The sequence below is a fragment of the Pinus tabuliformis genome, chromosome 3_2 (genome assembly GCF_031772625.1).
Source record: "Pinus tabuliformis cultivar Carrire ecotype Pingquan chromosome 3_2, CPIR1, whole genome shotgun sequence".
In the NCBI taxonomy this organism is placed as follows: domain Eukaryota; kingdom Viridiplantae; phylum Streptophyta; class Pinopsida; order Pinales; family Pinaceae; genus Pinus; species Pinus tabuliformis.
In genome coordinates this window covers 1,126,382,814-1,126,454,902 of record NC_142302.1, presented here as the reverse complement: position 1 = coordinate 1,126,454,902, position 72,089 = coordinate 1,126,382,814, and the positions used below count along the sequence as shown (strand labels likewise).

Sequence of the window (72,089 nt, the reverse complement as noted above, 5' to 3'; positions counted from 1 at the left end):
TAGGCTTTCAATTTAAATTCTTTTCTCTTAGCATACCACAGTCCATATTCTATTGTTCCTTGAATATGGGTGAAAATCCTTTTGACAACAACAACATGACTTATGTACTTGTTCGATCGTGATCAGATGATCCATTATGTACTTTCAGTTCCTTATACTTGTATACACAGTGGATCCACTTGTACTTGATATGTGAACATGCTTTACTTTCTCTGAGCATGGGTATGCCCACCTCAGACAGTTGTTTCTTTCTGATCTTCTTTTGCTGGCTTGGCAGGCTGAAATCTGGTGAAGTCCTTCCCAGTTTTTGACAGGTTTCCTTTCCGTATACTTAATACATTTCGGCCATCATGTTCCCCTTCTGACCTCATATATTAGGGGGCATCTGTTATAGCTCCAAATACCACCTTATGTATTTGTGATGCTTGGTTTATGGCCTAGGGCAACCCCTCCTTCCAGACTTGGTCCAAATATTCAAAAAATAGTGTTTTACTCCCTATACGCGACTTTCCCTGTATTAAACGCGTGTACACGTGGGTCAGTCTATATCCAAACCACGTATATGTCTTAAAACACTTAAAAAAATTAAATTTCCTTAATTATGGGCAGAGATCACAGGTTTTACCTATTGATTACCTATTAGTACCCGTGGCTCAATTGTTCCCAACTATTTCCCAACTAAAAAACTACTTTGGGAGAAGTATAAAAAGAATTCAATGGGAAGGCCTTAAGGAGGAGAGAAAATAGAGAATTACTCTGTTGAGATTATCCCCTGATCAAGTCTGAAGATCCCTGTGCTTCAAGCACTTCCCCAGGTTCAGGAAACCCTTTTTTCCTTGAGAGTTGATATCCTTTCACTTGTGGGAGATATACTTGTGTTGGTTATGGAAGGAGCCTTTTGAAGATCGAGACTAGACGAACCTGGAGGACGGTTCCGCTTGGAGCTAGAAGAGGAAGACTCAGGTGAACTCTTTCTATGTTTTGATTATAGTTATCTACAATAAAAGAAACACTATCTTGTTCCTGATATCAACTTTGTTCATGCATATGATGTTATTTTTATTGTTTATATATGAATGACTATTTCAATGTATAACTAACCATCTATTTTTATGCTATAAAGTTGATTTCACTATCATGCTTTATCTATATGTTGTTGTGTATCTTTGAATTGGCTGTTTTGCAGGTTCAAAGATCAAGAGGAGTTGCAGAGGGTTTGAACCCTTGCTGGAACTACCCGAATTAAGGACCCTCGAGTATGTACATCCCCTCATAATTTACTCATTTAAGCATTTTTCCTAAGTCATTTTCTTGTTTCTTGTTGTGGATTACTCCTGCTCTGTTAGGGTTCTGACCCAAATCCCTAGGGGACTTTATCCCTTAACAAGTAGTAACCTAAAACAAAGAGAAGGGGCCAGAAGTAAGAAGCAGAACATGGACCAGTCCAAGGATGTACTGGACAAAGAGATTGAAGAAATGTGGCATCTAATGATGAAGTAGTCCAAATGGAGGAAAATGGTAATAGCAAGATGCATGATCAATCAGAGTTTGAACCTGATTGACAAGAAGAAGAAGATGGAGAAAAAGACAACAGAAGTGCAGCAGCAGCAAAGGAACAAGACATTTGGGCAGTTACAAAACAAAGTATGGGATCCAGGAAGACAAAGATCAGAAGACACATGATCAGGAGATCATGAATATTTTCTACTTTGGGAGTCTAATGCAGGAGCATTCAACCCAAGAGAAAATCATTGTAATTAAGTAGACATAGGGGGTCATGTTTTAGAGAAGTTAGTTTCCTAAGTCTCAAATTAATGTAATATTTAGGCCTTTAAGGAATTAATTAGATAATGAGAGGAAGTTGTAAATGCTCTCGAATAAATGAGAACATGAGTGGGAAATAATGACAAAAGAGTATAAAGTCAATTAAGACTCTTTAAGCAGTTCCATGATTCGAGGAACTAAGGAGAGTTCTTAGGAATTAAATGGAGATTAGAAGTGGACGTAGAGGATAGAGGATTTAGGAGTCAGTTCAGTAGATTTAGGAGTCGAACCAGGATTAATTCAATGAACCTTTCTGGGATAAATGTAAGCCTATGGGAAAAGTAGAGAAGGAGGCCATGAATAGTTGAGGATCAGGCCTGTGCAAGACACAGAGTCTCGAATGTAATCATGTGTTTATATTTATATATACAGAGATTTATTCCTGACTGTGTCAGCGTGTGGAACGAGTATTTCATGAATGAATTACTTGTGAATTCGTAGGTTCTGTAACAGGTTTGCAGACAGAGTTTAGAGGAACGCACAGAAGAGCAGAATGATTCAGAGGGATCATAATGGGTCATTGAATCCAATTAAGGAAACAAAGTGAAGCTTTGGAGAGAAGTTGCGAAGCAAGAATTCACTGAGGAGTTCAGCTCAAAGGAAGTTGAGCAGTGGAAGCAGAAAGCAAAGTTTGAAGAAATATGCCGAGGAGAGGAACGATTCAGAGAAATCGTAATGGAGCATTGAATCCATTAGAAGGATTCAAGAGGACAGTGATCAAAGGAGAATGCGGAGTTAAGCTTAGTTCAGAGTGGAAATAGTGAAGGATGAAGAACCTTTGAAGAAACACGGAAACTATCGCAACATTGAAAATGGATTAAAAATTAAGTTAAGCAGAAGAACGGATAAGTGAAGTATCCATGTATAGCAACCGTCGGATTGAGAAGACCAACGACCATTATTAAATCGCAAGAGTGGGGAAATCAGGATCGCATCGCAATCCTTCAAAGGAAGGAAGCGATTACGACATGCGATGTATAGCGGGACCTGAAACCCTATCGAATATGGCCTAAAACCCATCAGGTCCAAAATATATGTTGGATCGGAGTTTAAAGTGGAAGAGTCAAAGATCAAGCGATAGCCGAAAGCGATATTGCGACATCTCCGATAAGCGATGAGGCCGATCAGAGATCGGGTAGATCGGCGATCGGAGAGGGCGGAGATCAGAAGTTATAGTGAAAAGGCTTGAAGGAGGTGGACCTGACAATAATTTTAGTCATGGATGTAATGTTTTTGAGTTCCGGCCTATGTGTTTCGACGGAGTTTTCCTTTATATTTCTCTTGATCCTGTGTAATTCTGATATATGTGTTGTCTGAGTCTTTTAATGCAAAAGTGATGTTAACAATTCTGATAGTCACAGATCAGAGTCGGAGAGGTGGTGAGGCATATATGTATGTATGACCCGTGAAGGGAGCGATGCCCGATTGCAATAAAGGTAGCCTCAGGAAATGTGCAGAGGCCGTACTGAGAGGAAAAAAAGGTGTGTTTGCGTATGTTTTCCTTTGTAAATGGTTTTATAAGGAAAATAGCGCCGATGGGTAAGTTTTATGTATTAACCATATATAACCAAAGGTAAGAGGGAAAAGGTTATATATGTAGACTTAAGGAGTTTAAAAGTCCCGATAGAAGGTTTAAAGCGGGGTGATTAATTTCCTTTCAAAACGAAAAGGTGGGTTAATGTGTAGACTTTGGTAAGTCTATGAATCATTTTGCATGATACTAAAAGAGGGCTTTAACCATTAGAGATGGAATATTTGACTCCTTTGTGAGTTAAATACATGGGATAGATGTGTGGATGCATTTTACATGCATACTGTAGGTGTAAATGGGGGTAACCCTGCATCATAATGTGATACTTATTGCAAAATTATATCATTCATTTGGATTTAAAATCCATTGCATTATTAGTAATGAGCTTGGTTGGGCATCCAAATCTAGACAAAATGTTGGCTTCAAGTAAGTTAATAATAACAGTATCTGTGGCTTGTCTTGAAGGTATGGCCTCTATCCATTTTGTGAAATAGTTCGTGGCTTTGAGGATCCACTTATGTTGGGCAGAAGAGGGCAGGTGAATTTCACCAATGAAGTCTAAACCCCATTATTGAAAAGGTACTCCAACAGTGATTGGTTTAAGGGGTAATGGTATAAGTTTTCTTTTTCCTTCAAAAATCTGACACTTGTGACAAGAGGTTACAAATTTCTTAACATCAGAGAATAAAGTTGGCCAGTAAAAACCTTCCCTTAAGATTTTATTTGCAGTGGTTCACCAATAGACGTGTCCACCACAGTCACCTGCATGAAATTCTTGTAGAACTTTGTCAGCCTCATCTTTTATCAAACAGTTAAGGAGAATTCCTTCATGATCTTTCCAAAACAAAGGATTATCAAGTATACAAAATTTCAAAGATTTCATTTTTGAGAACCTTCCTTTGGTCCTAGATAATTCGGGAGGAGCTTGTAATTTTTGTAAAATGTAGGTGATATCAGCATACCATGGTGATTCAACAAAGGCTTGACTGATCAGTGGAGTCGCCATCTCCTCTCCTTCATCTAGTGCAACAATAAAATTTATGTCTAAGGCCTGACAGTCTGACTCAGCCATAAGTTTAGCTAAGCCTTGGCCTTTGATTAACTTTGTGGATTTGATCTCTATATCATACTCTGAGATAGTAGCAATCCATTTTCCCCTTTTCCCATCAGGACCTTCCTAAGTCAGGATGTCTTTGACTACAGAATTTGGAACACATGCTACTATATGAGAATACAAAATATATACCCTAAAATCTTTGATAGCTTTGACTAAATCCAATGCATATTTCTCCATTATGTTGTATTTTAAGGGATCATCTCTTAAGGCTTTGCTAAAGAAAGCAATGGGCTGTTCATATCCTTGGTCATTTTTCTGCAGTAAAACTGTAGCTATTGTATGCTCAGAAGCAAAGGAAAACAAAATGAAATCCCTATCAAATTTGGGACTAACTAATACCGGGGTTTTTGTCAAGGCTAGCTTGATGTCTTCAAATGATTTCTTAGCTTCGACAGTCCAACTTAGGGTCAAATCCTTTTTCAACATGTTATTTAGTGCTCTAATTAACTCTGCTAGGTTAGAAATAAATCTTCTAAGGAAGTTAATATTTCCTAAAAAGGCTTGTAGTTCTTTGATATTCCTAGGGTGTTGTATCAGCAAGATGGCTTCAATTCTTGCAGGATCTATTCTTATACCATCTTTAGAAATTATATTCCCTAAGAATTTGCCTTCTTCCAATCCAAATAAAGATTTCTTAGGGTTCAAAAAGATGCCATACTTTCTGCATTTTATAAAGACCTGCCTTAGATGATCTAGATGTTGATTGTCTGATTTTGAGAAAACAATAATATCATCAAGATATATCACAAGGAAATCATGGATTTCTTTGGAAAAGGCTATATCCATAGCCCTCTGGAAAGTGGCTCCTGCATTCATTAGCCCGAAAGGAATTTTGACATACATAAAGGTGCCCCAAGGAGTGGTGAAAGCAGTCTTGGGTTGGTCGTCAGGGTGAACCAAAATTTGATTGTAACCAGAAAACCCATCCAGTAATGAGATTCTGGTTGACCCAACTACCCTTTGTAAGATGTGGTCCATTTTGGGAAGAGGGTAGTTGTCTTTAAGTGATGCTTTATTCAGGTTTCTGAGATCTACACAGAGTCTGATCTCACCAGTTTTCTTCCTGGTTGGGACCAAGTTTGAGACCCATTCAGAAAACCTTATTGGTGCAATTATCTTGGCATCATACATTCTCTTAATTTCTTTTTCTATTGAAGGTAATAAGACAAGATTAATTCTCCTAAGATTTTGTTTGAAAGGTTTTTGATTCTCTTTGAGAGGAATTATGTGTTGGATGATGCTAGTGTCATAGGATTTAAGGTCCTCATAGCTCCAAGCAAAGACATCCTGAAATTCTTTCAATAACTCAATGTATTTCACCTTTTCTGTTGAAGGGAGTGACTTTGACAGTTTGATTAGCTTGGGATTGTCTTCAATGCCTATGTTACACTCTTCAATATCAAATTTTAATGGTTCCATTTTAGGCTTCCTAGGAACATCATTTGAATCGAATAAGTCTTCCAGAGGGGTTACACCTTTTGGTAAGAAATTATCCTTGAGATTAATTACATTGTTTTTGTCATTAATTGTTTCATCAATCTCAATCTGTTCTAGGTTGTTTATATCTGACCTTGTGAATTTAGTGGGATTAAAACTATCTACTTCATTACCTTCTAGCTCATTTATTATTACTTCATCCCTAGAGTTAAGATCTATGGATGTATCAATGTCTATGTTACTATGTGCAAATTCTTCTTCTAAAGTTAAGAAGTTGTTTATCTGTCTATCATTTGAGAATACTTTCCATTTCCGCACATTATCTGGGATGGAAGGTTTATGCCTGACCTCAGCAATGTACTGATGGTTAGGTTGGAAGGGTAACCTGCAGGTACTGGCAAACATTACTAAACTATGGGCTTGCATATTGTGCTTCCTAGGAACTACTGCAAGCTGTGTTTCTAGAAAAGTATTGAGTATTTCTACAATGGTTCCTCTATAATAACCTAATATAGTGTCTTTAGTCATATATACACCCTTAATCTGATTTACAACTAGCTCTGGATCTCCTATGATTGAAACTCTTTGAGCACCTAAATTCCTAACTACCTTGAGACCTAGAATCAAAGCCTCATATTCGGCCATATTATTGGTACATCTAAAATTCAACCTATAGGCATGCACCTCTGAGTGATTGTTTTCTAAATTATAAATCCATACTCCTGCTGTTACTCCTAACTTATTTTCAGAGCCATCAAATTCTAAATGCCATAAGATTTCATGTACATAGTTCTCATCATCAGTGTCCCATTTATTTTTATTTCTAGCAACCTGATTACTTCTTTTATTGTATAATTTTGAAGTTTCTTTAGATTCATTAGCAATGGAAACTATAATTTCTTTTGGTTATACAACAACATTGTTAGGAGTTTCGTTTGGTGCTTGATCAATGTTGAACATAATAAAAGAGTCTACATCTGAATGCATGGAGTAGATAGGATAGTTTTGAGGTTGATCTTGGCTGCTTACCATGTATTTCATGAAAGTTTCTCTGTACAGTTTCTTGGGTTGTCCAAACATAGAATTTTTGACATATGACATATCCAATTGGAGGGATCCTTGAAGCTTGGCTCCCCAAGATCTGGACAATAGCATGCCATATTTTGGTGGGATATCTACCACTACATGTCCATGAGGATGCTTGTTGGAGAGGTAAATCCCCTCTACGGATAGAGGCGATCCCTACTAGCCCAGAACGGGTCTAGCAACAATCAGTCAATGCTACTATGCAAGTTCCTAATTGCAATTAAAAGGTAGGCAATGGACACCTACTTGGATTCCAATGCTATAGTTTGATGAAGAGATGCCGCTCTCGCTCCTTCGCTCCGACCGGTCACAATCCTTCGCGATCTCCACGAATAGATACCTGCACACACGAAGAGAAAGACAAACACAAGCGTGAAATCTAATAAAAGCAATTATACATCAGTCAGAAAAGATGTAATTCACATTAACCATTGCAAAGACAAATGAGAATGGAACCATAATAGTATTCATCTATTATTAATCAATAACAGAGAAGAATACAACCAAATGTTCTGACGTCGATATCCTTCTCAGGGGGTCCAGCCAGCAAGTCTCTCAAGCATTCACCTCTAGAAATGGATCTCCCAAGACAAGAAACTCTCTCTTTCACACAAGCAACACTCCACAACCTTCCCTAAGCCATCTAGCACTTCCACACTTGTCACACCAACTACCTATGGTAGCAGCAATCTGAGCACCATAAACTCCACACAATCCAAACTATCAAAAACTATAAAAAACTAGCTGCTCATGGCAATGGTAGAGGCTTAAATAGGAGAAGGAGTCTCCTTGAATGGTGGAAGGATGAGCTTATCTTCAAGGGAGGTGGTTTCAAATGACAAACAGACATGCCATAGAAGGGAGGCGACACTCACAAGGCCAACAACCAAGTCTGGAGTCATCTGGAAGCCTGGCTGTTAGAACAAATTCGCCCAAACTGGATCAGCGCGGGTGTATCACTGAACTGGGGCGCTGACAGCGCATCTTAATAACGAAGCAGGCTGTGTCAGCGCGGCTTAATACAAACATGTGGTGCACTGGCTCATGAAATTCGACCAGCGCGGAAAACCCGTGTGCTTCCGCGCTGGCAGCGCATCAGTTGCATTATCATCCGCCAGTCAGCGCGGTTATTTGAAAAACAGTTGCGCTGATCAAATAAACTTTGGCAAAGTGGGTCATTTGGCCAGATTAGGGAGCAGGAGCATGATTAATTGGAATTCATGACACAGTAGGGAGACTGACAGGGAGACAGTGACAAATTACTGTGTAACAGATGCCCCCTAAAGCATGAAGCCAGAGAGAGTGGGAGGGGTGAAATGCTTTACAAGCTCGCTGAACTGGAACACCACCAGGAAGGATCTGCACGTACAACTGATATCTTGATTACATGTAGTCTAGGCATGGGCGCAGCCATCCAAAAGACATATGAAGAAGGTCTGTGGTATGGATGCAGCCACCCAGCTGAAGAGACCATGGTAATGATAAGGCATGGTCGCAGCCATCCATGAAGACTCAGGTATGGGCGCAGCCATCCATCAATGAGTCATGTAATGATCATCCACAAAATCGCAGCCTGGATCATAACAGACAGAGATCCAGGGTCTTGCGCTCCGCCCCGACCCGAACAAAGTACAAGTCCAACCATGTGAATACATGAGCTGAAGTCGAACATGCGTGAACATCGTCTGATTACCAGTCAATGATGAAAACTGTTAACAGACGCGAGAGGTACGACCAATAATGACAATGGTCCTCAAGGTACTATAGGTACAATCCGCGGCGTGTGAATCAATGAGTTGGTGTCGAACACCCGCAGAATCATTCGATCGGAGGCCAATGATGAAAACCTCGCGTCGAACACGAAGAACCTGCCATTGAGGCATGCAGGCTCTAAGGCACCTAAAGGGAGTCTCTAGGTCACCTTCCTGGATAATGAGCTGAAGTCGACAGGAAGTAACCTTGATCGAAGGTGGGCCATAATGTTTCCCACATCATCGACACGAGACAGAGAAGGATAAGATATTTTGTGTGAGGTATCAGAGGGAGGTTGTAATTCTGCAGAGGTCAACTTCTCTTGAACATATTGGCGGCACGACAGTGGATTTGGCAGTATCTGACATCAAATGAGCAGAGGGTATGATGACGAGGCAATGAGCAAATGAGAGGTCAAATAGGATAACCCAAACCCACGGAGGCTAGTGTGAAACAAGATGAGAAATCCCCACCCGACACGAACGGAGACCAGTGCCATGTTCAAGAGCGACATACTGCCGACACGACAATTATTACAGTTCCATTTTCCCCACCATTTCTGGCAGGTACCCCGGTTATTTTTGGATGACAAGCTTGACGGGGATAACATATGCTTGGAGAGTGTCATTTCGACAATGCCCGATGTCATCAAGTTTTAACGAGTTTGACAAAGGAAAAACTCGACGTCTTTTCTTGTTTAGAGAGTCTGAAAAGACAGCGAAAAGAAAACTCCAGGGGGGTCCTTTTTCGTAAAGTTGTGTCTCTCGAGCCCGAAAAAGTATAAAACAATGCTCGAAAGAACCGCCCGACAAGTATGATCGAGGAGTACTTTTCGCGAATAGTGACTTCGACCCGAAAAAGTAAAAAAGTGGTCAGAAGTACGTCGTTTTGGGGCCGATAACGAGTGCGAAACGACAAACACCCGGCGATCTTTTTAGTTTAAACGGTCGAAAAAAGAGCTTTAAAGGCGACCACCTCTCATTCCTTTTAACGAGCTGAGAGGGGGACTCGGTGATCTTTTCGTCTTTAAACGGTCAGAAAAGCGCTGAAAGCAGACCTCCATTTTTATTCTCTTTAACAAGTCAAAAAGGGAAAAATACTCGGCAATCTTTTCACATTTTACGAGTCAGAAAAGAGCTTAAAGGTGACTCGTCCTAGAGGAATGAGTGGTATAAAAGGTATCAACTGGTTCCGGAAATGGTGGAACTGCTCAAAACATGTAATGGTCAAGAGGCTGGCTAATAAAACCACCCATCGCTGCGGTTCCTTAGGAAAGGATAAACAACCAAGTGAGAGCATATGATCGGCGAAAGAGATGGTAGCAATGGAATGAAACAACCAAGGCTCATCTAGCATAATTCAGCGGATAAAAATGGCAATCACAAGATGTAAATCGGGTATGGGTTCATTTTTACACAAGCTTGAACCTTGGAGAACTCTGCTTGGATTCAGTTTCATGTTTACACAAGCTTGAAATGAAAAACTATGCTTGTTATAAGCTCGCATGCCCCCAGCATAATGACGCAAATCGAGGTACATGCCCCCCAAGCTTCATTGCATTCAACACAGTGGATGGAATGAAGGTTCACTTTCGAGATCTTGGAAAGACTCGACTTGGATTTTACGAGATCTTAATCAAAGACTCGATTGGGAAAAGGGGTTGTTTCATTTTTTAATGAGGTTGACACAGTAAAAGAACTATCCTCATAACCCTTGTTTCATTTTTTAACGAGCGTGACACAAGATTAGGAACTATGCTCGACCACCTTGTTTCATTTTTTAACGAGGTCGCCACAAGATCAAAACTATCCTCAGAACTCTTTGTTTCATTTTTTAACGAGCTTGACACAAGATCAGGAACTGTGCTCCGACCAGACCTAATTTCATTTTTTAGGGAGCTTGACATAGGAAAGCGAACTATGCTCCGCCCGAACTTCATCATAATGAATACGAAGTCGGGGCTTCCAAGATTACCACTCCCGATGGAAGGGAAACATCTTGGAAGTCCGGGCCCAATGCCCCCAGGACACTATGCACGACGGTGTCATCACTGGATACAGGCACAGGGTAGGTGGCCACGTAGTTGATCTGCGGTGGGGCAGATACAACTGGTGGATAAAAACTAGGAGGGGACGACAACTGCGCAGGAGGCATTGGGGGACTAACGAACGACAATTGATCGATAATCACAATTCTTCCATCGTGTGGAAAGCAAACCACACGGAAAAGCGAAGAAACAAGTGCCCCCATGGCATAAACATAGTCGCGACCAAGGAGAAGACTAAAGTCTAAAACACCTTGGGTAACCAAGACGTCTATATAGACGGTTTTTCCTCCCAAAGTAATAGGGAACTTCGGGAGAACTCCTAGAGATGGACAGGCTCCTCCGTCGAAGGCCAACAGATTCTGCGTGACCGGCCCGAGCTGCGGGGAACCTAAAGCTTGCCAAGTAGTGTACGGCATAAGACTGACCGACGCACCTTCATCCAGAACAGTGCCAGGTACTGCCTTATCACAGGCAAGTACTGTAATCTGGAAAGGCACATGGGATGGAAGGCGACCGGCGACCAGGCGATTCCAATCAAAGGAAGTGACCAGACTACTTGGTGGGGGAATCGTATGATTGCCCCCACGTGTTAAAGGGAACGAAGGAGAACCTTCGGGAGCAGCTGGGTTAGGAGAGTCATTTCGGGACTCTGGGGAATCTGAAGAGACGAGAAGAACGTGAGCATCATCCTCTTCCGAAACAGAGTGAGCGAGCGGCGGACTCGAGTCAACACTCTTTCCGACCAATGGTTGGTCTGGAACAGGCTGGGGGCAGCCAGGTTCGGGAAGAGGGGCCTGGACAAGAGAAGAATTTGAAGCAATCTCTTTGTCGGGAGGCAGATGATCTGCAGCTGCAGAAAGACGTTGATATCCAACGGGAAGTTGGGGTGAGGGAGCTGGGAGACTTTCCAAGACACTGGAGGCTTTATCCATGAGTGGACAAAGGTGAAGGGGATGATTGCCTTCACAAAGTCTACAAGGGATTCGAATCTTCCCTTTTCCCTTACCATTCCCAACTAATAAGGTAGCATCACCGTGAGCTTCAGAGGACGATGAGGGGTGGGCCGGATCGCGAGACCATATTTCTAGTACCCTGGGAATGCCAGGACAATTGCGAAGAAGATGGTCCTCCTTGCATAACCGACAAGGAAACTTAACCTTCCGCGGAGGAGTGGAAGGGGGCCCGACTTCAGGTGTACTCGAGGGAGTAACAATTATACTTGTAGCCTCTCCCTTAGGAGACTTCTTCTTCTTGGTCTTCTTCTTCTTCTTCTTAGCCACCTGGTTACTCGAAACGAGGCCTTCACCAAGCGAAGTAGAAGATGAGGACGTAGAAGTAGGCGTCGAAGGGGAGAGGTCCACCTTAGGATCAACATGATGTTGTTCAGGTGGAGGGACTGATGGACTAACAACCGACACAGTAGGGATCAAAGAGGTTGAAAACAACCAAACAGGCAACCCGACAGTTAACCCTGGAAGGGATAACGTTGCCATATAAGGAGCACCAACATTCCCGAGAGGAGGGAAATGACCAGGACTCCCGTCAGGAGGGGAACTTGGGTTGGTGAACCCTGGAAAAGTTGCCATGGCAAACAAAAAGAAACCTATTCAAGCTAACACAAGATTTAACCAGGTGATGTTAACGTGGCCGAATAAATTTTTAAGACACAGGAACTAAACTTGACCTTTTCATGTTTCAAGAGTCGAGAAAAGGACGAAAAGATGACTCTAGTCTCCTTCGAATGTTTAATGAGCACGAAGTGACAAGACGCTCACTGGCACGTTTTCATTTAGGGAGTCCGAAAAGGATCAAAAGTGACTGCTCTGGAGATTCTAGGCAAAAGGTTTACCAAGCAATCCGTAAAACTACTTATACACCTTGGCAATCGTATGAGAACCAAGGACTTTCCGTACTGCAGTCAATCTTCTCGAATGCTGTGTTCGGTGCGTTACGGCTCGCAGGGCGGCAGACTCGGCTTCCTATGGATCAAGGTCGATAACCTAGTGGGGTCTTCCCTATATACGCGACGGTACGTGGGAGTTCAAATCCGTGCTAGACCACTATCGAGTCACAAGAGGAGGAATCACCCAACCGTAATGTGAAACAACAATGACTAGGTTTAACGACGCCGGAGCACGTCTTTAGCCTAGACCTCTACAATATGAGCGTTAAGTTCCAATGCGTTTTTAGATTTATTCGGTTTATTTTATGGTTGATCTTGAATTTAAGTTTCGATTTCAGGCCTTATCGTGTGGTCTCTCACAATTACCTAAATGCAAACTATATGCCAAAGAACACCATTTCGTTCGATGAATTCTAACTATGAGAGGGTTAAGAGTTTTTAATCAAACAAAATGAATTCAAGCAATCAAACAATCTAATGCAGCTAATGGCAAAGAAATGAGACTTTTCTTTTGAGAACACGAATCAATGGAATGCTCTTCTTTTCATTAACTATTGAATGCAAAAGATATTAGTTTGATTTATTTTCCCAATGGCACAATGCACTTAAAATGAATTTTCGAGAAATAATAACAGACAAATGTGAAAAGAACCGGTCGACCCCAAACAACTGTAATCTGTGTCCGGGTAGTGAGAAGTAATCGAAACAATACGAAGACTGATTCAATAACAATCACCTAAACAACCAAGCAAGTGTGAACTGATCGATCCAAACAATTGTGATCTATGCTTGGTAGTGAAGAAATCGAATCAACATAAAAAAGTGGTTCAATAATCGACACTAAAAATCAACCAGCAACAAGCAGTGAAAAAGCCTCAAGCAAATCAATAAGAGGGTTGTGGATGAACCTTGATTAGACAAGTAACCTGAGCAAACGGTTTCTCGATGAAACTTCTAAAGGGCTAGGTCACATGGTCTAAAAAACACAAGACTCACTCGAATGAAATCAAAGAGAGAGCGTCCCTTAACCAAAAGCAATCAAAACAAGCTAATGAGGGGAAAGAAACAACATGGGATAAGAAAGATTGATGAATTCAGGAGATAAAGTTATAAAAACAACTTTTCAGGATTCAGCGCAATTTTTACACAGACCACCCGAGATGTCAGCGTAAATTTTACACAGACCACCCGCGCTGATCCCAGAAAAACACAGTCGTCGCGGGAATTAAGCTAGCAACCCAAGGTCAGCGCGGGTAAAAAGCTAGCAAGTGGCGCTGACGTCGCGACTGTACACGTCTTTTCCGCGCTGATCCGATTTCCAGGATCGTCGCGACTGTTAGGCGTAATTACGCGATGAACAGGATGTTGCAAAAGGGTGAGCGCGATGACAGCGCGACTGTTAAAATTAAATCCGCGATGGAGCTCAAAAATAGTGACAGGCAAATCAAAACTCCCAAATCAAAACAGCCAATCTTTCAATCAAACAGGGGCATTTCCCAGATCAACCCAGGAAACGCAAAAGACTGTTAATGAATCCCCAAAACTTCAAAAGAGACCAAAACAAAACTCAAGGCAAGAATGAACAAACAAGGACAAAGGCCAGCTCCCCAGCGGAGTCGCCAAATTGTTGGAGAGGTAAATCCCCTCTACGGATAGAGGCGATCCCTACTAGCCCAGAACGGGTCTAGCAACAATCAGTCAATGCTACTATGCAAGTTCCTAATTGCAATTAAAAGGTAGGCAATGGACACCTACTTGGATTCCAACGCTATAGTTTGATGAAGAGATGCCGCTCTCGCTCCTTCGCTCTGACCGGTCACAATCCTTCGCGATCTCCGCGAATAGATACCTGCACACACGAAGAGAAAGACAAACACAAGCGTGAAATCTAATAAAAGCAATTATACATCAGTCAGAAAAGATGTAACTCACATTAACCATTGCAAAGACAAATGAGAATGGAACCATAATAGTAGTCATCTATTATTAATCAATAACAGAGAAGAATACAACCAAATGTTCTGACGTCGATATCCTTCTCAGGGGGTCCAGCCAGCAAGTCTCTCAAGCATTCACCTCTAGAAATGGATCTCCCAAGACAAGAAACTCTCTCTTTCACACAAGCAACACTCCACAACCTTCCCTAAGCCATCTAGCACTTCCACACTTATCACACCAACTACCTATGGTAGCAGCAATCTGAGCACCATAAACTCCACACAATCCAAACTATCAAAAACTATCAAAAACTAGCTGCTCATGGCAATGGTAGAGGCTTAAATAGAAGAAGGAGTCTCCTTGAATGGTGGAAGGATGAGCTTATCTTCAAGGGAGGTGGTTTCAAATGACGAACAGACATGCCATAGAAGGGAGGCGACACTCACAAGGCCAACAACCAAGTCTGGAGTCATCTGGAAGCCTGGCTGTTAGAACAAATTCGCCCAAACTGGATCAGCGCGGGTGTATCACTGAACTGGGGCGCTGACAGCGCATCTTAATAACGAAGCAGGTTGTGTCAGCGCGGCTTAATACAAACATGTGGTGCGCTGGCTCATGAAATTCGACCAGCGCGGAAAACCTGTGTGCTTCCGCGCTGGCAGCGCATCAGTTGCATTATCATCCGCCAGTCAGCACGGTTATTTGAAAAACAGTCGCGCTGATCAAATAAACTTTGGCAAAGTGGGTCAATTGGCCAGATTAGGGAGCAGGAGCATGATTAATTGGAATTCATGGCACAGTAGGGAGACTGACAAGGAGACAATGACAAATTACTATGTAACAATGCTCTTGGCAGGATATTGGACTAAAGTAATACACAAATCTTTGATTAACCCTAGACATTATACTTGACTTGAATCAAAGGAAAACACGTCTTTGTAAGGTCTAGTAATGTCTAGTTTTAATTTTTCCATTACTTATTTTGGCATTAGGTTGTGAGAAGCCCAAGAATCTAATGTGGCATTGTGTAGTATTTTGTCATGAATATTAAGGCTAATGTAAAAAGGTGGAATTCCTCCTTCTTGTGGTTTTCCATTAACATCTAACCCAAATATTAATTCTTGTTTATCATCAAACAAGTTAACTGAGTCTTCGTTTTCATTAATGTTCAGGGTCTGATTTACCTGTGATTTTTAAGTTTCGTTTTTAACTAGTTCAATCAAAGGGACTGAAATTTTCAGCTTGGATATCTTTGCTCCCAAATTGAATGATGAGGAAGGGTTGTAGACCTTTGGAATAAGGTTTTGAGTGGAATTATCTTCCTTTTTTTTACTTGGGATTTCCTTATGGGGTCTTTCAAATCTGGCATTATAGGTGTTTTTCTCTGGTTCTTTAAGTTGGATTGATGTGGATGGTGACTCAACAGAGGGTTGGTTGGCAGTTATTTTCTCAATGATGGGACTAGGGGGATTTTGGTTTGGTCTAGGGAGGATTTTAAGCACCTCCGACATGGGAACTTTATTTGTTATTTTGGGTTGATTTTCCATTGCTTTCTTAGCTTGGTCAGGAGGACCAGCATTCTTTTTGCTTCTCAAATTGTATTGTTTATGCACTTCAAATATGGTAGAGTCATAACCCTTTTTATAGTCAAATGACTCTCCAGAATGGGTTTGAAGTTGTTGTAACACATGCAATTCTTCCTCATCTTGGGAGAGGAATACATGGTTTTGGTCATCTAATCCCATTAGATTGATTTGGGTATCTTGTTCTGAATCATCGACATCAGATGATTTTGCATTCTTTATTGAAAATGGGGTCTAATGTTTTGATCAGGTCCATTCTTTCCTGTGTTTTGGTTTTGATTTTGGTTTTTTCTGAAATTATTCCTAACTGGGTACTTGTTGATTATCCCATGTTTTTCTATCTAGGTTTTCAAGTCTATCCATGATTATTTCTACATTTTTGGCGAAGATATCTACTTTACCATCAGACGTTGAAGCTTCATCAGGAAATCCTACTCTCCTTTCTATCTTTGCTCGAGCCTTTTTGGCTAAAATATTAGCCTCTACTTTTACTGCATTGGTTTGGCTTTGCTCTAGGGTTGCAGGCTCTCTTTCCATAAGTTGGTAGGCCATATCTAGATCAAAACCATCAGGGAACTTCATCATTGCGAGATTAGGAGGCTTAAGGTTGGCAGGGATGGCATTGTAAGTGCTATTAAACCTGGTGCAATAATCTTGAACTGATTCTTTAGGACCTCTCCTAATGTTCTCATACTCATAAAGTATTTGCAATGGGTTTTTCTTCCTTTCCCATCTCTCGATGAACATCCTATGAAAGTTTGTCATATCTGCAATACTACCAGCAACTAAGTTTCTAAACCAGGTTCTAAGTTCCCCAGCTAATGTTTGGGCAAAAAGCCTCATTCTTACATCTGCATCATCTATCTCATGTAACTCAAAATAATCATTCATTATGTTAACATGTTGATGAGCATTGTATAGGCCTGTAGCATCCAATAATTGAATTTTGCTTTGATAGTCTTGAGGTAGGTCATGTAACCAACCAGGCAACACCAAAGGGGCATATTTGATGGCCATGGCTAAAGACTTGGCTTGGCTCGGAGAAAAGGGAAGATTAGTTTTGGTTGAGATGGAGATGGATGGGCTAGCAATGCTTACAGTTGAAAATGAAAGATTTCCAATTGAAACTGGAGTATTAACAGTGGAATTTGGAATATTAACAGCTGAAGTTGGAATATCTACAACTGAAATTGAAACATTAACAGTGGATGAAGGGGTTTCTATAATGGAAATTAGGATAAAAGGGATAGTTGTGTGTATAGGGGAGATGGAAGTATCTATAAGTGAACTCGAAAGGCTAATGAGTGAAGTCCGAGTTTCTATAGGTGGAAACATGATTCTAGGTTGAATGGGGAGATGTGGAATCAATGGGCCAATGGGATGAACTATAGTAGAAATAATGGATGGTGTGATAGTGATGGAAGGGGTATTAATAAAGTTGGAGGATCGAGCAGAAAGTTCAGGAGTTATAGCAGTATTAATGCATGATAGTGGAGTATTCTGAATATATTCGTCAATTGATCTCTTAGCTCTTTGAACTTCAAGTTCTGCAATAAAATCAGGATTTAGAACAGTTTCACTAAGCACACTTTCAGATTTTGTTCTAAAGAGTGAGAGATCAAATTGCACATCAAAAGGTAAATCTTCTAAAAACAACCACTCATCAGGACAAGAATTAGCTTTAACTAATGGTGTTTTATCAGCTGAACTCTCTTCTTTTTTGGATTTTCTTATAATTATGTCTGGATCATCCACAATAACTACAGGGTTTGGATCCGGGTTGGCCCTGGTATAATGAGTTTTCCTGGTAGCCAGAATTATAACTTTTTAAATGTTTTTTAATGTAAATTTTAAAACTTCTATAAAAATTGAATTTAAGGGGCTCAAGATGATGATTAAGATTTCCTTAAAGTTTTAGGAGACTGAGGTTTATGTTCCCCAGTGGAGTCCCCACTATGTTATCTCTCAAAACTTTTCCTTAGAAGTTTTGGAAGAAGGGAAGGTTTCGAGGTAACCACAAACCAACTTTTAAGCATAGGCTCTAGCAAACCTATGGCTCAGACAGGGCTCTCTCTATATAATTTAGCTATGTTTGCTTAGATATTAGGCTAGTTCTAGAGTTCAGGGGGTTTTTGATTTGTATGAAGATTTGGTGGTGGAATCCTTAAAACGGGCTGATAGGTTGATGCCTTTAGGCCATTGGGCAATGGAATCAAAGAAGGGGCAGCAAAGCTGGAGTTAAATCACTAAAAGGAATGTTCAAGGGGCAAAATAGCAAAGTGAAGTACAAATCGTTGGACTAAATGGTGAAATGAGTCTTAACAGGGGTGAGAGGGCAATCAAGAATCCTCAGACCGAGGCTAAGATGGGAGAATAACAGTGAATCATGAGTAAAGGGAAATTAAGAATCCTTTACTATAGACCAGAGGAGAAACTACGGAAGCTAAGGATCAGTTAAGAATTCCCTAGCTAAGATAGTTTAAGAGAAAACATCAAGAATGTATAACAGTAAGGCAGAGTGCAGGTAAGCAAATTCTGAAATAATATTCAAGTTAAACATTCAGAATTCTGAAACATTTAAGATTATGAAACAACTTTAGGAGAGGTAAAACAACACAATAAAATTACACATTTGTACTCCACTTTACACATGAATCCCTTGAAATATCTGATCTTTATTCATTAATCCAGCATGCTGGCCCAGTCAGTGATACAAAAACTTTTACAGTCTTTGAACAAAATTCTATTGAAAGTATCAGAATCCACCCCCCATACTTCGAAATATGAAGTATATATACAAAAATATTTACAAAATATCTCAAAACAACTTGAGACATAATCTAGGGAATAAAAATAGCTTCTTTCATGAAGATAAAGACAGATGTTGAACTGCTTCATGTTGTCCCTTTTATTGTGGTGTTGTTGGTTGTTTTAGTTGAGTTGGAGCCCTTTAAGTTGGCTGATATTTATAGCATTTCTACGCTGGAATATTCTTTACTTTCAACTTTCAACTGATACTCTTTGACCTTGCTATTCTTTGACCCTGCTGCTATACTTTTACCTATTTTAACTGGTTGCCTTCATTTATTGTGCAGTAACTTTCTGATGTAAATTTATTACAGTAAATCTTTCATGTTTTCCCACCATTCCGCATCAGGTAGTTTTACATTCATCATCCTTCTGTAGATTTCATCTGCCTCTATGTACTTTGCAAAATTTGTCTTAGAGAGGAACAAGTGTTTCACCTCAAGGCTTTAATGGCTAAAGAACTTGCTTGTTCCTTAGCCAATTTTCTTAGTCTATCTCCATAGTCCAGCTAGGGGATGAGCTTGTCATTGATGACCATAGTACTGGGAAGACCCTTCTCCCTCAAAATCTGAAACTTAGCCATGAATCTATCAATGGATACCTGCATGTTATGGCACTTTTCTTCTAAGTTAAGTATAAGGTTTCTTTTGGAAAGAACCTTCCTAATCTCCAGAATGGCCTCAGTCCAATCTTCTATGTTAAACTCATGGAGCTCATATCTATTATTGTTGTTTAGGAAGTGGATGAATCGATTGGCATCCTATGGTTTATCCCCCAATTCTTCTTTTACTTTTTGGATCGCTTCAGTAGCTATCTTCACTAATTCTGTCCGCTCAAATATAACTTGAATTGATGGCCAAATATCATTGACATAATCAATGATATTGGCCCAAAGCATTTCTTTGGTTTGTCCCAGTGGTTTCTGTAGTGTTAAATCCTTCTCAAGGATTTTGATTCTCTCACCCATTCTCAGTGCCTTTTGTGTTTCTTCTTTTTGCTGGAGTTGGGCAACTTTACAATCAGTTTCCAAACTTTCTACTTTTTCCTTTAGTCTCTTCATCTCTATAGCCTGGATACACATCTCTTCCATGGCTTTGACTAATTCTATTGCTTTCTCTCCCTCTGTACCTGTTGTTGTTGTAGATTATGTTTTTACTGGAAATGCTATGGTAGGTGGAGTTGTGGGTGCCAACGATGTTACCAGTGTGGAAGGAACTGTTGTAGATACTGTGGGGATGATAGTTCTAGAAGTTGTGGCCAAGTCACTTTTCTTCGACTGAATTAAAGTGTCCAACACCTTCTCTGTCTCCTTGAGTTGATTGTTTAGCTTCAAGACCAAGTCCATGAGCTCTTCATTTCCTTGTTGTGCTTCTAGGACTTCCTTTGTCTGTGGGTGATGCAGTTGGGGTATATTTAGTTGCTTCTTGAGTGCAGCAATGTCATCATTTTTCTTTTTAATCAGCTACTCTGTAGCTTTTACATCTTTGGGATCGTGTCCCAATTTAATCACTAATTCCTCTAAGGGTTTGATTCTATTATCCTTGGCTTGTGAGGATGCATTATCCAATTGAAATTGTGCTGATATATTGTTTCGGGAGTTCTGTAATTGGTAGGTAGCAATGGCCTTCCCTGTTAATGTGGAGTATATCATCTCCCATGTTTTCTTGTGCAATTCAATATGGTTAATGGGATGAATATCCCTTGCCAGTACTTCAAAATCAACCTTTTTGAAATTTGATGCTACCCTTGGCTACTAAGTGGTTGGCTTGATGAAAGTCATCTACATTTTCCCCTCTTTGATATCAAAGGATGACATTAGCCTTGTTTGATTAGTGGGGGTCATCTTCAGATATTTGGCATATGTTTGGGCCTTAAGCCTCTCATTTCTGGCTTTGATCTCTTTGTATCTTTCCTTAATATCTTGGTCCTTATATACAGGCATTCTGAAAGAAGATACCTCAACACTTTGCTGCCTCATCAACATCTGAGTCTGTGATGTGGAAGGCTCTTGCACACTCCCAGATGGAGTGGTGGGCCTACTTCTTTCAACCTCTGTGTTGGTGACCTCAGCTGAGTCGTCAATGAATTCTTGCTCAGAGGCTGGATTGGGCTTTTGCCTTTTGTTTGATTTTTGTTGTACATCAGAAGTAGGCATTCCTGAAGTGGAAGCCCCTTCTTTGTTCCTTTTTGTGACCTTCTCCTCATTCTAAGGAGTTTGCATGACTGGATGGGCACTTGAAGTAGTTGCTGGTTCTTCTGATGGTTCTGTCCTGGTTGACTGTTCTAGCCTATCTGACTATTCTAGCACCTATAGGAAAGAACCCTCATCAAGTTGTTTTTCCAGATCTGGTAATGTGTTTTCCACGGCAACTTCAATATTATCCCTGTCTTCTAACATGTTTTCCACCCATTGCAATTGGTTGGCATACTTTTCTATCTCAGGGATGCGATGATGGATATAGGGTTCCATCTTGTTTTTCTGCCTTCTTTTGCAGATGAAATCCAAGGGATCATATCTCCATATGAAGCTCTGTTTTAATTTTAATCTTTGAAGGATCAGGTCTGCCTCCTTTCCAGCTTCTCTGCTATTACAAATAAAAGGACCCAATTGGTCTTTGATCTTGAGCTAGGATTTATTTTTGGCTTTAACAAAGTTTACCTCATCTGAATTTATTATCTGCGTGTAGTACTCCAGGGAAAATAACCTCATTGGGAGGTATTTAGGTAGGTTGTATGGGGCTAGCTAGCACCCATAAATCCTGATTTCAGTGTGGTTTTGGTACAAGTACCAATCTCCCACCTAATGATTGATGTTTAGATGGACTCTCCTAATCTCAGGACTGATTCTTAGAGGATGGTTTCCACTGAGCACGGTCATCACAGGGTAGACAAAGGAAAATATGAATTCATTGTATGAATAGGGGGGAGCAATATTGATGAATCAATGGGGTCTAGAAGATGACTGAACTTTGTTGGCCCTTGGTGTCCAACTTTTGCAAGGTAAGTGGGAATTTATCTGCTTAGAAGTATAGGAAAAGTTGATACAAGACGGAGGAGTATTTGAAGACTCTCTCATTACTCATTCTGAGGAACTGTTCATGCATCCTGTCAGCTATGAATGTGGAAAAGTCATAAATGGTTGCAGGAGGCTGTCCTGGGGTATAGATGGACATGAAAGCTAGGATGATTTCATCAATGTATTCACTTGTGGATTAACGAAAAACACAAGATATCATGGATACAATATTTCTGCCCCAAGGAGAAAATATAGTTACTACATATGGAGGGGGGTCTTTGGGGGTATACTTCTCTTCTATGATGAAGTTTTGGATTAATTGGGCCAATCTTGCAGGGTTGAGTTTGGGATATAAGTCCAATAGGTCTCCAATTGAGAGGGAAGTCAAGTTTTGGCCAGGCTAGAGTTGTAGCATCTCATTTATATATTCAGCATTGATAGTGAAAAGTATGGTCTAGTTAGGGGACATGACTACTCTTTGACTAGGGACATAGTTGACATGGCACATATGTACAATTTCAGGGAAAATGTGGACTTGGGGGAACTGGTACTTGGGCAAATTTGACTCCCAAAGGCCAATTTCATCAGCATGGTTCAAGAACTTGACCCTATTTTGGTAGTGAATTCTTAGCAGGAGCTCTATGACAAAGGTATATTTTATATGGAAATCTCTATTAGCTAAGGGAAGGTGGTCCAGGTCTAATTGGGGTGTAGAGATACGTCTGACATCCATGGAAATTGGAGTAGCCATTCTTAGTTCTTGTGGATTTGAGTATGGGGGAGGTGATTTACAGTATTTTAGGGCAACTATGGTTCAGCACAGAGTAGGCTTAGGTTGCTTGAGTTTCCTTAACTAATTTTAAACTAATTGAGAACACTCAATCACTGGTTTCTTTGAAATTGACAAGGTTTTTTGGTGAATACTTGTTTAAATACCTAGAAATGAGGTAAAATGGCTTTGAACAGGGCAATTGGCGACTGCAAATGGTTGAAGGGGTTCTGTATAGGCTACAAGGTTGTTTGGGCAGTCTGCGGCATCTTTAGAGTGCAATTGGACATGGGTTGATGGATTCGACATTCGCAGGTGGTGTGCATGCGTATAGAGGTTTACAGTTAAAATTCCAGTGAAAACAAATGATTTTGAACTTTTTGGTTTTATGCGCGAAAAGTAAGTTTTGGCAGGTACAGGGTGAACAGTGGTCATTTTGTCGTGTAGCGGGCAGGCAGTAAATGGTTTCTATCACACTGCTTTTGGGTGCTCGGTGGTATTTGGGAGGGGCCGCCCAATTCCATTCATCGGCTGACATGTAGCATCCGAGGCTAGTGGGAAAACCACTTTTTCGGGCGGGTAAGGGATGGAAGCTGAGTTGGCCCGATATGGATGAGGGTCGCCAGATGAGGAAGGAGACGATCGCGCGGTGATCAGGCAGGGAAGCTGCGCGGAGGCTAGTGGGGGGGCCCGGCGGGCACTTAAGTGCGACAGTATTGGGGTTAATGATGGCTTAAAGAGTGATTAAAGGAGGATTTAAATGGGGTTTTGCCTAACATAATTACAAATCGATTAGTTAGTGGGGTTTTGTCAAGTTGACTATATATTATGGTTTATATTTAAACTAAGGTGTAGGGTTAATTAATATGTAGGAGTTACATATATATGGGGAAATAGGTTTTGTTATTGGGATTTTAATACAATAAATTAGTAGTTAATAAAGAATGGGTGGAAAAGGGACACAACACACTAAGAAAATGATTTTTCGTCATTTGAATGCTTTTCACATATTAACATTAATACTTAGGGTAATGTGTTTTGGTGGGTTTTTGATATGAAAATGCTTTATGCGGGGGGAAAATGCTTTTCCTAGGAAAAAGTGTTTTATCCTTAGGAAAGGAACATTATTTAGGAAAATGAATGAACTGAAGGGGGGGGGGGGATGAATTTTTATGAGGGGAATTTAGTACTTGATATCCATAAATCATTGAGCCGAGGGTCTGGTCCCTCCAAAAGTCAGAGAAATGCTCTGAGCCTCTTTGACTTTAAAGTTTTTGAGCACTTTGGACTTTATTTATGGGAAATTAGTTAAGTAAAAGGTGAAATGAATGGAGGAAGTTAATTAATTGACTTTGAAATCCCTTTGCATGCTTGATTTTTTTATTCATATCTGGAACTTTTATGATGAGAATGATAAATATGATTTTGTCTAATCAATCATCATACTTATACAACCTTTCTCCTACTTACCCATCTACATTTCCTACCATTTTTACTTCACTTTATTAGGGTGCATTTGAGCTAGCAAACCCTTATCAAATATTTTTCTTTTTATTTACAATAGTAAACTAACTAAATCTAACCTTATTACATCCACGGGCTCAGGTTAAACAGTTGAGCTCCTTTCATTTACTCTACCTATCTAATTATCTGCCAAGGTTACACTGTTTGGCAAAAAAAAATTCTCTACCTATAGACATGAAATTGAAAGCATGAAATAGCCAAATTTAAACATTTTGACTATGATGGATTGTGGCAAGGATCACAAGATGCACACAATATTTTATTATGCATAAAAGCAAATAGGAGTGGCATTTTGGCTTGCTCACTTTCATGGTCTTTTTCCTTTTCTTGGGGTTCATATTTTTTCATCTTTCTTTGGACCTTTTTTATTATTATTATTCTTTTTGTCCTTTGATTATTCTTTTATGACATACCCTCTTGACATTTCTTAATTTTTTGAATATGGAAAACATTTATAGAAAGCAAAGATATGTACATATTACAAGGCTTAACCTTAGCCATTCCAAATTATGACTCCTATTGGTATAGGTACCCAACACATGCTAAGAAAGACAATATAGATGTAGGTACATTCACAAGAAGTTTTTGAGGTTTGTTTTATTATTGTGCTAATTGAAAAGGTAAGGTTGCAATTTGGTTAAGGTTAGTTTTTATGGCACATCTGTCTGCATCTAGCAAAGACAATTTATATTTTCTGCAATTTATTCATGTTCTTATCTTCTCTTTTGCACATTATTATATATCGGTTTTAATTGTTCGTATCTTTATGTTTACAGGTTAGTAAATATGGTGGCTACATTGGAAATTTCATTATACTTAACCATGACAGTCAAATTGGTTAGCTTAGGAGTAGGTCTAGTTGCATTCTAGTTTCCTTTTTCACTCACCTCGAACTCGCTCTCCATCTAGTCTCTGCATTTCTTTTGTTGTCTTACTTTTGTCTTGCATGTTGTTTTTAAGTTAAGTTCTATTATTTGCTTTGTCTTTTGATATTTTTTCATTGTCTTATTGTGTCTTGTCTTCCACGATTTGCTTAATACGACTCTACATGAAATATGTTTCTTTTGGCTCAAAAGGTAATGTGGCAAAACTTGAAAAGGGAAATTGTGATGACAGACAATGCTTGTCTAACCTATTATTAGCTTCTTTGTTTTTATGTTTATATATATTTAAATTTTATGATGTCTGAATGGAAAATATGATTCATTCTAGAGAGAAATCCTTTGGTCAAACTATGAAGCCCATATCTGTATTAGGATCTCCACTCCTGACTCAGCCTTTTATTGAATGGTGTTTTTACCTATCGACTCAACCAATTATATAAGGGAAAGGAGAAAAAATTTAAAGGGAAATATTAACTTTAATTATCTTTCAAATCCCTTAAACAAGGAACCAACCTCTCTTGCAAATTAAATAAGTCGAGATCCCTCTTCCACCATCAAGATAAATAAGTTCATTTGCACATTCTATTAGTAACTAAATAAATAAGTGGAGAAGAGAAAGGCTTCCTTCAGAGAGAGATGAAGCAAGCAAGTTCATCGGGTTACTGAACAGGCCTGCTGGAAGTGAAGCGGTGTTTGTGATTCCTTGAGGTGACTCCGCTGGGGTATTGAAAATGCTCGCTAGCAATGGAGCAACACTGGGAAGTGTGCTTAACTATGATTATCAAAATCTCAATATACTTATTATCCTCCTCCCATATCGAAACAGTTGAGGTATGACTAGTTTTATGTTGATGTGTTTCAAGTTGAGCAAGGAATATAAGAGACTATATCCTTAATCGGGATAAGTAGCAAAGTTGGGGTAATTTGCATGGAAAATTAATACTTCCTAAAATACTAAGACCTTTCACTTGAAGATAAGACCTAAACATAGAAGTTGGATTTCTACCAGTGGTTTGCCAAGTGTTGTTTCTACAATAATCACTCTCCAAAATTATTATTATGAGAGCCTACTGAGGATCTTATGATATGTTGTTTCATAGTCGCTTCATGACCAATTGATGTTTTGTTAAGCACTCAAGTATTCTTCTTCGATTATAAGTGCCAAATTCACTTTCTCACACATTCTTGGTCCGTGATAAATGCATGACCATACCTTGCTTATGCAAGCCTATACACTTGGAAGTCAGTGTGCATTCTCCATTGAAATTCCCTCTCACTTTGTTTGCAATTGCACTTCTATTTCAATGAGTTCTCTCAATTGTCTCTTTTGTGCACCTTTACTTTCATAAGTATCTCTTTAAGTTCATGACTGTCATTTTTTCTTGACGTCACTTTAACAATTGGAATTTTCATGTTATCTTCACCTTGGCATGTGTTGCCTTCAATTTTTTTAGCATTTACAAGTGTCATTTTCAATTTTTCTTACAGTCTCACACTTAGCCATCTTGGAGCTCTTCTTGGTCCTCCTACCCAATGCAAGTTGTGATTACATGAACCCTCTTGTCAAGAAATGAGCACGTCCTATTCATGAGCCCCATTGATGATACATCTTCCTCCCAAATTTTTGTACTGAGACTATCCTAAGATCATCTCCTTACTGACCCACTACACTAAGTTTTGATCACCTCTCTATGCATAGTTCATAAAGAACTTCTAGCTAATAGCAAGGACCTCTTCCATACCCTTGCAAAATAAAACTACATAATGCAAAGGCCTTCCTCCCCTCACAATGCAGTAAGAACCCTCCTAGGAAAAATGACTTACCTTTTCTTGCCTACCTCATTGAAATGCACAATCTCCTCTCATAGAAAGCCCCTTTGGAAGAAAATTGCCCTAGCATAATGCAAAAAGCGCATTTCTAGTATACAATGGGCCACTGCTGAGGAAAATTACGATAGCCTTAGCCTTCCTTTCCCTCTCAGTGCATAAAACAGTTCCAATCAACAGTGGCTCAACCCTTAGCCACTAGACTTTCCCAATACATTGAAGACCTGCTCATGCCTCTCCCTCTCTATAGAAATTATGATGTAGATTTGCAACTGATTATGAAATTTTAATCAAAATCACAAGACACAAACCTACTCTACTGCTCTGTAGACATTAATTCACAATTTAGAAAAAAAAAATCAGACATGCAATAAGAAATCACACACATGAAAATAGTATTTTTCCCAAGGAAAGAAAACTGCTAAAAACACCAACGCATGCTTGCATTAATCTGATGAATAGAGATGTATTACAATTTCTTTACGCAATTGAGAAAACCTTGCATATGAATAACCTATCTCTCTTCTCACTAAGAAACTCGGACCTAGACTTAGTCAATTTTTGCCTCTGCTTGAGCTCATATTTCCTTGTGCATTAGACCTTGAAGAGCCCCTCCTTATAACACAAGGGGAAATTTTAATCAAAAGTGGTGCTCTCCTAAGCCTCTATTGAGTTCAATTACACCATCCTTATCAATCCCTTCCTTCTCAGTCCTTTCATAGGCCTATCATAAGCAACTTCCATGAGCAAGGTAGAGATAGAATATATGTGTTGTAGTGTTTTCTTCTCAATGATGTACGGAAAGAACCCACTTAATATTGTGGATGAAAAACGATCTCAACAATAGAAATGACTGCTAAACATTGTAGATATGCAGCTCTTGATAGAAACAAAACCTGCAAAAATCCTGATCTATGCTGCAATCATAGTTAAATAGTAAAATGAAGAGTAATAACCCAAAAAAATCCAATGGAAACCATATTTGTAAAGAATGATTTTATTATAACACCTATGAAGGGAACAAACTTATGTTACCAGTTCCCCTCTATGGGATGGGTTCTTGGCAATCCTCACACACTTTCAGCTTCTGTAGAGTCTCTCTCCTATATAATGTATAAACCCAGCAAAAATATGGTGTGTGACAATAAAAATAATCAGAGTTACAATAGTGATTACAACAATGAAAATAATCAAAAGTGAATAGTGAATGGAAAACCCTCCTATTTATAACAAAATATTGAGTTATCCTCGAATAATGAGCAATAATAAAATATTATTGATCCCATTCTTGGAATTACCACTTGGAATATTTTATATATTTGTTTAGGAGGGGAAAATCATTTAAACTTTTATTTAGAAATAATAATTAAATAAATGATTTATTTATTATCTCAGTGAATTAGTTAAGGAATAATAAACGAATAATAATTTATTTAATTATTCCTAAGGGATTTAGTCAAACTTAACAAAGAGTAGTGATTAATTGGTTATTCTTAGATAAAAATAAGATAAATAATGATTTATCTATTTATTTTTCATGATTGGGTCAAATTTAACAAGGAATAATAATAAAACAATGGTTTAATTAATTATTCCTAGAAAAAAATCAAACAAATAGTGATTTATTTAATTATTATTCATGGGTTTAACTATAAATTACTTAATAAAGGTGGTTTATTAGGTAATTTCTCACAGTGAAAGCAATTTTACTATGGTAAAGTTGGTTTTACATGGTGTACTTTGATCCATCTAGTAAATTAGGTTAGATGATCAATTTTTTGGTGATAACAGATTGCTCCCCAATGTACGAGTGTTAGGAGAAAAATGTATGGCTGAAGCACATTGTAAAGACACAATCACTAGACAACACAGGGGAGTCAAGGAGAGAGAGAGAGAGAGACCAATGAAGCTGAAGTTGAGAGAGGATAGTGACTGAGGGGGTAAGACTAATGCAAGTCTCCTTTTTTTTGTGGTACCATACCTCAATGAGGCAGGGGAGGCATACCCATACCCATCAAGGTAACTTAGTACAAAAATAATAGTTCGCCCAGAAATATGAAACTGAGCAATAAAGTACATGTTCAATGGTACATGAAACACTAGCATAACAGAGCCGGAAAATAATACAATGTGTCCCATATACATAATGCACCTGGTAAAAAAATGAGCCAGGACTGAATACAATAATATCTGAGTACATGAGATACAATGCCCCTTCCCTCAAAAAATGGTTGGGAGGGAGGGTAGAACAACCAAAAAAGCCTTGTTGAACAAGGGAGGGCTCTGCAAAACTGAATGGATCATCTGGAGGAGATGTGAATGCTATGAACACTGCGATCGGTAGGAATCAAACCCATCAACTTTGTGGAACTGCGTCTAAGGCTATAGCATAGTAGGTATACATCTAGGTATGTGGGGGGCTACCTGAAGGGCCACCCCCTCATGAGGTCTGAAACATCTCACACACACCCGGGAATCATTGGTACAATTTGCTACATCACTGGACCATCAAGTTTATGGATCACGAACATGAAATGACCAAGTCAAAGAGAAATAATGAGACCCTCTTCTCAATCTAAGGCACTGAACAAGAATGTAATTTGGAACAAGATACACCACCCTCTAGACCATTCTTCTGGAATAAATGAGCTGATGTTGACAGAATAGGGCCCACGATAGATGAGGAAATGAGGATCCTCAACTAAAGCACAAGGGAAAATAGTAATGTGACTAATGGAATGACACCATGGATAATGGGGAAAGGGGACTGAGGTACAAACACACGACTACCCTTGTCAGAGCATAAAGTGCATGGTTGACCTGGCAGCAACTGACTCAACTTCGGAGGGGATGGGGACAATATGATTGGAGGCCAAAATGGACAACACACGATGAATCGTATGCAAATATGGATGGAATAATGTGACATGATATTATGGGACATGAAATAGACTCCGAGGATGCAAGGGTTACTCATCACGGATGCTCTGAACAAGGGTGACTCAATGATGCTGCCACACAGACTAGGCCCGGTGAGGACCATAAAAACATGAGTAGATTATTATTACTCATCACTGTTGAAATATGGCAACAAGAATATTCCAATTTAATTTGTACTTGAATTAAATTGTGAATTAAAATTGAATTTAGTCTTAATAGCTACTTGGAAATAATTAATTAATTTATTTTAAATTAATTAGCTGGAGAAATTCAAGTTAGAAGTCTTTTTGAAGTCATGCAAGAGTTATCCCTTAAATTAAGGAGATAAGATTGAGTTATATTTGAGTTGTAATTAGTTAACTAAGTTTACTGAGTTAAGTCCAAATACATTAGTTCCAAACTGTTTGAGGAACTAATAATGAGTTAACAGTCAGTTGATGCATTAATGCACTCAACTAGTGCTACTCCAGTTAATTGAAGATTCCCTCATCAGAAACTCATGCATGTCTATTCTAAGAAAGACCCAGTTGAGATTAATGTTCAAGGACAATGTACTATTAGTTGCATGTGTTTCCTCATGGAGAAAACTCATGCATGCAGTCAAGGATTTATCCTTGAGGATTGCGCAGTTTTGAAGGATTGGTTTTCCACTTGGTAATAGGCTAATCATCCACAAGGAACAGCGCAAGGAAATAGGAGCTTGGAGGGCAGAGAGGAAGGCTGGAGGCAAGCCAAGATTTCCTGTGAGAATCTGTGAGGATTGCACTGAGAGCTGGCTAGCTTTGAGAGCTACGGCTTTGTATAGTTTCTATGTATTTCCACAATGTATGATAATACAATAGTGTGGGGTTTTTATCTAAGGATTTCCCCAAAGTATTTTCATGTGTATTGTGCCACTGATTCTTTTTCTTCTCGTTACATTGTTTAGCTCGATCTTTCAGCTACTACAAATTGATAGTAGAAGTAGGTTATAGTATTCTGCTTTGATTTATATTGCATTATTGGGTTAACCTATCACAATTTTTCTACAATGACAACAATCGAAATATGGTACGACAAGTATTAAGAGGAGGTGGACCTCAATGTACAAGTGTCACTTTATGACAAAAGTTGATTTTGAGAGGCGACGAAGTGACCTTTCGTGCAAAAAAGGCTTCCTGGTGAAGTGTCAAATCATCAAAAACTGAGGAAGACCCATTATAGAGATCAGTGAGAGCTTTCCAATGGTGTTGTCGGTTTATCAAACTGAGCTATGAAGATCGTAGTGGATGAACCAACCATTAGAATCAGATCTACGACTTTCACGCAAGTGGCCTTACTTCTCTAAAGATGGCCTTAATGCTTCTTGGAACGATGGTTCCTGGTGAAGAATTAAGGGAAGAGGAACACGAGAATGAACTACTAGAGGAGGGATAGAACCGTCCTCACCCACAAAGTCAAACATGGGGACTATGTGGACATGGAGTAGAATGTTTGAAGATATGGTATCAAATTTCTACGATATGAAATGTGCATATGGCTCACCAGAGAGGCCGGTAGGATAAACTATCCAAGGAATGCAAGGAAAATCGACCATACCTGGATCCCGTGTGATCTAGGCCAAGACTTATGTTAATAAATTGAGAAGATGGCAAAGGGAAAACCATCATGCCCCCAAGCATGTGATGTTGATCTGGTATGCAAAGGTGGGAATGATGCCCCCTAGCAAGAGGAGTTTGTGGAGTGCCATTGTGTTCCAAGTGCTCGAAAAAGGAATTCAATCATCTTGGCCCAACTTGGCACAAGATCCTCCAGAGGATGATATTGGGGCCTATGTGCCCTCCAGTATGCTATGGGCGTACTAGATGTATTTAGAGCTATGGGTTCCAAACACTTTTATGACACATAATATGATTACGCATTTTATATGACGATGATGGTTTGTCATTTTGTGTGGTTATCTTTTGTGCTATACATGTGATAAATGCCAATCTAGAATGTTGTTTGCAATGGTATCTACATAGTGATTTTGGGCTCTAGGTACATGATTGAATGTAATGGTTTCAAATTCACGTATTAATAGCTTCACTTGTAGATATTTTCTAAATATGACTTGGTTATGCACATGATACACACCATTCAATTACATGACAAGTAGCAAGGAATCTAAACGAACATGAAGATGAAGGATGTGATGAGCGAGGGCATCGACTACCAAACCTATCACTGCATCATATTCGGCCTGATTATTGGTGGCAGATCCAATGCACACATTGTATGAAAGGACTAACATATGCAAGGGAGTAAAAATGGCCCAGGCTGGCGAGGCTAGATTCCAGGAGAAGATCAGCATGGCTGATATACAATGTGGATGATGGATCCATCTGAAAGGTGCAAAATACAACGGATGAGATGATGTAATCTACCTAACTATATCACAAAAATAAAGACACACAAATCAAAGGGATGTGATATGAGCAACATTTCTGGAGGTAGAGCACATTGGGAGAACTAGGAAGGAGATGGCCTTTGAAATCGCCATGAAGGAATGCCCCCTTGCTCAAGTGTAGGGGTAATCAAGGGTAGAAATAGCTTCCATGGTGTCCTCATCAGATTGGGAGATGGGCGGGCGGGAGGAATTTCGACTACATGATGCGGTAGCATTACCTGGTGCATCAACCTGAGGAATAAGTTTCACATACACATCGTCTTGGATGGCAGACAATGAGCTGGTAGACGGAGGGTCTATTGATCTTGAGACCTCAAATTCTGTCGAAAATGGTTCGATAGGAATGTGTGCAACAACCTTAGGAAGGTTTGCCAGCGAGGAACTCAAGGATGACGACAGGTAAAGAATGGGGCATGTGTTGTCCCTCATCTCGACATCGGGGGAGGGGATCATAATAGAGGGGCCATAGTTTCCTTGTTCTAGTTTACTAGTGTTACCAGAATCCACAGGTAGAGGAGTAGTGGCTCTACTATGAGTGGCCTCGTATTCACAAATCGCCACAAGGAAATCATGAAACTCATCGATACGAGGGAAACAATGGGAATAGTGACCATGAAGATCACAAAAGGCACAAGGGTGATTTGTTTGAAGCATTTTGAGTTTCTTAGGTGGGACCAGTATGCCAACATGGACTTCTAGAATATTCAACTCAGAGAACTCTTCATGAACCAAAGGTTTAAGTTGAGGGAGTTAAAGACAATTGTTGGTGGCATGCCCAACAACTTCAGACAAAGTGCACGACTTTGCGTCCTTAGGGGCTAGAGGAGTTTGGGGAGCCTTGTACTTTGAATATTTCTTTTTGCCTTTTCCCCCTTGGCCAGCAGCTTTAGCAACAAGAGTTTGTTCTTGTTGAGGTTGTGATGGTACTGAAGCAGTGGTAAGGGTCATGGGGACCGTTTGCACCGGGATCAAAGCATGATATGGTCATGGCTGACCAGGAGGAATGTTTTCAGGGGGATCGATGTACCATACTGGGATCTCGAGAGTCATGTTAGGAAGGTCCAGCGAAGCCATGACAGATATAGAAAAGACTCTCGGAGGGGGGAATAAGAAAGGTATATGGTCAGCATGATAATGCCCCGGTGGAATAGCTCCTAGGTGGTTGAGACCTAGAGGAACAGTTCCTGGAGGGAACATAGGAGAGGCACCCACAAAAGGAGAAGGTCCTGGGGGAGTGGGTCTAGATGGTTCAGCTGGAACAACAACAGCAGGATGTTGGGGAGCTAGTTGTTTATCAGGTGTACCAGACTGCTTAAGGGCGACCTGTGACGCTTGTAACATGAAAACAGACAGGGAAGTAGGTTCAGAAATGGGAAGGGGAGGAACAGGGAAGGCACCTAACAATGAGGAATCTTTATAAACTCCAGGTGAGACACTAGTACAAGGAGTGAATGACTATTTGTTGGACACCGACGAGATGATGGACTCGAGGGAGGTCACGGACGCTGCTCGTAGTAAGTCAACTGATCAATGGTAACGATCTTCCCTTCATGGGGGAATCACATCTTGTGGAATACCGCAGATGCAACAGTTGACATGGCATATGTGTAAATTCAACCTAAGGGGATGTTGTAATCCAACGGGGCATCTATGACTTTGATATCGACATGGACATTCTTGCTTGCAAGGGTCACTGGACAATTGTGGTACATGCCAAGGAGCTAGGAGGAGTATCCATCCCAAGCACCCAAGGTGATGGTGGAGGGGAACAACTCAGGTGACTTGAGTTGTTTCCAAACAGCAGTGGACATCACACAGGTGGATATGCCTTCGTCAATAATGCATCTAGAGATGATGGCATTACATACTCTAACTAGTATCTGGAAAGAAACAGATGAAGGCAATGGGGGGTGCTCTGATGTATCAACTAGGAAGACAACCAAATGATTGTTGGAAAGATCCACTACACCCAAGGCAGTTAGTAGACCCTTCTTTTGGAGAGGGCATGACTGGAAGACTTCTAATGTCGACATGGAGGCAGGTGATTGCACCAAGTCATCTACAATACTGGATGTATTCGCAGCTCTATTATAAGCCGCATTATGGCGTAATGGTCCTTTTGGGATCTTGGGAATGGCCTCAAATTTCAATTGAAGAATCTGTAAAGGACCATTGGGTGTCGTAAGAGGCCCAGTGAACACTTTTTTTTTAACTCAGCAGCTAACGAAGTGGAGGGCTTGTCATATTGATGCGACTGAGTTTGTAGGTTGATATGAGAGGGATTAACCTCATCAGAGTTCATCATAAAAATCTGCTAGTCACCAGGACCAGAAGGTTGGGGGAGGTGGGCTACTTGACCTGGCTAGGGTTGAGCAACAACAAATCCATGCTGAGGGAAAGGATTTGTGAGCACGGCCAGTTGAGGTGGCATAGGATTCTGAGGCGATTATTGACCTTGATAATTTGCTTGAGCTTCCCATAGTTTCCGCATCTGGGGCAAAAGGGGACACTCATGTGTATAGTGGCCATGTACACCACAACATGCACAAGGCTTATTTATATGAATAGACTTTTTTTGCTTGGGCTGGCCACCCTGTTGTTGGTTGTTGGTGTTGGCATGGTTCCCCTAGGGTTCGCTAGGTTGGTTACCCTGGTTACCCTTGTTACCCTTCCCCTTATCCTTTTTCTTCAAATATGGGGATCGATATCACTCTATTGTGCAAGCACCTAACCCTGAGGATGCATGGGAGGTTGTGGTGCTAATGCTTAAGGGGTTGTAGCACCAAGCTATTCATAAGAAGGAGCAACAGTTTGGTAAACAGGTAGAGGCCCTGGAAACATGTTGCTAGTAGTAGGGGCATAAATTTTGTAGGAACTGGTGCCCCCCTGTGGGTAGCCACAACTCTACTGAGAATAGCGAAAAGAGTGTGAAATGGGTCCAATGATACTGTCAGCGATGTGAGATGCCCCCGGTGCATTAGCACTACTAGGATGAGGGAGGTCTAGAATAATGGTATAGACATAACCTGATTCACCATAAATCAGATCATATCTCAAAGTGGTCTGGAGAGCTTCTTCCTTAGTCTGAGGAAAATGAGACATGGTATATTTCCCGATCAAGGATAAGAGGCTCTTGAGAAACCAATCTAGAGAAACATGATCTTCGAAAGGCAGGGCACGACATGTGCTCCTCCTTTGACACCACTCTTGAACATGGTTAGAAAGGCGAGTAGCGGAGGATTGACGAAATGTGGTCAAAAGCTCAGTACTAGTGTCGTACCGGAGAGGTAACTAGAAATAGGACAAGAACGCTTTAGCAAGCATCGTGAAAATGGAATGAGAGGCGGTGGGCTGGTCTACATACCATTTTGCAATGTCTCTATTGAGCGTGTGTTGGAAGAGCCGAAGATGAATGGAGTCATCAATTATGGTGTTGGATGAACACCACATGTGGAAGGATTGGACATGGTTGGTAAGAATCTCTCCAGCAATACCCTCAAACTTTGGGATGTCCGAGGGAAGCTTAGTCAGCATAGAGGTTCAACCAGCATCATGGTGCATGGGGTCATTTATCAATTGGTTAAGATCTGGTAGACTTAACCCAACCATAAAGGTGAGCATGGGGATTGCCGGAACGGTTCTTGAGACTGTTCCACCTGATGTGACCCTCGGTATAGCACCAGAGGCACCACCAGATTAGGGTCTTGCACCTAGTGTGGGTCCAGACATGGTGATGATATGTGGTGAAGGAAGTTCAAAATCATATGAGGAATCAAAAGGACCAGGAGAAGAGTCGGAATGGGGATTTGGAGGGATATGAACTTGAACCTAATAGGGAGGAGTAATACACCCAAGTGGAAACTGCGGGTGAAGGCCTAATAGTCTCCGCAACTGTCGCCTTGGTGGCACAATGATGGAAGGACACACGGAACATGGAAAGGGTGAAGGGAGATCAACAATATATCTTTTGTCTCTGATGCGATGAGATAAATTTATTATGTTAAGTCTTGGCTTGGTGGTGTAAACCAAGCGCCCTTCGCTTAAGGTGTGCTTGTGTGTGCAATTGTATTAATTGATTAAGCCCAGATCATGGTTGTAAAAAAGAAAAAATATTTTTGTGAATAAACTGAAATAAATAACATAAAATGAATAGCAAAAAAATTAACTAAACCCCACCCAAACTGGGTTTGCAAAAACTGTACTGCTAGGTGTCTAAACCGATGGAAAATACACTGAAACAGTCAACAGATCTGAATTTTGGTGTCACTGGGATCAAGTGACTCTAAGCTACTAGAAAATGGTGCAACAACAGCAAAAAACCAAAGGGGAAGATTGCTACAAAAAGATAGGGAGATGGGTGAAACACCTAGGGCAAACGATGGAACCCTAAGGGAATGACCAAATAAGTTTAAATGTGAAACTATGGATGGTAGCAACCTATCTTATCAAATATGAAACAAAAGGTTACAAATCTGGAAAATGTGGTTGAAAGTGCTACAGAAACTCAGACTTCTCACTTAGCTAAACTCCTCCTAGAAGGGCAGAAGTGTACTAGAAGCCCTTTAGGAGGCTAAATTTGACTTCGACGAGTAAAACATAATGGATCAAGGCCTAAGTGGGATGAGACAGAGATCAAACACCCAACAGATGGCTCTCAGCAAAACCTAGAAACAGATCTGAGAAAAACCCATAAATCGCAAGTTCTAACCTGTTTTTCTATGAAATCGCACTTTTTGGGCTGAAATTTGTGTTCTGGAGCTTAGATCGCACCTTTTGGGCTCAACACTGTGATTTCTACTCCAAGACTTTTGGTCTGCAAATTTCAGAAAAAAGTGCCGCCTCTACCACGGCTGGTTCCTGTGACCTGCGGAAACAACCAAAAAGCTTACAGAAGTCAAAAATTTATCAAATCTAGAGTTAAAACACTAGGAAACATTAATAGAATTGAAACAAGAAGAAACCCTAAGTTGAATACCAAGGTCACCCAAGTTTCTAGATCTGAAGTATAAAACTTAGCGGAGTCACCAATTTGTATTGGAGACCCAGATTTCTAAATCAGAATTATCCCTAGTGGAGTCATCAATTTTTTGTAGTGTTTTCTTCTCAATGATGTACGAAAAGAACCAACTTAAGATCGTGGATGACAAACGATCTCAACAATAGAAACGATTGCTAAACATTGTAGATATGCAACTATTGATAGAAACAAAACCTGCCAAAATATTGATCTATGTTGCAATCACAGTTAAACAGTAAAATGAAGAGTAATAACTCCAAAACATCCAATGGAAATGGGATTTGTAAAGAATCATTTTATTATAACACCTATGAAGGGAACAAATATATGTTACCAGTCCCCATCTATGGGATGAGTTCTTGGAAATCCTAAAACACTTTTAGCTTTTGTAGAGTCTCTCTCCTCTATAATGCATAAACCCAGCAAAATATGGTGTGTGATAATGAAAATAATCAGAGTTAAAACAGTGAGTGCAACAATGAAAATAATCAAAAGTGAATATTACATGGAAAACCCCCCTATTTATAAAAAAATATTGAGATATCCTCGAATAATGAGCAATAATAAAATATTATTGATCCCGTTCTTGGAATTACCACTTGGAATATTTTATTATATTTGTTTAAATTTGGAGGCGGAGAACTAGGGCTTTGAACAACAGTGATATCGCAGTTTGGAGGAAGAGCAATGTGCGCATTGGGAGGCTGAGTATTGGGGTTTAGCATGCAAGTGGGTTCGCAGTATGGAGGATACCAAGTCAGATTTCTGCAACGAATAATAAATGGTGGTATCGAGTCGTGGTGAACAACGGGAGATGGCTTTCGAATGTGAGTCCATCGACATAGAACCAACGCCAGAATACCTTCTCGCTTGCTGGGGTCATGACGTATCTGAGAAAAATCTTAAACACTTCTTCCCGAATAGTGCAATGTACCCTCAGTTTCTTGACAAGGTGGTGGGAGAAGGGGGTTTGAAAATAGGAGCTCAAGCAAGGGTCCCTGTCACAAATCTTATTTTGGAAGGGTTGACCACCAAACTATCAAAGGCTTCGTCCAATGAAGAGGCAGGAGGGGAGCCGAAAGGATCCAGAAAAGAGGGACAAGTGAGAAGACTGGCCCTCACCTCTGCTACTGGGATAAAAAGGTCGGCTATGGAGGTGGAAGAAGGCAACAAAGACACTGACAAACAAAGAACTGAGCTGTTTGGGGCAGAAAAGGCAATTTATCCTGTTAAAAAGAATACAGGAGAGGGAGAAGCTAGGAAGGATGTCGGGGGTGGAAAGCGGAAGAAGAAAAAACCTATCAGAATAAAGGACGAGCACCCTAGTTGTGTTTTTTGAGTGGATATTCGTATAGATCAGGCGATGGAAGCCTCGGAAACATTTCTAGTTGGTAGAGTTCGAGGAAGAAAGTTCTCGGTAGACTACATCAAGGTTTGGGCTTAGTCAGAATGGAAAGAAGCACCGGGTCAGCCAGAACAAATCAAAAAATTGGACAGAGGATGGTTTTGCATTCGGTTTGGACATAAGGAGCATGTCGACTAGGTGATGGAAAAGAACTGGAGCTTCGGGAAGAGGCCAATCTTATTTAAAAGATGGACACCCCTGTTTGACGCCTAGAAAGAAAAAGCGATGGAGTCTCCAGTCTGGGTCAAATTAGCGGGCCTCCCTATGCAATTCTGGACTGACTCGGCCTTCACCTCTATTGGTAATACCCTAGGGAAGTTTTTCGACATTGATAGATCATATCTACGAACTCACGACTGGGGAGTCACCCGTATATTGGTAATTCTAAACCCTAGAGAGGGTTTGGTGGATGCTATGAACCTGAAGTATCGAGGTTTTGAGTTTATTCAGACCCTGGACTATGAAAACCTTCTTTTAGATGCCATCATTGTCATCAATATGGTCATCTGTCCCGGGATTGTCCTCTCGGACACTATCAACGCCAAAGACAAAGGAGAAGTAGAAATAATCTGGAGGAAAACCAGAAGGTGTTCATTCAGGAAGAAGAGGCTCAATCCAAGAAAAGCGACCCTAAGGCATCCGCTCAGGGATTGGTTCTGGAGCAAGGGAAGGTTGATGATCAGGAACAACCGGGGTTTGCAGCAAATGAGTCCATCTCTTATTCTATGACTTCCTTGGGACCCTCAGTAGTCTCTGAAAAGGCAGGGGTGGCTGAGGTGAGTTTGTTTCTTTCCCTTTTCTCCTCCTTATGTTATTCTAATGCTCTATCTCAGTCTTACTGTGATTAGTCTGGTCCTTTCAGACAGCTTTTGAATGAAATGCTGGATTTGAGGAAGGGCCAAGCCTCTATAGATAGTGTTATCATGGCCCTTCCCTCCTCCCCTGTGTTGACCCCTATTCCCATGGACGCTGTCTTTTCTGTCCCTCCTTCTGTCCAGAGTCTTGATCCCCCATATAATCTTAGACCTTTGTCCAATAGAAAGGGGAAAGGGCTTGCTGTGGGAGGATTGGAGCTGGATATGGTGTCAACAGGCCAGAGGAAGCTAAGAGGAAGGAAATATAATCTATCTAAGGCACAGTTGAAGGCTGTCATCAACATTGCTGACGGGAAACAGATGTCTCTGCCAGGGGTGCTTAGAGCAAAGCGGACACCCTCTACGAGTTTACGATGATCATCTGATCCTACAATTGCAGGGGTCTAGCTAGTCTACCCAAAAAGCTAGCTCTGAAGGAACTATCAGGTCCAACAAACTTGATATAATTCTACTCCAAGAAACTCTGGGGAAGGGGGAATAAGTTACAGGATTCCTCATTAAGCTTCTTCTGGGTTGGAGCTTTCATGTCATAGATGCTAATGGACATTCGGGAGGGGTGGCACTGGGCTTCAATGCGAAGGTTCTTTGAGATATCTCCTCTTGGGGATGGGAAAATGTACTGGCTGTGGAACTATACTCCATCAAACTATGCATCCCCTTTCTCATTCTCAATGTTTATGGTCTTGTGTTGGAATGAGAGAGGTTCTGGAACCCCTTCTTTTCTAAATCTTTTATGGCGCACCCAAACCTTGTAATCGACAAAGACTTTAATTTTTCTTTGGGGATGACAGAATCTTGGGGGGTCAGAGCCAAAGCAGATCCCTTCACTGATTTCTTTCTAAATAAACTGGCCTCTTCTCTCATGGTGGATGTTACTCCGCTCAAGATGTGCCCATCGTGGAGGAATCGAAGAATTGGAGAAGAATGGGTTGGGAAGAAGCTTGATCGTTTCCTTCTCTGTGATTCGCTGACCAAAAAGTTACAGGCTTTTAGACATTGGGTTGGGGAAGGCGGTCTCTCGGACCATTTCCCTGTTTTCCTTGAAGTGAAGGGTGCTTTCTCTAAACTGGGCACTCCTTTTAAATTTAATGCCTCCTGGCTTTCGGATGCATCCTTTATTAGCCTTTTCCACAACACTTGGAAGAATGTTAATCTCAACGAAGATGAGAGTCGCAGCAAGGCTTTCATGGATAATTTAACAAGGATGAAGGTTGCCTCTAAGCAATGGGCCCTCCATAAGAAACTGAAGGAAGAAGAAACTCTGGAAAATGTCAACTTGGAGATAGCCCTTCTTGAAGACCCAGGCGGTAATGGCTATGGAACAGAAGAGTCTCGGGCCAGACTTCAAGAGCTGGAGATGGAAAGGAAGAGAATTCTCCAGATCAGGGAGGAGAGTTGGCACTTAAAAAGTAGAGCGATCTGGTTGCAGGCGGGGGACGATAACACTAAGTTTTTTCAGAATTATGCTAAAGGAAGGAAAAATTCTAACACTATCTGGGAAATGAAGAAAGCCAATGGTGATATGGCACGCTCCTTTGAAGAGTTGGCATCTTTAGGGGTCAATTATTTCAAGAACCTCTTCAAAGCGCCAGAGGAAGCTTCTATTGCAAAAGTTATAAGGGTCTCCTAGTTCTTTCCTAGGTTCATAGAGGAGGAAGGAAATGAATCCATCATGGCACCTGTTTCTAAGGAGGAGGTAGAAGATATTCTCAAATATATGCAAAAGGACAAAATCCCTGGTCCGGGCGGCTAGACTGTCGAATTTTTCCAACACCTCTTCGATTTCATTGGTGATGAGTTAGCGGCAGTCGTGGAAGACTCCAGGCATATAGGATCAATATATCATCCCTTCAACTCCACATTTCTCGCCCTTATTCCCAAATCTGATCTCCCGGGCTCTTTTGAAGAATTTAGGCCCATATCCCTGTGCACCTATGTTTATAAAATAATTGCAAAAGTGATTGCCTCCAAATTAAAACCTTTTCTCTCCAAAAACACTTCCCCTGAGCAATTTGTCTTTCTAGACGGTAGACAAATTCATGAAGCGGTTGGAGTTGCTCAAGAAACTCTTCATAGTCTAAAAATTGGGAAAGAAAAGGAGCTGTAGTGAAAATCGATTTTCAAAGGCTTTTGACAAAATCAGCTGGTTGTACCTCAGGATTTTGCTAACTCATCTGGGTTTCAGGTATGACTTTGTGAAATGGATTATGAGCTATATTTCTTCATCTTCCATAGCTGTCCTGATCAATGGAGCAGCCTCCAGCTTCTTTAGTCCTAAACGCAGCCTGCATCAAGGTTGTCCGCTCTCTCCCCTTTTGTTCCTGTTGGCAGCAGATGGCATCAATCTTATGATTCATGACGCAAAAAGACAGGGGTCTCTCAAAGGCATTGAAGCAGTTGAAAATTTTTGGGTTACCCACCTCCTCTTCGTGGATGACATAATTCTGTTCAGCAATGGTAGTCTTGAGGACTGTAAGATGCTCAAAAGGATCATGGACCTTTTCATGAAGGCTACTGTTCTTTGTATCAATGAGAGAAAATCCTCTCTCACGTGCACAGGTATGTCCATAGAAATGACGCCCAGTGTGAAGATGGTCCTAAACTTTGAAGTCAAAGTGCTGGAGGATCCCTTCAAATACTTGGGTTTTCTTCTCAAATATGATAACTAGAGGATCAAAGATTGGAATTGGATCCTTGCAAAAATCGAATCCAATCTGAAACATTGGAGTTTCAAATGTCTTTCCAGGGCAGGAAGGCTTGTGTTAATAAAATCTGTTTTGATGGCAATTCCAGTCTATTGGGCTAGCTTGACATGGTTTCCCAAAGGAATCTTATCCTCAATTGACAAATTATGCAGCAGGTTTCTATGGGCGGGGTCCAAGACAGAGAAAGTCACCCAGTGGATCGCTTGGGATAAAGTGGCTCATCCTAAAGAGTGGGGAGGTTGGGGGATAAAAAATCTTGCATGCTTCTCCCAATCTTTAGCAGCAAAACTCGCCTGGAGGCTCATTTCGTTTGAAAACCTGTGGACCTCTGTTTCAAAAAGAAAATACATTGACCCTCTATCAATGATAGATTGGATCAGATTGCCAATAAAGCCTTACAAAAACTCCTTGGTGGTTTGGAACGCTGTGTTCGCCTCTGTCAAAATTATAGAGAAGGGTTTGGCTTGGAGAATGGGGGATGGTTCTAAAATCAGGTTGGGTAGATACCCCTGGATAGGATGTTCAGAGCGGTTCTCTCTATCTCAGGGCCTGGTTGCGGTTTTAAAAGAGAGGGGTCGCTACACTTTAAATTAGGTGGCTGATCCCCGGGCTTCCACCATATGGAGCCAAGGGTGGATGCAGGGAATAGATTTACATTTGGATGAAGAATGGTTGGAAGAATTGGAATCGTATAGGAAAGACCTCCTCAACTCTTCAGTCAGGCTCTCAGAATCTCCGGATGAACTTAGATGGGTCTTTGCCCATAATGGACTTTACTCTCCAAAGATGGGGTATAAATGGTTAATGAGCCAAAAAGGGTGGGAAAACCTGGCTTGGTGGGTTAAACCGCTATGGAAGTTAAAAGGACCAGCGAAAACAAGACTGTTCTTTTGGTGTGTCCTGCTCCAGAAAGTTCCTACTTGGGATTTTCTTGAAAGTTGAGGAAGGATTGGTCCTGGATGGTGTCCCCTCTATAAAGATAGTATCAAATCAGTTCATCACCTGTTCCTATTCTGATTTTTTAACTCTATTTTGTGGACTGAAACATTAAGGTTACTTAAAATCCCTTATAGATGGGAAGAGCAGGGGATTTTGGAAGCTTGGAAGAAGTGGTGGAATGAAGCTTCAAATGACAGAGAGAGATCCATTCCGCTTCTCATAACTTGGGGGACGTGGCTTGCTAGGAATCAGGTCATCTTCAAGGACTCTGTTTCCCGATTGGAAGACTGGCTGCAGAAGGAGCTGCTATTTATGATAGTATCCCTGTTCCGCAAGCTACTCCTACTTCCAGGTTGGTTCGGCAAGAAACTATAAGATTTTCAATTCTGTGGGCTTATTATGACGGGGCCTCAAACATTAATGGATGTTGTGGGGCTGGTTTGATAATTCATTTTTCAAAGGAAAAGACTGTTAAAGCTTCGGTTGGTCTAGGCCAGGGTTCCAATAATTTTGCTGAGTTGAAAGCCCTTCACCTCCTTCTTTGCCGGCTTGTCTTGAGGAACGTGAAAGAAGTCCAGATTTTTGGGGATTCTATGAACACTGTGAGATGGTTTAATGGGACGCAACTCTGCAGAAATTTCATATTGCTTCCCCTACTTAAAGAAGCTACCCGTCTAAAATGTCTTTTCACGGAGCTTTCCCTTTGTCACATATTTAGGGAAAGGAACTTTGAAGTAGATCGCCTTTCCAAAGAAGGTGTCGAACAAGACATGGGGTCGTGGATAGTTTTGGAGGAGGAAAATGGGGTCGTTCGACCTCTCGAACAACCCATTTTCGATTAGCTCTCTCTTTTCAGAAATCTATTCCTGTGCTTTGTACATAGTTGTTTTGTTTCTTTTGTTTTTCACTTCCCTGTTCGCTGAACCTCTTCAGGTCTTTCGGGTTGTTTTCCTTTTAAAAGGAGGCTCGGATCGACTTGTCTTCCTTTCACTTTTTCTTGTTTTCTAGAATCCTTCTCGTGACTACACTGGATTCTCTTTGGACGTTGTTTTCTCCATTGGTTTTGCGGACCCTCAGTTTATATCTTCACAAGACCCTCTCCTGTGTGCCATCCTCTAATGGATCCCGGGAGGTGTGCTCTTTCAGGTCGGGTCGTCTTCCCTGCCTCTGCTAAGAGTTCGGTGAGATGTTTTTCCAAAATGTATTGTTATCTGTCATCCAAATGGGACTGACGCGCTGGCTCTTTGCCTTCCAGTTGAGGCTTTAGCATTAGTTTTTGTATCAACTAGCTGAGACTACTTTATTCTACCTATTATAAGGCAAAGAATGATTCATTCTGAAATGCTATGCAGATGCTCTATAACTCACTATTTTTATCAATAGATGGTTCGATTTTTTTCAGGGGAAAGAAAATGAATTAGTTAAGGAATAATAAACAAATAAGGATTTATTTAATTATTCCTAAGGGATTTAGTCAAACTTAACAAAGTATAGTAATTAATTAATGATTAATTAGTTATTCTTGGATAAAAATAAGATAAATAATGATTTATCTATTTATTTTTCATGATTGGGTCAAATTTAAGAAGGAATAATAATAAAACAATGGTTTAATTAACTATTCGTAGAAGAAAATCAAACAAATAGTGATTTATTTAATTATTATTCATGGGTTTAACTATAAATTACTTAACAAAGGTAGTTTATTAGGTAATATCTCACCATGAAAGAAATTTTACTATGGTAAAATTGGCTTTACATGGTGTACTTCGATCCATCTAGTAAATTAGGCTAGATGATCAATTTTTTGGTGATAACAAGATGATTTCGAGACTGATTTTTCCTTTTCATGAGTGATCTTCATTGGCAGGTGTCCCATCTCAACATGGAAATGTGATGGTCAAGGAAGATAGTAAGGAGAATGAATAAGGAAGCACTTGTAGAGAAAAAGTGAAAAGAAGAACCATCATGGAGGCATGAAGCAGATCCTAGACCATGACAAAACGAAGACTTTACAGGATATCTCTGTTAGGTCCCTATAATACTAGTGATTACCCCATTACTATTGTAGTTATACCCCCTATTTATATTGTTGTGCCCCTATTACCCCCATATTGTTATTTCTGTGCCCCATAGAATCCCTCTATTGTTATTTTTGTGGCTTTATATTATTATTGTTAGGTCGGCTGGATTATATTGTGACTCCTTAGACTCCTATATATAGAAAGGAGGTTTTGTCATTTGTATAATCCAAGAATTGTTCATTTATGTAATGTAAAGGAGGTTTCCCCCTCGAAGAGGCTGAATTCTAAGGCGTTGATCTATCTTTTCTATCTTTTCTTGAGCTGGTTTCATAACATTTGGTATCAGAGCTTTGGATTCTAGGGTTTCGCTGCTCCAAACAGGTCATCGTGGAATTTTCACTATAACTTTTTTTCTGTGATGTTTCAGAAGTCGCAAAAAAAACCCATTTGAGAAGAAATCGCGCTGAATCTTGGGTCCGAATTTCAGAACTTTTCGCGTGATATTTGCGGAGATATGATCTGAGGAAGTTGGTCTTTTTGCAGACTCCTGAATTACATTCAAAACAGGTGACCTGGGGAAAATCGTCATAACTTTCTCTCTGGGGATCGGATTGAAGTTTCGTAAGAAGGTACAGAAATAGGACGGACTCTAGTTTCTTGTGGGTGTTTTTCAGATCCAAAGGTCGAAAAAGTGACTCGTGGCACGCCGTACAAGTTTGCTCTACTGAACTAGTCTATAATCAAGTCACTGTGGGAGATTTCGCATAACTCTTCCTTGGAGAATCCAATTTGGGTCAGACTTGTGGCATTGGAAAGAGGACACAGAGGGATACTACAGGTCACAAATTCAGGACTAGATAATTAGAGAGTACAGAGATACATCAGAGGCAATATCGAGCTCCTACAAAGTGAAAAAAGGTGTGTAGATTTTCTTAAATTTTTGCTTAAGCTTGGTTTGAAAATTTATTTTGAAGGAATTCAAAGGGCATAGTAGAGCATTATTATCGGTAACTGATGCCCCGAGGAAAGAAAATGCAAACACCTAGTAAGGAACCTGAAAGCTCTAGCATGACTCATGAAGAAGAGGAAGAAATGCAACATGATATATCAAAATTACAAGACCAAGTGCAACAACTGTCCCTTACACAAAAAGGAACAGAATCTAAGATGGATGGTTTAAAGAAAGGTGTAGAAGCTAAGATGGATTGTTTAAAGAAAGGCGTAGAAGCTAAGATGATTGACGTGGAAGCTAAGATGGATGATTTGAAGATAGATTTGAAGACAGACATGGAAGAATTGAAGAAGTTGCTACAAGAAAGGGTCACTAATGGTGAAAAGGTAGTAAAGGAAACTCATGATGAAAACAAAAGAAATGTTAATCATGATTCCATAGACTCTAATGTTGGATCGAAGACTCACCATGTTCCAAAAATCGATATGAGGAAGTTTGATGGCAAGGATCCCGCCACATGGATATTACAGATGGAGCAATTCTTCGATCTCAATAATGTGCAAAACACACAAAAGGTACGTATGGCAACTTTATATTTGGAACCAAATCAGTTTGTATGGTATCAATGGCTTTGTTCTCGTAAAAAATTTATCACTTGGGCAATTTTTACGGAAGAATTGATAGCACATTATGAGGATACAAAAAGAAACACTTTTTTTAGCCAATTGATAAGTCTCAAACAAAAGGGTTCAATAATGGAGCACATTGAGGAGTTCCAAAAATTGAACATAAGGGTAAAAGATATTCCAGAGGAGCATAGGATTGATGTGTTCATAGGGTCTTTAAAGGATAATATCCAACATGATGTGCGCCTTTGGGAACCTGATTCATTAGAGAAGGCATTCAGGTTAGCAAGAAAAATGGAAAGCAAAATTATGGCAACTAGGAAGCATACCATTCACAACTATAAAGACGGAAGTGTTGTTGCCCATAGTCTTCCACAACCTACAAGGTTGACACCACAACAATTGGAAGAAAAAAGAGAAAAAGGGCTTTGTTACAATTGTGATAGCAAATACACAAAAGGTCATAAGTGTGCTGAGAAGAAATTATTCTACATAGATTGTGAAGAGGAAGAAGAAAAGGAGCAAGAAAGGTCAAAAGAAGAGGATATATTCCAGGAACAAAGCCTAGATGAAGAACAAATAAATCCGACCATATCTTGTAATGCATTGGCGGGAATTACCACTCCTCAAACCATCAAGATAGAAGGACAAATCAAGAAGAAAAAGGTAATAGTGTTGATTGATTCAGGAAGCACCCACAATTTTATTCATTGTAGGGTAGCAAAAGAATTGAATTGCTTCCTATATCCAGCACCAGAGTGTCAAGTGATGATTGCAAATGGAGGAACAATAAATTGTTCTGGAAAGTGCCATAATATCAAGCTATCCATGGGAGAATATGTATTGACTAGCCCAATGCTTTCCATTCCAATGGGAGGTGCTGATGTTGTACTAGGAGTCCAATGGCTACAATCCTTGGGTACAATAGCTTTTAATTTTCAAGAACTTTTCATGAAATTTTCTGTGGAAGGAAAGGAAGTTGAATTAAGGGGTATTGCAGGGAAACCAGGAAAGATAATCAGCTCTAATGGCATGACAAAGCTTCTAAAAAAGGAGCAAAGAGGTGTAATTGCACAATTATGTTCGCTAGATGTTTCCACATTGGAATCATCTATTTCTCCAGATCTCCAAAAAGTCCTGGAAAATCATTCCAAGGTATTTGAGACTCCCAAAGGTCTCCCACCTATGCGTGATCATGATCATGCTATTCATCTGATTCCAGGAAGTGTTCCTCCAAACATCAGGCCGTACAGATATCCATATGTCCAAAAAAGTGAAATTGAACGTATGGTTGCAGAAATGCTAGAGGCTGGTATAATTCAACCGAGTCAAAGTTCTTTCTCAGCTCCAGTAGTATTGGTGCACAAGAAGGATGGATCATGGCGCATGTGTCCAGATTATAGGGAGCTCAACAAGCTCACTATTAAAGATAAGTTCCCCATTCCTGTTATTGATGAATTACTGGATGAATTGCATGGATCAATTTACTTCACCAAGTTGGATCTTCGTTCGGGATATCATCAAATCAGAATGAAGATTGAAGACATTCCAAAAACGGCATTTAGAACTCATGAGGGTCATTATGAATTTTTGGTCATGCCTTTTGGCCTTACCAATGCACCTTCAACATTTCAAGGTTTGATGAATTCAATTTTCAAACCATTCCTTAGAAAATTTGTGTTAGTATTTTTTGATGATATACTAATCTACAACAAGTCTTGGAAGGATCATGTTGAACATGTTGACAGGGTGCTACAACTATTGGAGGAGAAACAATTATATGCAAAAAGATCCAAATGTTTCTTTGGAGTCCAGGAGGTGGAATATTTGGGTCATATTGTATCTCATGAAGGAGTTAAGGTAGACCCTAGCAAAATTAAAGCCATTAAGGAATGGAAAATCCCCACATCCATAAAGCATCTGCGAGGATTTCTTGGGTTGACAGGGTATTATCGCAAGTTTGTTAAGAATTATGGGAGAATAGCAGCACCTCTAACAACATTATTGAAGAAAGATTCATTTTCATGGACTTCGGAAGCAACAAAGGCCTTTGAACATCTTAAAGAGGCAATGTGCCAAGCACCGGTCTTAGCTACACCGGACTTCACAAAAACCTTTATTGTGGAATGTGATGCTTCAGGAAATGGAATTGGTGCTGTTCTAATGCAAGATGAAAGACCCATTGCTTTTGAAAGTCGTCCAATCAAGGGAAAGTTTTTAAGCAAAGCTATTTATGAGAAGGAAATGTTGGCAATACTCCATGCACTTAAGAAATGGCGACCCTACCTAATGGGAAGACACTTCAAGGTAAAAACGGATCATGATAGCCTTAAATACTTTTTAGAACAAAGATTATCCTCTGAAGAGCAACAAAAGTGGGTCACAAAGATGTTGGGTTATGACTTTGAAATCATCTACAAAAAAGGGAAGCAAAATGTGGTGGCAGATGCACTCTCAAGAAAGGATGAGGATGTGGAAGCATTGTTGTGTGCCATTTCTATTATCCAACCAGATTGGATAAACGAAGCAAGGGAGGAATGGAAGAATGACGAAGAAGTGTGGGCACTTATTCAAAGCTACAACAAGATTCCAGTACTTCTGATACATTTAGCTGGCAAAATGATTCGTTATGGTACAAAGATCGCTTATACCTCTGTAAGAATTCCCAGCTAAAACAAAAGATTCTTATGGAATTGCACACTTCTCCCTTAGGAGGGCACTCAGGATTTTTAAAAACTTACCACAGGGTTAAGAAGGAATTTTTTTGGGATGGCCTTAAATCAGATATTCAAAAGTTTGTGGCGGAATGTTTGGTTTGCCAGCAAAATAAAGTTGAAACAATTAAGACACCAGGTCTATTACAACCTTTATCCATTCCAAGCCAACGTTGGGAGGAGGTTTCAATGGATTTTATCACAGGTTTACCCAAGTCTGAGGGAAAGAGTGTCATCATGGTGGTAGTTGACAGACTTACCAAGTATGCACACTTTTGTGCATTATCACATCCATTTAAAGCCAGTACAGTTTCTACTGCATTTATGGAAACAGTTCAAAAGCTACATGGAAACCCAAAGATTATTGTAAGTGACAGAGATCCCATTTTCACTGGAAATTTTTGGACAAAATTATTTTCTTGTCTTGGTACTCAGTTAGCTCATAGCTCATCTTATCATCCTCAATCTGATGGGCAAACTGAGATAGTAAACAAATGTTTGGAAGGATATCTTCGTTGCTTTGTATCTGATAAACAGACACAATGGGTCAAATGGTTGCCTCTGGCTGAATGGTGGTATAACACTTCCTTCCATACAGCAACAAAAATGACCCCATTTATGGCACTTTATGGGTATCAACCACCATCCATCACATCATATTTAAGAGAAAATTCTAAGGTTCAGGCAGTGGAACATCACATCGAACATCAACAACAAGTCCTCCAACTCTTAAAGGATAACCTCGTGTTGGCACAAAATAGAATGAAACAACAGGCAGATCAACATCGCAGTGAAAGAAGTTTTGATGTAGGTGATTGGGTATTCCTACGGCTACAACCATATAAGCAAATGTCCCTAAAGCAAGCTAAGAAGGATAATAAATTATCACCAAAGTATTATGGTCCGTACAAGGTGTTGGAAAAGATTGGTACTATGGCATACAAATTGGAGCTTCCTGCAGCTTCTCGATTGCACCCAGTTTTCCATGTTTCATGTTTAAAGAAGGTTATAGGTGACAAGCTCCCAATTCAAACAATATTGCCAGAACTTGACGAGGAAGGAAAAATTATATTGGAACCGGAAGCAATCACAGAAACAAGAACTCGACAGCTACGAAATCGATCAATTTCAGAGTATCTTATCAAGTGGAAGAACTTATCTGCTGAAGATTCCACATGGGAGGATGAGAATTTTATGCAGAAGTATCCAGAACTACTCAAGCGTTGAGGACAACACTTTTTTGAAGGAGAGGGGCATGTTGGGTCCCTATAATACTAGTTATTACCCCATTACTATTGTAGTTATACCCCTTATTTATATTGTTGTGCCCCTATTACCCCCATATTGTTATTTCTGTGCCCCATAGAATCCCTCTATTGTTATTTTTGTGGCTTTATATTATTATTGTTAGGTCGGCTGGATTATATTGTGACTCCTTAGACTCCTATATATAGAAAGGAGGTTTTGTAATTTGTATCATCCAAGAATTGTTCATTTATGTAATGTAAAGGAGGTTGCCCCCTCGAAGAGGCTGAATTCTAAGGCGTTGATCTATCTTTTCTATCTTTTCTTGAGCTGGTTTCATAACAATCTCTAAAGGTTCCAACACTAATGCAAGACCCTTTGGAGGGTGAAGATGAAGAAAAAAGTATATTTTTCATGAAGATGAAGTATTGTTCATACTTATCATGAATAATTCAAAGACATAGTAGCAAAGAAATCAGCTTGGAATTGCCACAACATCATGTAGTTCCATGTCATCACCGCCAATTTATGGCTTGTACAAGTGTCTTCACAATGTCATATGATTCAATTTGTCCTACCACATAATCATGTGGAATGTAATTGTTGGGTTGTGTTATATTCTTTCCACAGGGGGGTCACAAGAGGGTTTGAGGGGGGTGGGTAGCCCCCCTCTATGGGGTCTGGGGCAGCGCCCCGGGAAAATATTTTTTGGACCCTATATTAGGTTGGGCGAACCTACCTATGGTTTTCTGTCCATGGTATTGGATTCTTCGGCATGTATAAATATGTATTGTAACATTGAAAGGAATATAATGAAAAATCAAGCTGGTAGTCCCGGTTTTGGGATCCATGGGAAAATCTCTATGTATATGTGTTTTATGTGTTATGCTCTCGCATTGTTTATTTTTCTGTGATTTAGAATTCGTATGCAGGTAATTTCTGTACGGGGTTAAAACCTACATTTGGTATCAGAGATGTTTTGGCTTCAAGGGGACGCCTTTGTTGCTGAGGGGTTTCGCTCGACCCTGTGGTAGACCCTGTTCAGTGGGAGATCTGTGAGATCGATTCTGGTGGTAAAAGAAGATGGCGAGTAGCGGAAAGATAGAGATCGAGAAGTTCAATGGTCAGAGTTTTGAGTTGTGGAAACTCAAGATGGAGGATCTGTTGGTGGATAAAGATCAGTGGATCACGGTAGATCTAGGTACTAAACCAACAGGAGTGACCAACGAAGAATGGAAGAAGTTGGATCGAAAGGCAAAGAGCACAATATGATTGTGTGTCTCAGATTCAGTATTGCTGAATGTATCAGGGGAAGCTACGATGAAGGCTTTGTGGGACAAGTTAGGGACTTTGTACCAATCTAAGTCTTTGGTGAATAAACTGTTCCTGCGGAAAAAGTTGTATAACCTGAGGATGAAAGATGGAGACTTGGTGACAGAGCAACTGAACGCATTTAATACTGTGGTAAGTCAGTTAGCGTTTGTTGATATTAAAATTTCAGATCAAGATAAGTGCATCAGATTGTTGTGTTCTCTACCAGATTCGTGGGATAGTCTGGTTATTGCAATAGGTAGAAATGCAACTGCTTTGCAGTTTGATGAAATAGTCTCAGCCTTGTTGACGGAGGAGATGAGACGGAAAAATATGGAGAGCCAGAATCGTGATGCCTTGTCTGTACGAGGACGGTCCCAGAATAGAAACAAAAATAAGTCATCGAGTGGGAGATCTAAATCTAGAGGGAGATCTAAATCTCCAGGAAAACCTGTAAAGGTGGTGTGCTGGAAATGCGGAAAGGAAGGGCACTTCAAAAGGGACTGTAAATCTAAAGCTCCTGATAAAGGAAAGGGATCTGATGATACTCCTTCTGCAGAGGCGAAAACCACCTCAGATGAAGGTGGGGATTTGTACTTGGCTTCTTCAAGTACACATGTAGATCATGAGGCATGGTTGATTGACTCAGGTGCATCCTTTCACTTCACTCCCCATAGAGAGTGGTTCTGCGAGTATGAGAAATACGATGGTGGTGATGTCTTCTTAGGAGATGATAGGAAGGCTAGAATCATTGGTCGCAGAAAAGTAAAGTTGAAGTTGCAAGGTGGAAGGGTTAGAACACTTCCGGGTGTTCTGCATATTCTTGCATTGGCCAGAAATCTGATTTCTGTAAGCAAGTTGGATGATGCAGGTGTAAAATAGTGTTTGAGAAGGATACCTGCAAGATGGTTCGGGGAGCACTGGTATTGATGCGAGGAGTTCGGACTGGAACTCTATACAAGCTGCAAGGTAGCACTGTTGTTGATGGGTGCAATAGTTCTGTGGTTCCGGAAAGTGGAGCAGAAAATCTAGTGGTCTCTGGAGAGAAGACCATGCTGTGGCATCAAAGGCTTGGAGAAAAGGGCCTTCGAATACTTCATGGTAAAGGTATGGTAGAAGGTATGAGTAATAGCTCTCTGGATTTTGATTTTTGTGAAAATTGTGTATATGCGAAGCAGAATCGGGTGAGTTTCCCCTCTGGTGCTAAGAGGGCCCATTACTGGGTAAGTCTATGTACTATGTATCATTTATAGATGAATTCTCAAGGAATACATGGATATATTTCCTTAAGAAAAAATCTGAGTCTTTGATAGGTTTAAAGAATTTAAGGCTCTGGTGGAAAATCAGACAGAGAAGAAGATAAAGGTACTGAGGACAGATAATGGTGGAGAGTTTTGCAACAAGGAATTTTAAGAATTTTGTAAGAAGTGTGGTATAGCACGACAGAAGACTACTCCATATACACCTCATCAAAATGGAATCACAGAAAGAATGAACAAGATGTTGATGGAAAGGGTAAGAAGCATGCTCAGTGGTGCCGGGTTAGGACAGGAATTCTGGGCAGAGGCGGTGGATACTGCATGTTACTTGGTCAACAAGTCACCTTCATCAGCGTTGGAGGATAAGACTCCACAACGGCTGTGAGAAGATCAGTTCGAGAAAGAAGGCAGCCAGAAAGGTATATTCCTTCTGCTTTTTGTTCAAATTTTTCTTTTTCTGTTACTAATGATGATCCCAGAACTGTGAAGGAAGCAGTAGATTTAGAGGATGGAAAACTCTGGAAAGAGGCCATGGTTGATGAAATGGCATCTTTGCACAAAAATGAGGCTTGGGATCTGGTGGAATTGCCAGCTGGAAGGAAACCCATTGGCAACAAACGGGTGTTCAAAAAGAAGACAAATGCAGAAGGGAAGGTGGAGAAATACAAAGCTTGGTTGGTAGCAAAAGGTTATTCCCAAGTGCTAGGAATTGATTTTGGTGATATTTTTTCTCCTGTTGCTAAGGTAACTTCTATTAGGTTACTTTTATCTGTTGCCGCTGCTTTTGATTTTGAGGTAGAACAGATGGATGTGAAGACAACATTTCTTCACGGGGATTTGGAAGAGGAAATCTACATGAAGCAACCTAAAGGCTTTGCGGTGAAGGGTAAGAAAGAACTGGTATGCAAGTTAAAGAAGTCTCTATATGGGTTAAAACAGTCACCAAGGATGTGGTATCAGAAATTTGATACATGTATACGGGGACTTGGCTTCACCAGAAGCAAAGCAGATCACTATGTGTATTTTAAATTAATTGGTGACTGTGTTATTTATCTGGTCTTGTATGTGGATGATATGTTGCTGGTTGGAAATGACAAAGAAATTATCCAGGATTTGAAGACCCAATTGTCCTTCAAATTCAACATGAAAGATCTTGGTGCTGCAAACTATATTTTGGGCATGGAAATTAAAAGAGATCAGACAAAGAGGAAGCTCTGGTTAAACCAAAGGAAGTATGTCGAGACAATACTACAGAGGTTTAATATGCAGGATAGTAAACCGGTGAAGGTTCCTATTCCTGTAGGTGTGAGGTTATCTGCTGAACAGTATCCCAAGACACAAGAAGAGGAAGAGGACATGTCCCGTGTTCCATATGCGAGTGCAGTCGTTAGCCTGATGTATGCAATGGTATGTACCAGACCAGACATTACACATACAGTGGGAGTATTGAGCAGGTTTATGTCAAAACCAGGGAAGGAGAACTGGACAGCAGTGAAGCGGGTTTTCAGGTATTTGCGTGGCACTAGTGATTATGGTTTGTGCTACCAAGGAAGACCAGGATTGGACAGAGTGTTGGATATTCGTGGCTTTGTTGATGCAGACTGGGCTGGAGATCTGGATCATAGAAGATCTACAAGTGGGTATGTGTTTAACCTATTTGGAGGTGCAGTCAGTTGGATGAGTAAGAAACAATCTGTAGTGGCACTATCAACTACAGAGGCAGAATACATGGCAGCCACTCATGCAAGCAAGGAAGTAGTTTGGTTGCAGAGATTGTGTTCAAGTATGGGGTTAGTACAGGGAGCTATAAGAATAGACTGTGACAACCAAAGTGCAATTTTCTTGGCAAAGAATCCTGCTTATCATTCAAAGACAAAGCACATTGATGTTCAGTATCACTTTGTGAGGGATATGATAGAAGACAAAAAGATGTTGCTGGTAAAGGTGGACACTTTGAAGAATACTGTAGATGCATTGACAAAATCTGTGAGCTCTGAGAAGTTCTCTTGGTGTAGAGAAACAATGGGCATTTCAAGGCTGGAAAAATGACTAAGCTCTCCTATGGCCCCTTGTGGAAAGAAAACAACAAGTGGGAGATTGTTTAATTGTGTTATATTCTTTCCACGACTAACCTACGTAGTGAATCAGGGGGTTAGAGGGGGGGTGGAGCCCCCCCTTTGTTGTGTTGATTGTGCAACGGGGGGGTCACAGGGGGGGCGGGTAGCCCCCCTTTACGGGGTCCGGGGCAACGCCCCGGGGAAATTTTTTTTGGACCCTATATTAGGTTGGGCGAACCTACCTATGGTTTTCGGTCCATGGTTTTGGACGCAATGGTTTTCGGTCCATGGTATTGGATGCTTCGGCATGTATAAATATGTATTGTAACATTGAAAGGAATATAATGAAAAATCAAGCTGGTAGTCCCGGTTTTGGGATCCAGGGGAAAATCTCTGTGTATATGTGTTTTATGTGTTATGCTCTCGCATTGTTTATTTTTCTGTGATTTAGAATTCGTATGTAGGTAATTTTTGTACGCGGTTAAAACCTACAGTAATGATGTATTTGATAAAATGTAAATCTGTGGAAGTCCAAGAGTCACTTGTGGAATATGAAAAGTCACATGTGGACAAAAGATTCTTATAGAAGTCCAAGAGTCATATGTGGAATATGAAAAGTCACATGCAGACAAAAGAGTCCAATAGAAGTTTAAAGGTAATTTAAGAGTGCAAGAGTCATCAGGGTAGTTCAAGATTCATGGGGATATGAAAGGCCATTCCTCTTGTTATAAAAGAAACCTTCTAACTCAAGAAAAGGGGCTTTTGGAGGCTTATACTTTGGAGAGCTAGCCTTGGCTTCTTCATCTTGGCATAGGAGAGAAGCTCATTCTTTTGGTGAAGCAAGAAGGGACTTAATGTTCCACTATTGGAAATAGTGCCTCACCATTGTAACTACGTACTTGAATTTTTCACTAATAATCAGAAGCTCATTGAGCCAGCACACTTTCATGCATGTATCATGAATGTTGTAAGACTACTCTTTAGATGTTTTTGGTATATGTTATGTTCATAAGTACTAAAGAAATTGAACTACTTCATTGTATTTGGTGCTCATCTTGTTGAATGTGTGTTGTATTTTCTTTAACGATCATTATGTCTATGTGAACTATTTCATTATATAACTAAGGAATCTTTCCTTTCCCTCATGTGTCTCTCTTAGGATGGTACTATAAAATTCCCTCTAGAGGATCACTCTTTATTTCCCTCTTGTGAAAGCCTCCTATCACACATTGCAATTGGTTTTCCATAATGTCAACTTACTTGCTTATTCAAAGGTTACATTTATAATATCCTATGTTATTAGTTGCAACCAAAGAAAACCTTAAGTTATTGTGGTTGGGTTGATACTTCATATGGGGCTCCTACCTCAAGCGGCATGAGGTCTAATTGGGACTTCATGTCTGGGAGACCCCCTATGTGTCAGAAGTATCCAACATTGTCAACACAACCTTGTTAGGCAATGAAAATAGAGAAGGACAAGTGACAAAAATAATAGTAGGTTCCTACTCTAATATTGGAGGTGCCACATGATTAATAAAATTTGGGAGAGCACTATTATCCAAGGATTCAAATTTAGATTGTTTCAAGGAGAGTTGAACCAAGCAATGAAAATTTTCTTTGAAGAAATATCAATCCATATCTTCGTTGGGAAACTCATAACACAGGTAAAGAAATATATTAGAAAAAACCTCTATTGATTCATTAGACTTCATTCTAAGTTGATTAATTATTTTATAAATGTCACAGTAATCATACCTATCAAAGGCTTAATGAAGACCCTTGAAAATTTGTTCAAATGAATGAATAGAAGCATATGGTAAGGTGTCAAACCCTAGTTTAAATCTACCTTCAATAGTGAGGGTGAATAGTTCACAAGAAACATCTTCCCAATTGATTTCATGAGATTCAAAAAAAATGAGAAAATGAGATTTATGTTTGGTTATGGATATTTCACTCTCATCATCAAACCTTAATTGATACAAGTTGTAAAAAGGTTCCACACAGATTGAAATTTTAAGATTGGATCTATTAGAAAAAATTCTTGGGAGTATGATTTGGGAATCAGCCATTCAAGATAAGATATTCAAAACAGACTTGACGAGCCCAGCTTGTCATTTTTCCCTCCTTCTAGCACCAATTGTTGACGGTGCTGGAAATCCATCAACCAAGGTGGCTTCCTTGGTATGAATTCCCAACTAGACCTCACATTGTTTGGAGTAAGAGCCCCAACTAGAAATAAGACTGGTTTCCATTATCCTTAGGAATTTTCCTTGGTTGCAATTATCAACATAAGAGATTATGAAAATAATATTTGAACCAAGAATTAAGTTGACATTGTGAGGCATACAATTGCAATTCATATAAGGTACTTTCATGGAAGAGAAAAGAGAGAGTGCGCCTCTAGAATAAAATTAATAGTACTATCCTAGAAAATACACATAAGAGCATGAAAGAATCATTGATTAACCTACAAATCATTTCACAAGATAACAATGATAATAAAAGAAAGTAACAACACACATTCATTTCATCTTCATTGGTATGTGTTAATATAAACATACACCACAAACAATGAAAGAATAGTCTCAGAATCATTCACGACATATGTATGAAAGTGTGCATCCTCTTAGAGCTTCACATATTAAGTTAAATTCACAAGATATACAATTACAATGCTGCCACACTAGCCCCAATAGTGTAACATCTAGTTACCACATGTTTCTCCAAAGAAATATCTTCTTTCCTATGCCAAGCTAGAGAAGCCAAAGTGAAATGTCCAAGGTCCAAAGTCCCTTCTCTTGAGCTATGAGGGTGTATTTATAAAAAATGAGGTGACTCTTCACCTCCCATGTGACTCTTGACCACCCTCATGACTCTTGAGCTTCTACTATGACTTTTCAAATTCCTATGACTTTTTAACTTCTAATGACTCTAGAACTTTCTAGTGACTTTTCACATTCCATGTGGGACCCTTGTTCTTCCACCCATTTTACATTTTATCATTTTTGGAAATTACATAATTACATTCCACAAGTGATGTGACAAAATACATTCATACATATGACTTTTTAATGACACTTTGAGAAACAATGACTTGGCAATGGTGACATAAGACTTCATGTAACCAATGCCAAGCTCTTCTCCTTGCTGTCTAGTCAATTTAACGTCTTAAATTTCTCTACATAAATTATCAATTCGGGTATCGTAAACTGATGAAGTGTGGTGCACCATATGTGCTTAGTTAACCTTTTTCTTACTTCGTTGTTTTATAGATTTTATTTTGTTTTGGGGTTTTGTTTTTGTTGGTTTCCTAAAGTGTCTAATGCAAATGGAAATCCTATTCTAAGGTCTTAAGAATACTTTTAAAGGACAAGTATGGATAGAGATCTCAAGACAAGGCCTATGTCCTTAATGGTAACTTCCAAAACTTAGCACTTCAAAAGATCTTAAAACATGTTATTGATGGAATTAGTACTTAAACAAAAGTGTAAATATGCAACTACTATGGGAAGCAATCATGAACAAGTTAAGCAATATGATATCTAAATTGCAGGAAAGTAAATGAGAAAAACAAAACTGATTGAAATAACAATGCTGGAATTAGAACTCAAAAAAAATAAATCAGCAGAAGGACAAGATGATTCCATCATGTCATTAGTCATTAAAAAGCTATGTGCATTACTAACCTACAATCAACCAGTTGAACACACTTTCATGAATTGAAATTGCATGAATGAAAAATCTAATCTACCAACTTGAAAGCAATCAAATGACATAATGAAATCAAAGCAAAATTACAAAATGAAATCTACTCTACTTTACATTCTAATGTACTCCATGACATCTACTTCACATCTCCTTCCATGTTGAGAACATCAAAGCTTTATTCAAATTCTTCAAATTACAAAGTACAACAAAGTTCTCCAAAGCTTTCAAAAGCCATCAAGGAAGAACTACAAACTCCAAGCTAAAGAACTCACAAGCTAAAAAAACTAATAAGCTAAGCTCCAAAATCTAAGCTAAAGAGGACTAACTAATGAAGGAGAGAGATCTCCTATTTATACAAAAAGATGAGAGCCATCTCATTAATGAGAATCCATGAATCTCTCCCTCTACCTCTAGAGTCCTAATCAAAATAGGAACTGATAAGACACATGTCTTCTTAGAGTTACAATACAATTAGGAGATGTGACACATATCCTCATGATCCCATGATTCTTTCCACTCAAATTCGAATTTGGCCTTGGGGTGCCACATAAGGGTCTTCTAGAAGCCTCCTTTCAACCTACACATGTCAACAATCTCAACCCATTTGTTAGGTATAAGCATATGCACATTATTTTCTAATGTTTAACCACAAATTCACTTAAAAGGCTTAGAAATAATAAAGATTGGAAAAACATAAAGGTGGCCCAATGATAATGAAAGTGGGATGAATGTGGTGACATAGTAGTGAAATGGAGGTGAAATGGAGGTGATATAATGGACATAATAGTGAAAGTGTAATGGAAATGAATGACATTTTCAAGACTCAACATACCCCCCAACTGAAGCTATTGCATGTCCTCATGCAATATATATTACATTAACTCTTTTGATCCTTGAGCTTTGGCTTAACTTTGCATGATATCATTTGATAACTTCATATTTCTGCAAAGTGTTTTACTTGAATTGCAACATGGTTGGTTCTTGTGTTACAACCATTTTTTTTTTTTTTTTTCCTTTTATTTTGATCTTTGAACTTTCCATAATGATATTTTGATTATTGTTGCAAAGTATATCTTTATTGGATTGCATGATGGTTGGTTCTTGTGTGACAACCATGATTTTGTTTGTATCAAATTTATCCTTTAAGCACTTTTTCAAAAGCCATTGTATGTTCATAATAGCAATGTAATAATTAATATATGTTGGAAGTATGTGAGCTCTTGAATATGATATGGACATGGCAAGATATGAATATGAATGTATTCCCCCCCAACTGATGGTATTGGCAATTTTATGAAATGAGAAAGAGAAATGTTTTTCCAACAATTATCAGTCTAGCTTTTTATGGAATTCTATGGTCAAAAGTTAGAAAATGATGTACCTTCACTTACCCTTTGGAATGGATGAGTTGTATGTGTGGTGGCTGAAAAATTCTGATCATATTCTTCTTCAAGTGGCTGAACAAGAGGAGTCATGGGTAGAGAGATAAGATGACTTTTTATTGCTTCTACTAAAACTTGTTGAATCTGCTCCAAAATGCTGAAAATAATAGTCTTCATGTCTTCAAAACTCATTGGCACAATTCCTACTATGTGAAAAGATGTTCTGATGTCGAACATAGTAGGAAATTGTTGGCTCAGTGGCCATTAATGGATGCCACTAGTCAACACGAGAACTCTCACCATTTATGACAATGAGAGTCAAGATGCCCAAACACATCTTGCTAGGTACAAATGAATTTGTTGATGTCGAGGCACCTAGAAGATCTAACGAACAAGGGACATTAATGTATTCCCATTGTTTGTCAGCATGAGGACTTGCCATTAAGGCATGCAAGCCTCAAGGTGTTTTTACAAAGAACTTAGACTCAAAGGACTATGGACTCAATAATTTGTATTGAAGCAGGGCTTATTTGCGGAATGAAAATGACAAGAAATGGAAGATGAAAATGGAAGATGGCAATGGAGAGTAGAAATGGCAATGGGTAATAAGCATATGAATGAGCCTCTTGCTTTTATTTGTGGGTTATGAATGGACAAAAAGAGATGGAAATTGTATGTAAATGTAAGTGGAAAGTATGGAGTGGAATGAGGTGAATGGTTTATTATGAAGTATGGATGTGATGGATGGATGTGATGGAGACAATAGTATCTGAAGGTTTTTTTTTAAGTGTTTGGATCTGATTTTGCATCAGCATATTTCCTCTTTGTTGCTGATCATCCTCTTATGAAACAAATTGGTCTCTTAAAGAGACACCATTCTCTTGTAGTCATTTGTCCTTCCTCCTGGAACCTGCAAAAAAAACTAATACTTCTTCTGCAATGAAATGTAAGATTATCAAAGGAGAGAGATGGACAATCTCTCTAGTTATGATATTTACACACAAAACTAAGAATTTGTATTAGTGAAACAAGTTCTCAAAGGAAAAATCAAAAGAATTTATACCTGATTTGGAATTAGTGCCTCAAGTTGATGTTGTTTTTTTTCAGCAATTTATTTCATATTTGTCATTTCAAACCCAAATGATGGATTTCTCATTGTGTAGATCTTGTTGAGATCTTTCCAGTGGTACTTAAATCATCAAAATCTGATTTTGTATGAGAAAGTTAGGTTGATTTGAACAATGAGGTTTTTCTGGTTGGGGAATTAGAGAACAGCTGCGGAATTGGACTTTAGCTGCGGAATGTGCACAGTTTCTGTAGCTAAAAATCTTGAATAAAAAGTTAGCCATTCATCTTTCATCATCAATCCAAAATTAATCAATACCTTCAGAAAAGTGAGAAAATAACTTATTCATTTCATTGATTCAAAATTATTATTTTTCTTGACATGCAACGACTTAGTGTGGCGACTTTGTGATAACACTCAACTTGACTTCTCTTTGACCGGGGTCTTTTTCATCAAATTTGACCGAATGAATAGAACACCATCCATGTACTACCATTCCCCCAGCTACCCATGTGGCTTGTTTTGCTTGATGACACCTGCAACCTAGAATTTAACAAAACAGCTGCGGAAAGTTAAGCCAGTTGCGGAAAGTTGAATCAGCTGCGGAAAGTTAAGCCAGCTGCGGAAAGTTGGATCAGCTGCAGAAAGTGGTTTGTTTCCCCAGATAATGAAAACAGAGTGTAGAAAATACTGTGAAATGGAGTGGCTGTGTGCGTGGAAAAGAAAAAAAATGTGGAGGAGTGAAGGTTTATGTGAGCACAGTGGAAATGAAGTCGTAGTCAAATTAACCACGATCCATAATCACAAATGGAGTGTGAGAATATTTCCAAACTTTGAGTTAAACGTGGAGGAAAGAGGATTCATGCATTCCACCCAAAGCGATGCATGCATTCCACCCAAGTACAGCACATGGAAAGTTGAATGCAGTAATTACTCCGACTATGCCAAGAGGATTCCAAACCTCCATCATCATATGATTGGACCGTTCTGAAGGTATGATGGAGCACATTAGCATTCCAAAACTTGTGATGACTTTGTCTATTCTATAAATATCTACACCAAGAATTGCCAACATATGAGCCGATTGAGTGTATGGAAAGAACATTTGATTGACAGCAAAGCCGGTGCAATTTCCCACCACTCTAGGGACTTTCTTTATATTCTTTCCAACATTTATAAGGTCAACAATAATCTGCGGTGAAGTTTTCTCTGTTCGAACAATTTAAAGGAGTGGCATCACATGCGCAGGACTGAAAAAATGTGCCCCTACTATACGGTCTTGAACATGTATTTTTGCACTAATGAGATTGAGATCAATCTTAGACGTATTAGAGGCCAAGATGCTGTGAAGAGCGGATAGAAAAACAATGCAGAGTTTTTGGCTGAAAATATGATCAAACTGCCAAGCACGTCATAATAAAATTAAACACGTACACAAAACATGTTAATGAAGACAAGATCCATGAGTAGTAGCACTGTGCCGATATTTTAGCAAGTAAAACGCCGAGTCATAGGAATAGCTGTTGGAGAAGTGTCGTATTTGATTATCTTACTGTTAAATGGGCAGACGGGTGGCGGAAGACGTGTTCAAACTATTTCCTATTCATTTAATAAAAATCTTTTCCTCTCACACATTCAGTGACACGGTGGATGACCTGGCAGCCAAGGAAATCGGATCTGAGCGGATTTCTCAAAGAAATTGACATATGGCCGCAACTGTTAAAAAAAACACTGTTTTTTTCACACGCGGAAGGCAAAAAGAGGCTCCAAAGAACCGAGGATTTCTCCCAGACCGCCAGAAATTTCTTCAAACGGTTTCTGGGTTATCTAATTGACCCAGCTGGAAAAAAAACCCATGTTTTCTTTTCTTGAAATTCACCTCCGTTTGGGCAAATCGAGCATTTGAAGTTAGACGTTTTTTCAGCTGTTTACGTTTTTCCTGAGTTAATTTTTCTTTTTCTTTTTTTTACTGTTCTGCATTATTACGAATTGTTGCATTTGGCCTTAAGATCAATCTCAGAGGGGGAAGAATTGTTTTCAGATGCAGTCAATAAAAAATGAATCAGTCAGGGGAGGAGATGCTAAAAAAAAATCTTTGCGAGTCTTCCAATTGCAGAATTTGTATGGTATACGCCTGACTGCAACAATCTACTTCTTTTCATGGTGTTTCCGAAATGCCTTTTAAATCCTAAGGACAGCGATCACTTGAATCTTGCTGCTACCTCAGTAGTAATGCGAACAGCAGCAATAGAATCTCTCATACAAAGTTCATCTTCTCTTAGATTCTCAAAAATTTCAAACTCATTAAAATTAATCGTTTTCCTTGGCTCATTGTTATTATATTCTACAAGATATCCAGTCTTTCTTTGAAAGCCATATCAGCAAGAGTCCAACCAAATCCCAAAAACACAGAGTTTTTATTTTAACACAGCAGTCCATGCAATTCGATCTATTTTTTTTAAATGTTCTTGCAGGTTTGTTTTAAGGCCAAAACTTGAACAGGGATGCAGATTTCTTATTGAGGCCAGTTAGGATTGAAGATAGCCATAGATTGTTTTTTTTCTTTCTTTTTTTCTCTGAAATTGTAAAATTTTATAAAAAGGATTCATGATTTTCAATTTCAGGCAGCAAATACTTCAAGAAAAACATGCTAAAAACAGGACTTTGACTGAGGTCCTAGGCTGGTTTTTCATCGATCTGAGCTGGGTGACTAGGATAGGATCCATGTCGGGACAATTCTGGAGATGCCCATGTGGTCGGTTTTTTCATTGGACGCTTGTAACCTGCTAAACCTTGAAACAGCTGCGGAATTCTCAACTGGCTGCGGAATCAGGGCACTTTCCGCAGCTAAGTTGCAAAACCTTATTAAAACAGGATACAGTGTTTTGAGGACCACTACAAACCATAACCAGTCAATTTTGGACAATTTGAACCTATCAAAGCAGTTGAGTTTCATTTTTTTCATTTTGTTTTTTTTTTGAATCAATTGAAATGATGACATTTATTGTGTCTCCTCTTTATTTTTTTTTATAACAATTATTTTTCTGATCCTCCAGATCACACAAAGTGCAGGAGGAGAGCATACTCAAGAATTATTAATTTTTTTTTTACATAACAATCCTTTTTCTGATCCTCCAGATCACACAAAGTGCAGGAGGAGAGCATACTCAAGAATTATTAATTTTTTTTAGATGTAAGAAATAAGGTCTCCTAATTACACTTCCCCGGCAACGGCGCCAAAATGTCTAGTCAATTTAACGTCTTAAATTGCTCTACATAAATTATCAATCCGGGTATCGTAAACTGATGAAGTGTGGTGCACCATATGTGCTTAGTTAACCTTTTTCTTACTTCGTTGTTTTATAGATTTTATTTTGTTTTGGGGTTTTGTTTTTGTTGGTTTCCTAAAGTGTCTAATGCAAATGGAAATCCTATTCTAAGGTCTTAAAAATACTTTTAAAGGACAAGTATGGATAGAGATTTCAAGACAAGGCATATGTCCTTAATGGTAACTTCCAAAACTTAGCACTTCAAAAGATCTTAAAACATGTTATTGATGGAATTAGTACTTAAACAAAAGTGTAAATATGCAGCTACTTCAATCAAAATAAAATGCAATAACCAATCAATGAGCTAGTGACTATGAGACCCAGTATCCTTGCTGCTGTATAAAAAGAAAGTAAAAACTGAACTTAAAGCAACTCAAAGACTGAAAGCAAAGAAACTAATTCATCACACTACTTCGACTCTTCTGATCCTTTACCCTTCAGCTCAATCTACCTTATGGGAAGCAATCATGAATAAGTTAAGCAATATGATATCTAAATTGCAAGAAATTAAATTGCATAAAGGAAACTAATCACACTACTTCAACTCTTCTGATCCTTTACCCTTCAGCTCAATCTACCTTATGGGAAGCAATCATGAACAAGTTAAGCAATATGATATCTAAATTGCAAGAAATTAAATTGCATAAAGGAAACTAATCACACTACTTCAACTCTTCTGATCCTTTACCCTTCAGCTCAATCTACCTTATGGGAAGCAATCATGAACAAGTTAAGCAATATGATATCTAAATTGCAGGAAAGTAAATGAGAAAAACAAAACTGATTGAAATAACAATGCTGGAATTAGAACTCAAAAAAAATAAATCAGCAGAAGGACAAGATGATTCCGTCATGTCATTAGTCATTAAAAAGCTATGTGCATTACTAACCTACAATCAACCGGTTGAACACACTTGCATGAATTGAAATTGCATGAATGAAAAATCTAATCTACCAACTTGAAAGCAATCAAATGACATAATGAAATCAAAGCAAAATTACAAAATGAAATCTACTCTACCTTACATTCTAATGTGCTCCATGACATCTACTTCACATCTCCTTCCATGTTGAGAACATCAAAGCTTTATTCAAATTCTTCAAAATTACAAAGTACAGCAAAGTTCTCCAAAGCTTTCAAAAGCCATCAAGGAAGAACTACAAACTCCAAGCTAAAGAACTTACAAGCTAAAAAGACTAATAAGCTAAGCTCCAAACTCTAAGCTAAAGAGGACTAACTAATGAAGGAGAGAGATCTCCTATTTATACAAAAAGATGAGAGCCATCTCATTAATGAGAATCCATGAATCTCTCCCTCTACTTCTAGAGTCCTAATCAAAATAGGAACTGATAAGACACATGTCTTCTTAGAGTTACAATACAATTAGGAGATGTGACACATATCCTCATGATCCCATGATTCTTTCCACTCAAATTCGAATTTGGCCTTGGGGTGCCACATAAGGGTCTTCTAGAAGCCTCCTTTCAACCTACACATGTCAACAATCTCAACCCATTTGTTAGGTATAAGCATATGCACATTATTTTCTAATGTTTAACCACAAATTCACTTAAAAGGCTTAAAAATAATAAAGATTGGAAAAACATAAAGGTGGCCCAATGATAATGAAAGTGGCATGAATGTGGTGACATAGTAGTGAAATGGAGGTGAAATGGAGGTGATATAATGGACATAATAGTGAAAGTGTAATGGAAATGAATGACATTTTCAAGACTCAACACTTGCTACTATGACTTTGACTTCTTCATGATGGGTCTTTACTTGTTTTTCATCTTCATCCTCCAAAGCATTATAGAAATATTGAGGTAAAAAATGGGCCTCAAAACAAAAATGTACATCAAAAATCAACTTTATAAGAACCAATAGGATTCAATATGATGATGTCAACCATGGGGGATGATCCACCATTTTTGGAGTAAAAAGAAAAATAAAATAATAAAATAAAAACTACTTTTCCAACTCATATTTTCAACTTATATCCCTATTATTTTACTCAAATTTAGATAGGGAGCACTCATTGGATGCAGAATTAAATTTTGCATCCAAGGAATACCCATGTTGCATACTTTCGATCGACTCCACTACATGAAAAATGTGAAATACATGACAAAACATGATTGATCGTGTTTTTCATGTATTTCACATTTTTCATGTAATAGGGTCCATCAAAAGTATGCAACATGGGTACTCCTTGGATGGAAAATTAAATTATTCATCCAACGAGTGCTCTTGATCGAAATTTGAGTAAAATCATAGGGAGATAAGTTGATAATATGACTTGAAAAAGTAGGTTTTTCTTTGTTCTCTCCAAAACTTGATGAGGTAATCCACTCTTATTTTGTTATTTCCACTATTATTTTATAATATTCCTTAGGAGGCCCCTTTTCGACCTCAAATTTTCTCTAATGGATCTAGATAAGTATCAAAACCTTCCAAGTTAGTATGAGATGCCACCATTCGGTCATGGTCCAATATTCCTCCATGTCCTTCATGATGGTTCTTTCTTCTGCTCCTTCTTAACAAGTTCTCTCTTTTAGCCTCTCCTTGATGGCCTCCCTTAAGGATCACCTTGCCATGTTGAAATGGTAACACTTGCAGATGAAGTCCACTCATAAAAATCAAACATCAGTCCAAAAACCACCTATTCTACCATTGTTTTCTCATGGAAGATGTTGATTATGATGAGGAAAAAGGAAAGGGTTTTGAGAGAAAGAAGCTAATAATTACGCATTTGAGGACTATAGGAACCCAAGGATGACCACATTTTCCTCTGTAAATATGCAATGCACAATTAGGGAAGGTCTATCAATATTATGTGTAGTGGGGAAGTTCAAGAGTCAAGGTGGAAAGATTGATGATTGAAGATGTGCAGTGTGTAGTGCTCAAGAAAGAGGAGGCAGAGATTATGTAGTTAAGCATTACAGGAATAGGGGTATGAACTCATATTCCACTAGAACTATGCAATGCATAGTAGGAGGTAGGGCAAGACACAGTACTACGTAGTGAGGGATGTCATTCAGCAAGGGAGAAAATACTAGCCACTGTAACTCCGAATGCGCATTGATTAAGGGACATGCTAAGTGAAGTATGTAATTGAGGGTTACTCTGACCCAGAGGTGACCTAATGCTCACTATAATTACATAATGCATGTAGGAGGCCCACTAGATGAAGGGATTATGTAATTGAGAAAGTTAGGGAGACAATGATGTAGGTTAGGCCATTGTAACTGCGCAATGCACTTTAGTTGAAGAGGAGGCTTAGGAGACTACACAGTTTGGAAATTTAGTGACACAGGGAGGCTCCACTATCCACTCCAACTACGTAATTCACAATCCAGGGTATAATAAGTCATGAACTGCATAGTTGACATGGCTAAGTAGCCAGAGTACTAGTCTAGACTTCAAGGTTTCTCAGTTTATAGTTGAGGGAGACTGTCCTCTAGGACTACACAATGCATAGATTTTAGAGGCAGAGGATGCTTCATTGTGACTTAATATTGCACAATGCACAGTTCTAGGAGGGAGAAATACTAGTAGGTTGTAAAGACAGTGAAATCTCGAAAAATAACTAAGTGTGGGGTTAGTGAGACAAGAGAGAGAAATACATGAAAACAAATCCTAAAATAGTGATCTCACACTCAGATAACATCAACACAAGCCAAAAGAATGAACAACACGCAAAATCAACAAGCATACCTTGAAATGACAAAAGCGAGACTTATTTCTAAGTGTGATAGTTGAAACATAGCTTTGCAACACTTAAAATACAAGTTATGACAGGAGTGTCCACTGCAACCAGAAAGTGTGCCAAGCTATGGGAGAGTGTATAACACATAATCTTGTGATGGATAGGGTAAACTAATGTAGAAAGGTGCACTAGGACTTCCTGTAGTAGTGCGCCAAAGTGCAACACATGAAAGTGTGAAAATAATCAAAAGTGACACTTGCGACCATGAGAAAAAATAAAAAAAAAACTTGCAAAAGCTAAAGAAAGTGAAAGTGACACATTCTATAGTGAAGAAAAAACAAAAGTGATACTTATGAAATTGAAACCAAGTAAAAACAGCAATTGTGAAAGTGAAAATGACACTTGTCAAAGTGAAGGTGTGAAAAAGAGACAATTGAGAAAATTCATTAGGATGATGGTACACTTGCAACTAACAATGGGAGGACTATTAATTGGAATTGTTCATTGATTTTCTATAGTGTATGTAGTCTATGTCTCTAAGAAGTGTGCAGTCACTTTCACCAGAGACAGTACAAGCACTGTCTTTTAGAACTGTGTAGTCATCATCCACAAGAAACTATTCAATCATTGTCTTTAGACACTACGTAGTCACTATTATCAATATTTACACAATGACTATCATCAAGGATTACACAGTTGTTTACTTTGTAAGGTGCACATTGACTGCTAGGATTGCTAGAAAAGGGTGTGCTTATGAATGCATCAAAGGATAAGAATATGTAAGAAAGTGGTTTCGACAGTTAGAATCTCATAAGAAGACTTAAACACTTATAAAATCATTAATCGATCACAAGGTGACTAAGAACAATTAAGGAACAATATATCATATAATGATAGGGGGGCTCTAAAATTCAAGTGGAGGAAAAATTTTGGAGGGTGTTTGTCGCGGTTACAACACCTCCATAACCAAGACCAATTTTGATGAAGGTAGATCTTTGAACACTCAACATTTCATCTAACTTGTTATATCATTTAGTAAACTTTAGATTTCGGTTAAGTTGAACCTAGGTTTTTTCTAATTCTTTTCTAATGGAGACAATTTCTCCTCTAGCGTATCGCATCCCTTCCCATTTTATTTTATTTTTTTCTAATAGAGTTAGTCAATATTATTGGTTTCCTCCAACTCCACCTTCAAAAGAAGAAATGATAAATCTTCAAATTTATCCCTTTTTTCTCATACTTTACCAACATCTTTTTTTGCTTCATGTTCTTCTTAAGTCTATGTATTTATTCTATGGCACTAACTAGTTCACCTTCTAGTTCTACTTCAACCTCTTCGTCATCTAATTCATATTCATATTTACCCTCAAATTGGGCTTCTATAGCCACGAGCATGAAATCGTTGATCAAAAGGATTATCATCCTCATCCAATGAGGCATTTCTTTCCTCTTTGGTATAGAAGCTCTTCTTGAAATTCTTCTCCTTCCTGAATCTCCTATACTTATTATTTTATTTATTATAATGTTCATTATCTTAATTTTTGTATAGGAATTTAGATGAATAGTGACCTACTTCTCCACAATTAAAACATTTGAAAGGAAACTTACCTTTGTATTTTTCAAAATCTCTCTTGATTCTTCTGACAAACATGTATTCTTCTTCATATGATCCATAACTTAAGCATTCTTGATCATATTTGGTCTTATTATATGGTTTAAAGGTTCCTTCGTTTGATATATATATACCTTTCCTAATTCCCATTCCATAAGCAATTAGAGTTCCGTCCATTTGATCCATGGTTAGTTTATTGAGATCTTACATCTCCTAAAGGGATGATATTTTGGCATTAAATCTAACAAGAAGGGATCTCAACACTTTCTGAACTACTATAGAATCATCCACATTTTTCTCAAGACCTCTTATGGTATTTACTATTTCATACAAACAAAGGAATAATTTTGAAATATCCTCATCATCATTCATCTTTAATGATTCAAATTGAATTTTATATACTTGGAGTTTGGCTTTATTTATCTTACTATCACCTTCATATTTGTTCTTCAACTTGTACTATATCTCTTTGGATATCAGAAAATGCGTGACTTTAACAAATTCAAACTCAAAAATACCATTAAGGATCTCATTCATTATTTTAGCATTATAAGAGAAAAAAGTATTTTCATCTTTGTTGATCAAGATAGTTGGCCCTTCAGAGCCATCTAGCACTGCATGCCAAACATCTACACCAAGGGACAATAGGTAGGTCCTCATTCTCACCTTCAAAAAGGTATAGTTTGTGACATTAAATAAAGGATATCCATTAGTAAGACTACCATCCTAGCTGGCCATGTTTTAGATGGGATCTATCTTCCAGTTGTTAGGTTGTTGTTGAAGGAACCCGCTCTAATACCAATTATTGGAAACTAGGATAATACTAAGATAGGGGGCTGAGTCAGTATTATATACATTTTAACAAGGATTTATCAAATCAAACTCATTCAATCACAAAATAACTTACCAATCACATATATCTTGAACATAGAATATTTATGTGGAAAACCATATAAGAGAAAACCACAAGTTTTATTTTATTTTAATGTAAACGCAAGCAGAAACTTCAATTTACAGTACATTTTTTGGGAACCAACATATAGGAGCCACCAATCCCATTTTCTTTGCAATAATCTACTTGTTGGAAGCACCAAATCCTACTTGTTTGTAGGTACCAACCTACTAGAGGCACCAACATGTTGATATTTATAGGAACCAACCTGAAGGAGACTTCAATCCTCTGATCTGCAAGTACCAAATTGTTGTAGCCACTCAAATCCCTCTTTCATTCATTTTCAAAATTAAATCTATGGCACCTTAAATCAAACATCGCTCTTGCAACAATATTTATTCTAATATCTAATATCTTTTCAATAAAAAGCTCTCTTCCTATGATTTTCTCATTCAGTTGAATTTTTCACCAAAATACAACAGCTTCCTCACCAATTTTGTTATGGACACTTGTTTTTTTCCTAAGAAAAAATTACATAAATATGTTTAAATGTTTATAATATATGATCTTTATGTTTCCAATAGGTCTAGATCTTTAATATTTTTCACTTTTAGCCTTTGTTCAATACACTTCAGAAATCTTTGTCTTAGATGGCTCACAAATTATTCATATTTGCATTTTCTCTTTTATGCAACAACTCTAGAACTCAAAAAGTCTACATCTATACCCTCTTCACATAACACCTTTTCTTGCTCAAACTCAGATTACCTCAACTTAGCACTCAATTTCCATTTATTTTACAACAGTACAACTGCCTCTCATTGCTCCTTACTAACTCAGTTATTAT

General features: G+C 39.1%; 1 protein-coding gene across 1 annotated transcript; it reads left to right on the top strand.

Moving 5' to 3' along the window:
• The first annotated feature begins 40,495 nt into the window (after window positions 1-40,495).
• On the top strand, window positions 40,496-41,341 carry LOC149184631 (uncharacterized). Its single transcript, XM_089415401.1, has one exon. It carries the CDS (start codon window positions 40,496-40,498, stop codon window positions 41,339-41,341), a length of 846 nt encoding a protein of 281 aa, XP_089271527.1.
• The last annotated feature ends 30,748 nt before the right edge of the window (window positions 41,342-72,089 follow it).

What these genes read in the sequence shown, in the direction of transcription:
- LOC149184631 (XM_089415401.1), top strand. Translation starts at nt 40,496, where the DNA reads ATGACAGAATCTTGGGGGGTCAGAGCCAAAGCAGATCCCTTCACTGAT.